The sequence below is a fragment of the Eublepharis macularius genome, chromosome 12, assembly GCF_028583425.1.
Source record: "Eublepharis macularius isolate TG4126 chromosome 12, MPM_Emac_v1.0, whole genome shotgun sequence".
Lineage (NCBI taxonomy): Eukaryota > Metazoa > Chordata > Lepidosauria > Squamata > Eublepharidae > Eublepharis > Eublepharis macularius.
This window is the reverse complement of record NC_072801.1, coordinates 47,496,493-47,568,011: the sequence shown is the minus strand read 5'-3', so window position 1 is coordinate 47,568,011 and position 71,519 is coordinate 47,496,493. Positions and strand designations below refer to the sequence as shown.

The window sequence follows — 71,519 nt, the reverse complement described above, 5'->3', positions numbered from 1 at the left end:
CTTTTTTATGGTCCATTTCACAATGTTCAACAAGGGATCTCAAATTATGTCACTGGCAATTAAATGAAATTTTCCAATAGCTGAATTTCTAAGATCAAAGCAAAGCACTATGGGATCAGATGAGCTTATCCGCAATCTGAAAGGATTTCAATGTGTTTATAATTGTTTTAGGTTTAGAAAAATTATTTAGGATTACTGATACTTTTCTCTGGGAGAGAGGGGCCTTGGCTTCTGGTAGCTCCTTTATTGTAAAATTGCTTTCGTGGGGACACCAGGTGGACAGAACTCCTTCATACCTTTTGGAGATGAATACTTGTTTCAGAAGACTTTTAGACGTTCATTTGAATATGTTGGTTTCTGTTGGTCTAAATTACTCTGTTTAATCTGAGTATGGATCATGTGTTTTGTGTGATGTTATTGTTGCTTTAAGTTATTTGCTATCCCTATAACTAATAGAAGAATGGGAGAGCTTAGCCTTTTTTGCACAGATGTTTTTGCTATGTTTGGCTCTATATTTCTTTGGATTTTCTTCCAAATTCCAGATGATTAATTTCCCCTTCAGATGTCGTTTCAAGGAGTCTCTTCCTAGTTTTCTGCCTGCGCTTTTTCTGCAAGAGAAGAAAACTTGGAAGAGAGCCTTTGAAACACCACATTGAAATCTGAAGGGGGAGTGAATCATCTGGAATTCAGAAGAAAACCCAAAGAGGTATGGGACCAAACATGGCAAAAATCACCTGTGCAAAAAAGGCCCTTGTGCCAGTCACAAAAAATGCATAACAGGTCCACCCACAGACAAACGCAGGTGTTTCACCTAGGACTCCCTTGTTATGCAGAAAAGATACGACTTTGGTCTAATGAAGTTTGAGAATGGAATGTTGAGGTTATTGAGGGCAAGTGGCATACTCAAGCCCCTAAGAGTTTAGAGAACTCTAAGGGGAAAGACTTGGGTAAGTGGGGAGGGAGGAATGGTAAAATTATTTACTGACCCCCAGGGCTTTTTTTCTGGAAAAAGAGGTGGTGGAACTCAGTGGGTTGCCAGCACAGGGGGCAACTCTCGGCGGGAGGTGGTGCCCCTGGTACCACATGTGCGAGCGCAAAGTGCGCGCATGTTCCCAGGACCAATGACATCACTTTGGGTCAGCTGGAACAAGGGGGTAGTTTTTAAAAGTTTAAATCTCCCTTGGTGAAAATGGTCACGTGGCTGGTGGCCCTGCCCCCTGATCTCCAGACAGAGAGTTTAGATTGCCCTCTGCACCGCTCCAGTGGCGCGGAGGGCAATCTAAACTCCACTCTGTCTGGAGATCAGGGGGCGGGGCCACCAGCCATGTGTCCATTTTCCAGAGGTTCCAGAACTCCATTCCACTGCGTTCCAGCTGAAAAAAAAGCCCTGCTGACCCCTGATTCATCACAGTCCTTCTATTTGTGACCCTACTTGTTTTTTTAAAAAGGGTGAATGGAAGGAATTTTTTTTTAAAAAAATAATACCAATCTTGCTGTTTTTTGAGCAAGCTAAGAAAAGTTGTTGAGCTTAAAATTTATAGCATTCTTAGGACCCAACATTCAGCCTCTTAAGCCAAGTCCATGACACAGTAATACACCATGATCCAGGTGTCCAAACCAGATACACCAAACCCCAGTTATTACTCAGGATAGGTTTGGCGATTCTGGCAGAACTGGTAGAGCAAAACTTTACAAATAGCTCTTCCTGCTGATGAAACACTTTGCACTTACCTTGGTCAAAACAAACAAAACATAAGTTTGCCAATCTTTCTAAGCAAAGGGCCCTGATAGTATAATCAATTTAACACTGCAGTATCAGAATATAAATTACAAAATGATTATCAACTTTAAGTTCAAATGTTGATGCCTGCTTTAAAAAAGGGAGGGAAAGCAGTAAGGTATGATTCTTACCCAGTGATGTGTGTTCCATTGTGGTGAGATGCATAAGTCTAGATGGGATGGTGGTTTTCATAAGTTGCTAAAAATTTGTCCTCCCTCAATCCAGATGTCTGCCTCCAAATGTGATATGCCATATCCTGCTGACACACAGCTGCCGTGGATTTTCCATCTGTGCATGCTAGTAGTAATAGTGGAATCCCTGTAAACTTATAAATGCCATCTCAGAAAAGGTGGGATTTTTGTTACTATCATGGTGGGACCCAGGTTCTTTAACAGAGTGATTGGTGGGAACCACTGAACTAGAGAACGTATGAATATGTCCCTTTTAGGTTCTTTTTGTTTTGCCTGTTGACAGTGCCAGCATTGGTAATTTGCTCATTTCTTTTTATGATCCTTTACACAATTAGCAACAAAATTAAATATTGCACAAAGTTAAGGGGCAAATTCAGTGTGAGGAAACAAAGCATGAAAACACTCATGGGTTCATGAGCAACTCGCATGAGAAACAAGAGAAGTGGACTTCTGAGTCCAAATGATGGGACTTCTGAAGTTTAGTAGCATCCTTAGTGCAAAACAGATTTTAATGTAGTTATCTGAAGCAAGGCCTCTCAGACACCAGACTTTACTAATTTGTCTATTATAAAGTTCATACTCCCTTCAGGAAGCTCAGAATAGCTTGCCTCAGCTGTCCCCAATCTTGTTGAACCTGAGGGCACATTTAAGAATTTTGAGAACAGGTAGTGGACATTGAAACAAAATGGCTGCCATATGAGGGTGGGCCAAGTTGCGGAACGTCAGGAGGCCCCAAACCCAGCATACTCCATTGATGAAGGCAGCTGTTCCCCCGAAGGCACAAAGATAGTGGCTCCTGAGAACTTCTGAAGCACTTTCTAACTCCAATGGAGATGATCCAGTTCTTTGCAGGGGGTGGGGAAGACAAATTAGCACCAAGAAACACATTGCCAGGTACCATAAAGTCCCCTACCAACACCTTGGCGATCACTTGCTTATCTACTATCCTTGTTACTCCACCAGCCAAGCTGACACTCCTGTGGCCTAGTTGGCAGAGCCTCCGTGCAGTATAGATCCTGAAGGGGAAAAGCATCCCTTCTTAAAGAGAGCTGGGCAGGTGGTCTGGGATCATGCCCTTTTAACTAAGCCTTTCTTCAGCCAGTATGGAGTATGCACGCATGCACGCACGCACATACACACACAGCCCCTACGAATGCTGGTCAGTCTTAAGCACAGAAATATATAGGCTTTCGCCCGCCGTTCAGTGAATAGTCCAACCATTCTTGTAGTCCTTTTCCAAATGATAGTAAATCCTGGCCCACTTCTTGGATTGGTTTCAAAGGACTCCATATACACAAAGGGATCAGGAACTGTTTTCTTACCTTAGCTTCCCCTCCTCCCCAGCATGGGGCTCATCACTTTTGAGGCAGTTGAATAAACTCACCTTCTACAAACTTTTTTGGAAAGGCAAAAATGCCATGAGAAATTTTTTTGTTTTCAAAGCAACAGGAACTGCATTTTCTCTTTCAGGTCAAGGCAGAACTAGAGAAAAATAAAGTCTGATGGACATAATTAGGATTGCTGAGTTTTCCCCCCTTTTATTTTTATGCTTTTACAATCCTAAACAGAACGCACCCTAAGTCCATGGACTTAGAAGGACGCAACTCTGCTTAGGATGGCACTGTAGAAGCATCTTTCAAATAGATGAATAGTTCTTTTAAAAAAAAATATCTATGCAGCTTTGTGCTCTGGCCTGGGAGTCAGATTTTCAAAGGAACAAACTCACAAATTGCCTTTCCAAGTCCTTGGATGCACTTCAAATAGTTCTTTGCCGCCAAACCCTTGCATTACTCTTTCCTGAAGTGAATGACCTCAATTTTGTAAAAAAAGGTAACATTCTCAGGGCTCTCCTCTGCGAGCACCCTGAAAAGCCAGGAGCCGGTCCCAACTGTGCAAAGAATTACTACCCTTTAAACTGAAAACTATGTGATAGACATCTGTTCCAATCTAATCAAATGAAGGTCTTGTGTGTGCTCACAAGGGTATCTGTAGAAATTTTTGCTTGTTTGTTTTTTGGTGGGGGGACAAGGTTACACAAATCACTCTAGACCTCTTGCTCACTAGCTGGAAGTATGTGTCAAGTTACAATAAAGAAAATCAGTCAATTTTAAGATTCCAGAATTTAAGATTGCCATAGCCCTCCATGTGCACAACATGGATCCAAAAAGCTCCATTTGCAACAGTATGTTCAAATCAGTCCAGTCTTTCATAAAGAATATTGACTCTTCTTTGAACTGAATTTCAATACTCAAGATTTATGGCTTTACCCACCCACCCCAAATAATGCTTTTTCATCATAAAGACCCTTGGGCTGCTTTGAATCCACCATGCAGTGTTTTGGATTCATACTTTTGTACATAACACATCCCAATGAACAAAAAAGGAGAGTTGAACTGATTTCTTAGTCAGGCTAAGAGCGGGACCACAAGTGACGCCTGACACAGGTTGGACACTAGTCAGCTTCCCTCAAGTTTTGATGGGAAATATAGGCATCCTGGTCTTGCAGCTTGACTCTCTGACTGCTGTCCAATGGACTTTTCAACTGTCACTTGTCCAACATTCCGCCAAGCTGCCTACATTTCCCATCAAAACTTGAGAGAAGCTGGCAAGTGTCCAACCTGTGTCAGGCATCACTTGTGGTCCCGCTCTAAGTCTTATCGTCCCAACCAACAACAGCTCAGTTTTCAAGTCAATCCATGCTGTCTTGTAACAGCAGCTATCTATCATGTCCCAGGCTTGTGTGCGGGCCAAGGCCACACATTGAACTCTTGAGTGGTGGTTTGGCTGCATGCATATAGAGCAGAACCACAAGTGACAAAAGGCACAGATTGGACACTTGTCAGCTTCCCTCAAGTTTTGATGGGAAATGTAGGCAGCTTTGCGGAATGTTGGACAAGTGACAGTTGAAAAGTCCATTGGACAGCAGTCAGAGAGCGAAGCTGCGAGACCAGGACGCCTACATTTCCCATCAAAACTTGAGGGAAGCTGACAAGTGTCCAATCTGTGCCTTTTGTCACTTGTGGTTCTGCTCATAGAGTGTGAGTTTTAGCACTCACCATGAGATGTGAAAAGCCATACCACATCCAGCACATGGCTTTGGCAACCTCAATGCAAAATTACAGGGACTCCAAGTCAGCACAACTGAGCAAAAAAGGACAATTGTCACACTGTTGAAGCAGTGGTAAGAACTGACCTATAAAAGTGTCATTTGAGGATAACTGCAATCCCCTCATTCATCTTAGGAGCTGTGATATTTTAAACCACCATTTTCACAACGGTTCTAATTCCAAATTCCCAACTTAAACACCCCAAATACCTCTAAGAGCAGAACCACAAGTGACAAAAGGCACAGATTGGACACTTGTCAGCTTCCCTCAAGTTTTGATGGGAAATGTAGGCAGCTTGGCGGAATGTTGGACAAGTGACAGTTGAAAAGTCCCTTGGACAGCAGTCAGAGAGCCAAGCTTCAAGACTAGGATGCCTACATTTCCCATCAAAACTTGAGGGAAGCTGACAAGTGTCCAATCTGTGCCTTTTGTCACTTGTGGTTCTGCTCTCAGTGACACATTTCCATGAATCCTGACAGTGTATATGGTAGTTAAGAGCGCCACCTGCTGATCACCAATTCCCTCCTGCTTATCCCGGTCCTCAAGAGCAGCTGCACCGAATCAGACTCTTGGTCCCTCAAGCCCACCATTCTTGGGGAGGGATCCCAGAGATTTCTGCATGCACAACAGTCCATATACAAGCCGAGGTGCTAAAATTACTGCTGACTTTCTGCTTGTGCTAAGTTAAAGATTCTATCTCCACTATCTTTTCTGCCTGTAAACACAAAGCATAGGGGTATTTCTCATACCATTTTAAAAGCACATTAAACAAAGTCATGTGAGCCATCTGTTGTATATTCCATTTCTCCATATGCACATAGTTATTTTGTTTAAAATGGCATTGAAGTGCTCTGTATTACTGCAGCCATTCCATGATAGCTTATGCAAGCAGAATTGTTCTAAGTACGTTTTCCCTTCTGTTCACACCACTGGATCCACACCTATTTCACACAGGGACCTACTGGATGGCCCCAGAACCCCAGCCCAAGCCAGGTAGGGGGAAAATTTTTTATATCAAGTGATGTTTTACTTTAACAACAAAATTAGAAAAGAGCAAGAGTCCAGTAGCACTGGACACTTGCTCTTTTTGTTGGGTGCTACTGGACTCTTGCTCTTTTCTGCTGCGACAGACAGACTAACACGGCTACCTATCTTGATTTAACAGAAAAAGGAGAGCACAAGAGAAGGAGCTGTATCCTCTCCTCTCAAACCCCATTGCTGCAATTGGTATTATTTGTTCTCCTCTTGGAGCTGGTAATGGGAAAAAGCAGTTGGGACAACCAATATAGTGGGTGGGTGTAAAGGTGCAGAACACACATACTCATCTCCAAATTAAGTGTGAATGAAGGAGCCGCATGAAAAGGAGCCAGTGTTTGCCATCACAGCATCTAGCTGGGGCTGGAAGGGATAGCTATTTTTCTATAGAGATGCATCATGCTTAGAATCAGGAATAAGGGAAGTAGCATAATACCCATTCAGTCTAATCTGAACGTATAATTTATATCACGCTGAACAATTTCTACAGCCATAAAGTGTTTTTTACAAATTTACTCTCACAATTCTGAAGTTATAGTTCCTATTCTACAGAAGAAGCACCATGACTAAGAGTGTGCAGTTCACCTCAATACATTCAGCCAGCTTTATGTTTCAAAATGAGGTTTCCCACCTCCAAACCCAACGCTTTAATCTCTTTTTGTAAAGCAAAGAGAAAATCGATCGATATGGGAAAAGGCGAGAGTGCCTAGACAATCCCTTTCCTCTTTTATTAGTATTATTCGTCACACTCTATCCCACTCTCCATCCAAGGTGCTCAAGGCTGTGTACATAGGTTTTTTCCATTTTATCCTCACAACAGCCCTGTGAGGTAGGCAAAGCCAAGTGACTGAGCCCAAAGTCACCCAAGGGAGTTTCATGAGGAGGAATTGGAACCTAGGGTCTAAGTCCACCATTTTATCCACTGCACTACACCATGTATGAACTAATTCTTTATCCAAGGAGTGGAGGTACAAAATCCTCTAGGATGGGGAATGAGGCTGGTTTTAGACAAGGGTCCCTCACTCAGAGCAGAGATGAAACCTCCTCTGAGGTAGAGGTGGCAATCCATGCAGGGAGTTTCCATTTTCCTCTTTCAACAGCCCTGTGCCACAGGAAAAACTGCTTTTGATAGTTGCGGGGGGGGGGGGGGGGAGGCGGCAGTAATCTCCCAGTTCACAAAGGGCATTTAATATAGATTTGCACAAACACAGTCACTCACACAGAACATCTTTAAATAAGAGGGCTATGGTGAATAAATACTGTACATAGAAGCCCACCTCCCACCAAAGGGGAGGAAGGCCAATAAATATGTCTCCTGCTATACAGATTAAACCATCATGGGAAGGAGGGGAGGGGGGAGGCTGGATGAGTAACAGGCAGGCCCCCAAATACAAGATAATGATGCAAACTATCCTCGTGATTCCAAGGATCTGTGGGGAGAGAGAAGAGGGGGGGAAAGACAGAAAGAGGAAATGTGAATTATGAGAGCAGCCAGGAAGGCAGTGTGACAAAAAGCTCCCTTCAGTTCCAAGAAAAAAGAAATTCTATTCCCCCCTCCCCATCAATCCCATATCCCCCCATTCTGGCTCTACTATTCCCTCTGCTGGCTTTGGCCCAGTCCCTCCCCAATCACTGAACCCAGCTCCACTTCCCTCTCCCTAGTGATGGCGGCCAGTGCCCCAACGTTGGATGCTACTGAAGTTACTAAGGCAATTAACAATGCCTCCTGAACTCTTGTTCCCCCAGGTTTGCAAAAACCCAAATTGTAGCCGGCTCTATCGTCCAGATTTCCTTATCTCCATGACCACCACCCCTTGGCTATCAGACATCACAATACTAAGCATTCTGTTGTGCATCTGGAGGTCATAAAACCTCAAGAAGTCCCATCAAGGCTGCATCACTTAAGTCTGGCTCTCAGGCTTCAAAACTCCTTTCAGGAAACCACAATGGGTTCAATCCAACCAGCTTTTTCTGCTGGTGAAAAAGAGAGGAGGGGGTTCCCATCAACCACCAAAAAGGCTATGCTAGAGGATCACAGCCTGCATGGTAGGATGGGGAACTGGGCAAGAACGAGTGAGAAAGCTGGCTGGATCCAATCCAGTATTAGAACTGAAAGAAATCTGGATTGAACACAGAAGAGTCCTGTTGGATCAAAACACTGGTCTATCTAGTCCAGCATCCTGTATCTTACAACCCAAAGCCCCATGTTCCGGAAATGAAGTATACTGGCCTATGCTGCCGTTGTTTTGTATATTTCTTGCATGATGAACATTCCTAAATAATTCACAATTATTATTTTGTCCAGGAAGGTGTCAACAAAAGGAAAGAGTGTGATGAGCTTTGTTTCTGCCACCGTGAGAACTAGAAATATCTCTAGTTTTTTAAAGAGATTTGTTAGAATTGTGCACCATGGAACAAGCACAGTATTTATTTGCTGACAGCTCTGACATTTAAATTTTGATTTAATTATTCCAGGCATGCCGGATCTCCTCAGATCTCAGAAGCTAAGAAGGGTTGGCTTTGGATAGTAATTGGATGGGAGACTTCCAAAGAAGACCAAGGTGTTGCTATGCAGAGGCAGGCAGTGGCAAAACACATCTGTTAGTTTCCTGCCTTGAAAACCCCAGCTGCCATAAGACAGCTACAACTTGACAGCACTCTCCACTATCACCACCATTTACTTTATTTATATCCCACCTTTCTTCCCAATGGGGACCCAAGGTGGATCAGAACACTGGTCCATCTTGTCCAGCATTCTTCTTTCCAAGGGATTCCATTGTAGAATCAGAGAGAATTGTGGAGTGTTGGAGGGAAGGACGAACAGATGCCTCTCCACCACCACTGCCAGTTTAAATGGAAAAGGGGCTCTTTTAGTGGTAGAAATCCTAGTACAGATGCATTCTCTGTGGTGGCCCCCACCTTATGGAATGGCTTACCTGAAAAGGTCAGGAAGGCTCCCACTCTCCTGGCTTTCCACAAACATCTAGAACTAAATTATTCAAGAGGGCTTTTTTACTCAAGATAGGAGGGCTGTACTGTAAGATGATCTCAGAGAGATGCATCAGTAGAAGGATAGGGACCATAGACTTTACTACTATAAGCAACTGTTGCTTTGTGTATGATCCTACTGGATAGTTCTAGGTTGTTTTATGCTGTTTAATGTATCTTCCATAGCAGGGCTTTTTTTCTGGGAAAAGAAGTGGTAGAACTCAGGACCGTACAAAGACATCACTTTGGGTCAGCTGGAACAAGGGGGGAGTTTTTAAAAGTTTAAATCTCCCTCGGTGAAAATGGTCACACGGCCAGTGGCCACGCCCCCTGTTCTCCAGACAGAGGGGAGTTTAGACTGCCCTCCACGCCGCTGAGCGGCGCAGAGGGCAATCTAACTCTCCTCTGTCGGGAGATGAGGGGGTGGGGCCACCAGCCATGTGACCATTTTCAAGAGATGCTGGAACTCCGTTCCACCGCGTTCCCGCTGAAAAAAAGCCCTGTTCCTTAGAATTGCGTATGTTCTGTTTCAGCATTTCTCCAACTCTGTATTAGATTTCTGTTGGTTTTAAAACCTTGCAAATTTGTAAGGTTTGACCCTATGTTGTTGTTTATTGAAATTTCCTTGAAATTGACTGTACTAACACACACTGTGTAACCCTCTTTAAGTCTCAGTGAGAAAGGCGGACTATAAATAACGTAAATCAATAATGAGCTGAATCCAAACTTTGCTGGGCTTATCTCATAATCTGATGGAGGGAAACTGTATTGGAACTTCATTACTAGCGTTTCAAGGTATGCTCAAGGTTTCAAGAAGCATCCTCAGGAAGAGAAAGAGTGCTCTCCTAAGATATCCCTGATATCCCTGAGAGGAATTTTAGCAGTTTCCCAACAACTCAGTCTCTCTGAGAACTCACAAGGAGGGCAAGAAGTGATAGCCTATCCCGTTTCCTATTTCCAGTATACTTAAGCGCCACCACATCAACCCATCCAAAGAGATACTGGGAGCTGTCATTTCAAGGATGAGGGAGGAAGCACACAAAAACCACCCAATTCACACTTCATTCTTACGAATAGCTGTTGTGTTGCTGCCGACGCCGGGCTGTTCGCATCTTTTCAAACCGTGCCTCCATTTCTTCGAGGACTTTGGGCGTATAGCGCACAACCAGCTTCACAGTGCCCTGTGCTGCTTTCAGAAGCTCCACCGCTCGCTCATGCTGCTCACCTTCCACGCTCTGCAAAAGACAGAGGGAAATCCATTGTGGTAAGATGAGGTGGGTGGGATCATGGCGCTTCCCCTACAGATCGCTAACCCTACCCTTCATTTCCCATCCTAATGTCTAGCAAATTTTTTATAACAATTACCAATCAGATGAATGAGTTTGCATGCAGTTATATTTATTTAAAATATTTATACCTCTGCAAACTCAAAAGCTGCAGGACACAGCTGTAAGTATCTGGTGAGTTAAAAGTTGATACACAACTAAACACAGTGAACAACCACTGTGCACAGAGTTATATAGTGAAGGACTATAATAAGTGGTCACTCATTTACCTTGAATAATGCATTTATATTCCCCTGGCTAAGAGATCACTTGTCACTTTCCACCTAATATTTATACCACCCTATACCATGATCAATGGAAAGGCTTATTACTGCCTGTTGTTAAGATAAAAATATAAATATATGGCCCCATAACTACATACACTCAATCTTACTGATCAGTATCTTACTGATACTGCAATACAATGAAATGAATCATTACTCCTTGACAATCCACATGCAGGGAGCTGTGGCTGAAACAGAACAGAGGCCAACAAAGAGGCTGAACTAACATTTGAACCAAGATCTGCCAGATAAGTAAAGGCCAACGATGGCCCCAGTAAAACCCATCCCCTGCTGCCTCCTCTCTTAGGTACACTCCCATAGGGCTTCTTGGATTTCCTACCACTCAATACACACCACGCCGTTGACAGACAGCAACTGATCTCCACGCTTGAGCCCACCATGACGGTCAGCCACACCCCCTGGGATGATGCGGGAAATATAGATGGGAGAGTTCTGCTCCTTCCCCCCCATGATGTTGAAGCCCAGGCCTTCATCTGTCTTGGGGAGCTCCACCACCCGTGGGTGTGCATGACCCTCGCTTGCCGCAAAGGCAGCCACCGTTGCCTGAATGTGGGAGGAAGAGGAAGAAATTTTTACCCAGCAAGCATTACATTGATTTTGGCATGTGTTTTTTTAACACCATCTTTTTAAAAAAGAGGCTCACACCATTGCCCCGCTTCAGTGATTTTCATCTGACTTCCCCCCCTCCCCCCATCAACAAATGATCTTGTCAGCACTGCCCCACTGCGGCTTTGTATGTCAGTAACTGCGAGGGACATGAGGCACACCTGGACAAGATGATTTCCTCATGGAGAAACTTGACACATCTGGCCAAGGCACTAACTCATAAGTAATTGGTGCAAGCAAGGAACTCAGACTGCCTGCTCTACCAGAAAGCTTGCAAGAAATTGGAATCTGTGTCTTGCAGGATGAAACCAAGAGATTGAGCCTGAAATGGGGGATACCACAGAGGATAAAGTACAGAGGGCACCTAGTTTCCAGTTATGTCCTGGGAGACTTCTCAAGATAGATGCCTGCCACAAATAGCCTTAGAGGCCCTCAAAACAGCAGCGGAACAAAAATTATTACAAGTATTAATCTACTTCCACAAGTGTTAAGCAGAGTTTCGGGGGAGGGGGGTTCAAGCCAAGGACTTTTACCAAAGAGACCTCTATGACTTCAGGGAGCTGGCCAAACTTTAAAGTACACACTATAAACAAGAAAAAAATTACCAGATTTGTGTCTCTCATGATGCTTTTTATGTTGTTAATGCAGAAAATATTATGTGTTTCATAAGAAAAAAGTACTACATACTTAAATATCCCCCAAACTTTCAATTTTCTTTTATCGCTTCAAAATTTCACCTATCTCCCAGTCATCTGTGCACAACAATATGAACTGGCTACTGCCTATGATGTCAACAAAATCTCCCCCCTCCCAACAAACCATTAAAAAAGTTTCATCTTTTTAAAGTGTTAATAGTAGCTTAGCCATCATGAAGGAAGTTGTGGGGCCTGCTGTGATTTTCCTACAGATATGACATCTGTCTACCCTCAGAAGAGGAAATATGCATGATCAGTGTACATGAGCATAAATATATTCATGTGCAGTTAGATTAAAATCATAGAAACAAACAGTCTTACTAAATATGGCAGGTATATTTTTGAGGCCCCTGCTTCACTTATAAGAAAGTGCCACTCAAATGAACCCCTGTGCATGTCTTTATTTAGCATCATATACATGCACGGATGGAAGATTTGCACTTCCTGTCTAGGCAACGTAAATTCTGTGCCAAGAGAAATGGGATTCTGTGGCTTGCATAAATTATGTCAATTGAGAACATCTGCATGTCTTAATTGATCATAGCTTCATTAATCATGGGGAAGAACAACAAATAATGTGGGGCTAAAACCCACCTGTCTGCCTTCTAAAAAAATAGAAACACGCTTGCAAGGATTCATTTGCAACTATAAGGACTAGAAACTTGCTTTAGGCAAAGAGAGCAGGACGCTTGCACAGAATGCCACAGCTCCATACACACAGCTTTGTCTACACTCACTATAACCCCCACCTCTTTTCCAGCAAAGATTACAGCTTGCTGGAAATGGTGTGTGTATGCGGGCAAGTTCTAAGGTGAAAAGGGGCCCACAAAATATGGCTTCAGGTTCTTCAAAATACCTTAGCTGTGGCATGAGCTCGGATTTCAGGACTTCCGGTAATATCCAGTGTGTCATATAGCTGCTCATAGACCTGTCCAAAGGAGACACAAAGGTAGGGGGGGGTGTCAGCTTTTCCGTGGGACCCAGGTAACAGAAGACTGAACAGGAAAGATAAGAGAGGAGTATTGCTTGAGGAAGATGGAGGGGGTGGGGTTGTTACCAGGAGATGGGAAACATTGGCAACCAAGACTGTGGAAGAGATGTGTGGGTACAGAGGAGAAATATGGAGAGGAGAACAGAAAAGGAGGGAATGGTTTTATTGAGTGGAAGGAGGATGGGTGTGAAGGGAGGGAGGGAGAAAATGAGACACAGGGTGGGGGTGTCAATGCTGCTTAACTAAAAAGGAGAGCCAGAAAAGGAGTCAGGTCGTCATCCGCTGAGGTAGGAAGTTATCAAAGAAAAAGCAACACAGCAGAGAAGCCTCACCTCGCGTATGGCAGAGCAAAATTTACTCTGCAAGACCCTCTGGAGTGCTTGCAGTTTCTGGGGGGGCACCTCCCCGCTGCGCTGCAGCCGCTCCAGCAATTCCACGGCTCGGGCCACATCTGAACAGAAGAGACAGGAGCAAAGGCGTCAGCGGCAACTCAATGTCTTTGCTCCCCAGGTCTCCAACCCGGAGCCCTTCTCAGCAAAAATGTCCAGAGGGGAAAGGAGGCGTGGGGGGGGGGGAGATGATCCTTCCTAACCAGGCTCCTGCCCTGCCGCCTTCCCAGGGAGCCTGTCGAATCTCCTCTGAGCAGCCATGCCCAGGAAGGGCCCACCCTCCATCTTTCGCCGGGGCGCAGCGTCACACTTCCTCGCCTCCCCATCCATCTTCTTCGACCGACCACGCGAGGACGAGCTCTCACTTCCATTCCTCCCCACCCCGCCCCAACACTTGCCCCTCGGTAGTCTAGAGGCAGGAGGAACGGGGCGTGGGCTGTTCCACCCATATCTGCGTCGCTGGTAACCGATAAGGAAGTCATCATCACCCCTTCTCGCTCTCCTCCCTCCAGTGCAGCTCTCATTTTATGGCATGCATGCGACCTCCATCGGAACGCGATGCGCCCCCCCCTCCTGTTTCTTACCCCTCTCCAAGCCCAGAGGCTCTGCCAGCGCTGCCATCTTCGCTCCCAAGCGCCGTCTCTCGCGTCAAAGCGTGCAAAGAAGGGAGGAGGGACGAGAGCGTAACTGGATTCGCAACCTGAAGCGCAGCCCAGCCCCCGGGAGCTGCTGGCGCGCGTGTCAGGCAGCGCACGTGCGTTAGCCGCCTTGCCTGCCGTGCCTGATCGAGGTCAAAGCAGGAAAGGAAACCTTCAACGCGCTGCCTAAAGGAGGATGCAACAGCGAGGAAGAGGCCAGATACAAAAGAACTCACGTCACTAAAAAAGACCCAAAGGCTGCTTAGCCCTGCGCCCTACCCTTGCCCCCTTCCCCGCTTTAATCCCCGCAAGTCAGTTCAGAGGCAGTGCACCACTAACAGGCGCTGGTCACTTAAGAGAAAAACAGCACCATTTATTAAGTTTGTGGGTATGGGCGAGTCTGGCCTCTTCAGATCATGGACGCTCAGCAGGGTCGGCCCTGATTAGTATTTGGATAGGCGACCACCAAGTAAATCCAGGGTGGCTAGCAGAGGCAGGCAATGGCAAACCGCCGGTTCGTCTCATCTTGCAAATCCTATGGGGTCTTCATGAGTTTCCTTTTTGACTTGACGGCACTTTACATATACAGCCAATGTTTGCTTCAGGAACATAAAGGGGATGGGGTTTCCACAGAGACCACAACCGTTAAGAGATTCCCATTAAGATTCCTTTGCATCTGGAGATGTCGACTATGTGCCACAAATTGTTAAACGGGGGGGGGGGGGGAGAGATTTTAAAGGAGCTGCTAGGCTCCTTTCCTCTAAGGCCTAACAAGAAGCAAGTTAGGAATTCTCTAAACAGGCAACATCTTTACTTTTAACATGTTTCTAAACCCTTCTACCCATTAAGTGGAATATAACCAGCTTTTCCAATGGTGAAAAAGGGAGGGATTGCCTTTTGCAATCTAAAAGACTATGCTGGGAATCAAGGACCTACATGAACAAAAGCCTTACAAGAATTGAGAGGGATTGTGCAAAGAAGCTGGCTGAACCCACTATATGTTGAATACTCCATAAAACGTTCTGATAGGCAAGACACACAGGCTCATCTCTATGATTCAGGGTAACTTTGCAAGCATCTCACCCCTCTGAAAATTTAGCCTGATATTACTAGCATCTGGAATCAAGACTGCTAACTCTGAAAGGCAGCTAGTCCAACAGGCTTCTTTAAACACTAAAACATATATAATCTTTAAAGAACGTTGCTTCTAAAGCAAAAAAACATATGAAACAGCTAAAGTACCAGAACTGTGGAGCTTCTGAAAAACCCATTCTCAAATACAGGCTTTGCACCTATTTCTCATCCTTTGTTGCCAGCATTCTTACACCCATTCCTTTTGTGTGTCTGTCTCAGATTGGGACCAAGTGCTGTTTTGGGCTTACTTCCGGCAACAGCTTGTTCTCCTCCAAAGGTAACAATCCTAAATACTCAGTAGATGGAAAAATCCAATTGGACTGCATGAAACCTGCATGTACATAAGCATTTTGCCATAAAGCCACACTAGAGGTGTAGCATACACTACATTCCATAGAGAATGATCCATGGGCAATGTCTTGTTTACCTGACGTGGATGACTTGTAACAAAATTAGCAAAATATACACAGCCTGCACTCTGAGGTCAGCTGTTCTGTCACTTGCTTTAAGAGTGAGCCGTACCAAGCACAAAGCAACTACTTCCGCTTCACAGGCTTCTTGCTTTGCAGTGGCTCACTCCTGCAGCAGTTCCACCTCCACCCTTGCTATGATCAAGGCTTGTGTTATAAATTTAGAAAGTTCAGAGCTGTGATTCCACAAAAATACACAATGGATTACTGGCTGCAGTATCTGGCTTCCCAACAGCCACTCTCATATTTCTAGGCATTATGGCTTAGAAGGTATGCTTGAGCAATGCCTGTAGAACCCAGAGAAACCAGTGTTAGGTGAACAATAGTAGGAAGCTTTAGGGCCAGAAGCAATACTTTGCACCTTCCTTGGACAAGTAAAATAATCATGCAAGACAGTAAATTAGATAAATGCAAGATTTGTGTATTTAAAATTTTATGTTTACATATATATCCTGCCTTTCTGCCGTTAGCGCTCTCAGCTCAGACAATACCAGACAGTGGCTTTGTTTCTAAAGTTCTTTTCCCCTTATGAGCCTGTGCCCTTGTGGTGCACCCCCTGTATACCGTTTTTCTCATCACCCCAGAGCCACGCCTTAACTATTTTTAGTCCTAGCTTACTGTCTTCTCTTCCCACCTTGTGCTCCTAAGAATCTTCCTTAATAATCTGCAATATATGTAGGAAGGTTTTTACTTTGGCCTGCCAGCTGTCCCACTTCAACACTGTTGCTTTCCCCATTTCACAATAAACACTTTTCTAGAAGCCCCAATAAATTCTACCTTGAAATGTAACCACCACTTTGTAGAGCTGTGTGCACCCCCAGCTGCTTGTTACCTTCCATCATGTCTCCCAGAGACACACACACCACATGGAGGAGAAAACATTAATACCACTTTATTCTTGTTTAAAGAAAAATATCCAAATACACAGGGGACTGGTGGGAGATTACACATTAAGAAGAAATGGGCTAGGTAGGAGGAACTGAAACAGACTTACCCTTCTAAACAAAACCAGTTAAATCAGTAAATTCCACTGGCTGGTGGAGCCTCGTTGGTTAGGGGCAGCCTGGGAAACAAAGCCTCACCTAGCAGGACAGTATGGGAAAAGGAAACATCTTCGTTCATCACTCCAATGGGGGCTCCATCATGTATCCGTTCTCAGTGGACAAGTAGCCATCAGCCGACTGTATTGATTCTTGGTCCAGGAACATATCCTGGCTGGTTTCCTCCAGAGGCTCTCCCATGCCATTGTCCTGCCCTCTCTCCTCCCGTTTCTCTCCACCCCGGTCACCCCTATCACGCTTGTGCTCACGATCCCGATCCCTATCTCTGTCCCTGTCCCGCCGACGTTCTCTGTCCCTATCCCTGTCTCGGTCTTTGTCACGGTGACTGCGCCGCCGATCCCTCTCTCTATCCCTGTCCCTATCCCGATCCCTTTCTCTACCCTTCTCTTCCCCTTCAGGCTTCGCCTCCAGCCCATCTATGCCCAGCTCGCCAAGGGTGGCCTCGTCAGGCTGAGCATCGGCCACTTCAGGTAGCTCTTCCTTCTTGTCTCTGTCACGGTCCCGATCCCGCTTCCGGTCCCGAGAACGGCTACGGCGTTTGCGTTCTCGGTCTTTATCCTTGCTGCGTTCCCGGCTGCGTTTCCGCTCATCCTTCTCTCGGCTGCGTGTCCGCCGTCGGCGCTCCCGGGATCGGCTGCGACGGCGTTCCCGTTCCTTGTCCCGATCTCGGCTGCGGTCACGGCGATCACGCTCACGTTCGCGGTCCCGATCTCTGTAATCCAGAAAAACAACCAAAAAGTGTCAAAAATGGTGTGATCTTGAGTACCCCAGCTCTGCTTGTACATAGCATAAGCTAGTAAACAAAGATGGCATCTATTCAAAGACATCTGTTCTACACATTTGTTTTAGTGTCATGACTTCCCCCAGGAAACCCGGAATTCTAGTTCCATGTAGGGTTAGAAATCTTTCAGTCCCTGACACACCTAGAAGAATCATCACTTTCAAAGTTTCCTTAACTGTTTGTAGCAAAACTGTGCCATGAATGTTATCTCTGGAACAGAACGTATCAGTTTAGGACTGACAGAACATATGACAAGCAATCTGAGCAACTACAGTCAGTCTGCTCTGACTGAGTCTGGATTCATAGTAAAGAAAAATAGTAACTTGGCTTAGAATCCAGAGGTTTCAAAGAAAGACACAAAGACAGGAAGTGGGAGATCGGAGGACATGAACCTTCAGCAAACACTAGCCCCACAAGTCTTATCTCTTACTAATGCACCAGTCTACAACTAATTTTTTAAAAATAGGGTAACATACACAAAGGTGTTTTAATTCATCCATTATCAAAGTATGGATCATATTTTACACAGAGGCAAGGGCAGGCTCTGCTCTAAATGAGAAAGTATACATTTTAAATGCCAGAATATTTTCTTAGACTGCAAGTCTTCTGTACATTGTAGCCCACAGCTGGAGCAAGAACTGCAGTTGCTTCAATGCTAAAAGGTACAGAGGCAGAGATACCACCTTAATCTATCTGCTTCTACTCCATTAAGTATACAGCCAAACATACCGCTCATCGTATCGGGAGGTGTCATCCCGGCCTGAGTGTCTGATATTGACATCAGCACCACCCCGCCGAGTGCCGCCAAGACCGCCACCTGCAAAAGGGGGTAAAGAAATATTAGTCCTGGCTAGTTGTGTGTGTTTTTGTGGGGTTGGCTATGCAGGATTAGTTGAAGGAACAGCCTCTTTCAAACAGTTTCGTCTACAGCAAGGGGTTCACTTTATACAAGGCTATGCAGCAAGCTCATTTAAGGTGGTGGGGGTGGGATGGGGGGAGACAGCATAATCTTCAAATCTGCCTGGCCTGAGGATGACACATAATACAATGGGAACAAAATAACAAACAGAACTGCAAGTATTTGCACTAAATAGAAATACTGTAAATGACCATGTTCAATATCTGCTTATTCTGTACACATCTGGTACACATAAATTTATTGTAGTCTGGGCTTCCCCCGTAAACTAATTTGTTTATGTATCACTGGTTTTAATAGAGTGGGAAATAATTTGTCAAGATTGACTCTTTCTGTAGCTGTCTGCTTCATTATTAAGGTTTCCACCAAAATGAAATGGTCTGGCACCCCACTGAAGTTCTAGATTGAAGTTGTCCAACTTTTTCAGTGTTGTTATACTATAGTTGTGTTTCAGCTTTTAAAGTTAGTTCTAAACCAAGTCCTTTTTCAGATTACTTAAATTCAGCTTCTTCCAATTATCTGTGATCTTGTGTTTTATGTCTGATTAGTTGTCACTGGATTTTATGCATACTTTTGAGTATTTCTATATATTTTGGCATATAAAAGTACCTCTACTTTTGTATTTGTTCAGCATACTGATTATTTTTCATGGTCCTCTTTTTTTTGTTAAGGTCTTTTCCGACTTCCAGTTTTGTGGTTATCCTCTGTAAGAACAGTCACAATTCCCACACCTCATATTTTTAGGGGGAAAAACCTTGATCATATTTGCCCCTGCTTTTCAAGTTCTCTCTCTCTAGAACAGTGTTTCCCAATCTTTTTTCCATGGAGGAACCCCTATATTAATTATTCAAATAATGAGGAACCCTCATCTATGAAAACATTTAGAGGCCAGAAAAGTTGATGGCGGGGAGTATAATTCAGTTTCTGCTAAACTATGGTCAAGAAATGTTATTTGTAAGAGCTGCTGAGCATGTGTGTCAGCTTACATAACCTCAATAAAAGGATATTTTGATCAAGATGGGTAGCTGTGTTAGTTTGTCTATAGCAGTAGAAAAGAACAAGAGTTCAGTAGCACCTATAAGACTAACCAAATTGGTAGGGTATTAGCATTCTAGGGTATGATACATTCTAGCTGTATCTGAAGAAGTGAGCTGTGGCTCACGAAAGTTCATACCCTACCACAAATTTTGTTAGTATATCTTGAGGGATAGTTGGATTTTTGTGGTATTTCAAAAATATATTTATTCCACAATTTCTTGAGGAATTCTTGGTGATGTCTTGCAGAAACACTGTTCAGCCCCAGGCCAAATGTCAATATTCTTCTTCAACACTTTCTGGCCCAAAACCAAATATAGTAACCAAGCTGCATCCAAAAATGTCAAAAAGACATTCCTGTTAATGCAACTATTCCAGGCTCAGCTGGCAGTAGGAGTGGAGCAGAAAAGCTGGAAACAAGTGCTTCTGCACACACTTACCAAGCCTTCGTGGACGCCATCCTTTCACCGTCCGGCCTCTCTCCACATCAACCAGCACCCTCCTGCCATCGATTTTTTTCCCGTCGGCGTGCTTGTATGCCGCTGCAACAGATTAGGAGGGGTATCCAGGGACAGAGGGAGGGCAAAGAGGATTGCCATTACCCACAGTGCACATAACAAGCCCACCCTCCCCCAAAGACACATACCACACATAGGATTCTGGGGGAGGCGGTTTTTATGGCCCCAATGCCCTCTGGGTGAGGGATTGCTCCACATCTGCCTGGGAAGAGTTACCTTAACCTCTACAGGAAGAAAACATGGACACTGTGGGGCTTGCCTTGATTTAAGCAGATGGGACAAAATCCACACAACTATGGGAAAGGGGAACAGCAAGCACACTTCATTGGCTGCCTGAACACAGTTGTCCCAGAGCCATGCTGTACTGGCCTCAATCCCTAGAGTTGTGGAGCAACCCCCTCACCACTCTGTAATGCAGCCCCCCTGGCCTCCGCTGCAAAAAGAAAGGAAGGTTATTGAGCAGTCAAAACACTCACGCTACATACATCACTGGCCCAGAGGGGAAAAGGCTGGGTACAGACGAGCAAGCCCTCCCCCTCAGCTGTCCCCAGCTCACTTCGCAGGGGGCCAGACTCTGCTGTCCCTTCAGTATTCCCAACCAGCCAGTCCCATACTTGCTCATGTCAATTCCCAAAATAAGAACTCCTGCCTTTAATTTTTTTTAAACTAAAAAAAGGTTAAGAGGGAAACAGAATTGTCCTGCATAATATAGGGTACTGGAAGATAAGGGAAAGAAAGGGTGGTATGTGTAAGACCCCAAGAATGGTCTGGGAACTGGCTGGCACCCCTCCCCACAACAATCCCAGCCCACTTTAACCCTCTACCCCACCCGTGCTGCTCTCATCCCATTATAAATCTCCAAGATGGTTCTGGGGGGGAAGGAGGATGCTCTCAAGCCACTTGCTAAGGGAGGGGGTGGGGTGAGCACAGCTAACAAGTAAAAAGGAAATAAAAGTGTTTACCTGGTGAAACTACTTACAAAACCATTGAAACTTTTAACTCCTCAAACTCACTGCATCGGGCTGCTAGCGCTGGGGCCCGAGGCGCAGCTCCCCCCTGCCCGGGCGCCCCCGGCTGGGGCGGTATTTTGGGTTTTTGCATTCTAGCTGCTGAGCCGACCTTCCCTGCCTTACCTGTCTCAGCAGCGGAAGTCGGACACTCGGATCCCCACCCTGCCAACCCCACCCCAGACCCTCCCAATCCTCACCCCACCCACTAGGTCAAGTTCCTTCATTAGGAACTAGTTTACAGATTATGACTTAAGGGGTCCTTAAAAGCCTTACAATTCTCATGCACCACCACCCCCAAGTCTACCGCCAGCTAAATGTGGCATACTACAAGTATGACAGGAGATACAAGCGCACTACACGCTACTAGTTCTTTAAACCCACACATTTCAGAAATAATTCCTTTCCCTCTTAAATCACATCCATCACCAAATTCAGGTAGCCAAACATTACTCTGTATAGTTAATTATAAAAAATGTCTGAACATCCCAAAAATGTGTGATGGAAACGTTCAAGAATTAACATTAAAGTTTATGGCGCTGGGAATGGTGGTGGAAAGAACCATGTGCACAATATTTTTTAGGAAACATCCAGTAGAAATATTTGTGGAGGAGATTTTCGTTTTTCCACAGCCAAGGTCCACAAAGTCAATCACATGCATAAAATGTGTGTATAAATCAGAAATGTTCTCCTCAAAGCCATAAAAAAGATGAGACAGAAATCTGTCTTCAATGTGTGCACACAAAGCAAAATGCAGGCATTTTCTTCCTTCTCACACATATAGGTATACTCAAATAGAAAAAAAAGTTATCTCCCTTTCGAAAGAAAATGTCTTTCTCATAAACAAGTAATGATTATTACTTAACATCAAAAGATTAGAAGTAATCCATTTCAAGCAAAAGGCTTGAGGGAAAAAAAATCTGGCTATAAGATGTTGCTACTCAAAATGTTTACTGTATACTTCAGATACTGAAGTAAAAGTACGCAGCAGTAGAGTTTCAAGTTAAAAAAAGAAGTCCAGAAACCAGCTTCTTTGAAGCGCAAAGGAAATCTTTTCCAGTGGTCTGCTGGATAATCCACTGTCCCTGCCTCGCTTTATGTTTCAGCTACTTAGAAATCAAGCGTTGTCCAATCACCAATGGCAAAAATGTCATCCTGGGTTACGAAATCATCTATTGTGCTAAGAACCAGCAGCCACTTTTGATGTCAGGTCATGCGGATAGACCACCATCTCTTAAAAACACAGCAACCTCCAAGTTAACTTCCAGAAAAAGCACGCTGTGGACCAAGTTCAGCAGGGGAAGAATCCCCACCTCTTACATTCACCATTTTACTGTACGGAGGAGATGAAGCTGGGCCTTTTCCAGTGAAGAGGTCAGTCCGTGGTTGGGAGAGTCCCAGATGGCTTACCTGAAACCACCCTCTGTATCATATCTTACCTTTGTGGGACACTTCACAATTAAAGCATAATGGCTCTAAACTAAAAAAAACCTTAACTTTCCTCAAGAGCCTTCAGAGAGATTAGGGGATGTGGATAATATCTGGTGTGACAAGGAAACTAGAATATCCAATTGTATTATGATTGGGTCTCAAAAAAGTTGCCATTTAAGCTCTTTCCCATTTTCCACCAATAATTTTAAACACCTAATTCAAAGCTTTTCAACTGACATTTACCCTATAGTTGTTCTCCTATGAAGGAGAGCTCAGCAAACCTCCCACATTGTTCCAAAGTTGAACTTAGGCATTCATTTTCAGTAAACAGGTATCACAAAATGATAAATTCCTGCAATTTTTGTTGTTGTCATCAAGTGTTAACAACCTTCAAGTGGGTGGTACAACCATAGAGAAAACAGTGGGACAAGGATTTTAGTGTTCCTTATTTTTTTTAAAAAAAGAAACAGTTGTTCTTCTGACTTGTCACATTTTTATTGAATCCATATGTAAGAACGTATAGGGGCTTCTCACCTTGGGGCAAAACTCCTCTGTAAAAAATGAGTGCAAAGCTAGGAGTATTAATTTTAAACTGACTTCAATCACCTTAAAAGGGTATAACTCTGCTTTGGATTATACTGGAAATCACATCCACAGGCTTATTAGAATTCAAAGCTAATACAGTGGCCTGGATTATAGAAATCACAGACGTGTGAGGCTGGGAAAGGAGCCCCAATGTTTTATCAAGGCAAGCTATCCACATTCTTCAAGGAGTAGGGAATGACAGCTTACCTACCATACTAGGCAGGTTACAGTTCCAAAATTACTTAACTGCCAGGTGCCCTGTTTTTCTTTTCTTTTTGCTAACCACAGAGCTGACTTCAGCACTTAGCATTTCTTATCTTTGAGTTCAGAGGTCAGCAGTAAAGCTTTGAGAACAAAGGTGATTTTTTAAAATTAACATGCCCAGTCAACAGCATCCCAAAGCAAGGCTGCAGATAATCAATACCCATCAGCCTTTATTATTTTCCATTTAGCCTTATAATGCGGCTCTTGACAGTCTAACCAAAGCCTTGTCTTGCACCAAAAAGCAAGCTGAATAAAGCTCTTTCCGACTGATCCCATCTCGATTCTTGGAAAGTTTTAAAAACCCAGTTACTTAAAGGCCTCTCACAGGACATGTCTTTCTACTCAAATTCAGGGAGCCTACGTGGGCACATGTTCTAAGCAAAAGTCCTGAATCTTAGCAGCCCCACCTCCCAGTTTGGCATTCCTAGCTACAGCCTGCCTAGGGAAAGGTTGAAGGCTCCAAAGACTACAAGGCTGGAAGAACTAAGCTAAAGGAGCCAGAGAGAAAAGCAGATAACAAGAAAGAACAGCAAGGAATGTGTGATGTATCTGAACTGTCTTCTCTAAGCAATAGACAGGAACCCAGCAACAATGGTAAAGTTGACTGTCTGAAACCCACATCAGGAGACAAACAATTTGGAACCTCTGTTGAGACAGAAATTCCAACTGTGTCCCACCTGCAGGTCCACTGTGGCCTTGACAAGCCACACCAGGGATTGTCGGAGGCATCCATTGACCTATCTTTGTGCCCCTGCAACTCCCCACCGACCAATTTAGCTTGCTGACTAAAAGCAGAGCTCAAATATCCTCAGTCCTGCTTGCTATCAATTTGGAAGTCCAAGAGCACAGGCAAAATCCATGCTCCCTCCTAAGAAACACACATCAGCCACTCAGGGCATGTGCACACAGCACATTTTTGGAGTATATACTATAGTTGAGAGTCATAACTACTCCAAGGTTTTGCCAGAGTAAGCTACAGCTCCTCTTGGTAAACTGCTTTTTAGCCACTGCATTTATGTACCTCAAGACATGGAACCTTCCAGGAGAGAAACCAAAAGGATAGAATGTAACACGTGTGCAAACTATCAAAATCTCAATCAGACCCAAGTAGCGCAAGAACGAGGAGACTCCCTTCACTCCTTCAAGGTAAGCATGTTTGCTCAACTTCCAACATATGGGTATTTGTAGTGTGAATTCAATACTCCTTTAATAAAGGCTTGCAAATAACTGCCCAAATCAAAGCCCTCCCACACATCTGTATGTGTCAAGAACAGAAAAAAGAGAGCTGTGTGTGCAGCCTCCATAATTATGCCACTTTGTTTTCAAGACAACAGTATGGCGACTGCATGGGTAGCTCTCTTTTTCATCTTGCCTCAAAGACCTGGGTCCTCAGGTTTGAGAGACAGAGCCATACTTGCAGAGGCATAGCTCAGGATGTAAATATCACAGATCACTTATGGAAACATGAAAGGTTTTACTGTGCGGCATCTGGCACATCTTGAGGCAATCGTTACTTGCTACAGATGTACTAGTGCCAAACTACAAAGTTACTTTAATATTTCTCAAGAAACTCTGATTTGATTTAAATTAGGGCGGGTAGTTGTAAGATAGCAAAAAAAAAATCCCAGTCTTCCAAAAATCTTTAATACTATTGAATAGCAACTAGTCCATGGCTAGGTGACTATTTTGGGAGTCTCAAATTAGCATAGAATCTATTTAACCTGATGAACATTTTTGTCTACACAATTAGGATTGCTAAGTGGCTGAATGCACTGAGGATTAGCACTCATGAACGGATTATCAGAAGGTGGTCTCCAAGATAAAGACAGATTTCTAATCAGCATTAATAATAAGAGACAGGAGCAAGAAGAAATATTTTTGTCTAGCCAATCTGAAAAGAGTATTTTACAGAATGTCCCTGGCAAGTTCCATTTCGGGGACGGAGAACAGTTCCTAACCAACTTTTCTCCCATTTACAAGCCATTTCATGTTTGATAATTGCCAACCTGGCCCCACAAAGATTCCAAAATGGCACATGTGTGGCTTGGAGAGGGAGGGTTCACTCAGGATATTTGAGCCCTACTGAGCCCTAGTCTTCTCTCCCTCCCCACTACATTCAGGCTGCGGAATATAGGGCCAACATGAGGAACTCATTTCTCCTTCTCCCTCCACACAACAAGAGAGCAGCGCAGAAGCCAGAAGAGAAAACGGCCCCCTCTTTCTTTCCCTCCACCCCCCAACTAAGCCATGTTGCCTACCATCTGCCTTTGACCTGGCTTGTGTATAGAAGTGTGTTGGGTACTGCGTTTTCTTACCAATTATACAAACCCTTATACCAACCATACAATGAGATGTTGTAAAGGGGAAGCATAAGGATCAGCTGCAAGCCAGCAGTGGCAATAGCCATCAGAAAGGTGGCTGCAGTGACAATAAGAACACAGAATTAATACACCCCGCTCACAACACGCCTCTCAACAACAGCATCTTTTCAAAAAAACACAGCTACAGGTCAAAGTTACACTTGCTTTAGAAGAACTTCACGGCATTCATTCTCCCTCTTTAAAAAGTTAATAAAAAGGAGATGGGCAACAGTTCAGAGTGAAGGGACAGCCTTTATAATCCCACTGGGTCCCCACAATGCAAGCAGCAATTCTAGCCTGCCCCCACAAAAAGATGCTGGCATGATTAGCTGCCCACCCTCAGCCTACAGGGTTTCTCCTCCCCAGACACAAAGGGGATATTGATGGATAAAAAGGAGAGCTGTTGAACTGTTGCCTGCTGCTTTAGCACACATGTTAAAATTGCTGCACCCCAGTTACGTTAATTTGCAATTTCAGGAAAATACAAAGAAACAGAAGTAAAACACCCAGAAATAGGCATGGCCTACCTAGAGTAAACTGGAATTCCCAATTCCAAACTCTACATTAACTGCAAACTTTGCAGAGAGAAGGGAGCAAAATCTCTTCCCTTCTGGATTCTGTTGAGTGGATTTCAAGGGAACCCTTTCAATCACATCAGGGCCAGATTAACGGAACCTGGGTGCTCACCAAACCAAGCAGGCTCCCCCAATTTGTACTTACCTGTTGGCGGGGGGGAGCCCAAGCCCTCAATAATTCAAGGGCTTTAAAAATTTAAGGAATTTAAAAAAAAACACATGCATTTACAAGTAAATTTTAAACAGATACAAAGGTACCCTCAAAAAAGACTATACTTACAGTGCATGTCACGCTCATGTTCATATTCAATGAAAGCGTAGCCACGGGGCTTGCCGGAACGCTTATTGTACACCATATAAATCTGAAAAGGAATGGATGGAGGCTGAAAGGATTAACTAAATAAGCCACAGCCCTGAATTAACAAACTTCACTTTGACTCCCAAGAAGATACATGCTTTTACACGCATAATCCTGTTGCTTAAAAAGACCACGTACACAAACATACACCACAAGGGAGATTACCACCACAGCCTCTTATCCCCCAATTCTTTGGCTAAGCTTGCTCACTGAAGCATATCTGAAGGAGTGTTTTTACAGTAAGTGCAAAATGATGCCTCAGTTATATAGGAAGATGCTAGGATGCTAGTCTCCAGAGCCCATTTCACATGCCTTGTGAGAAAGTTTGGAAGTTCTCACTAGGGGCCAGCAGGTCATTAGTAACACTAGTTAAAATAGGACGAAGAGCACCCTGAGATGAGTAACACAGCACAATATTTGTCTTCCATATGGATGCTGTTGGAAAAACTGTTCTGCCATGGGCATCTGGAAAGGTGATTTTACTTACACATAGCACTGTTTTGCAGTGCACGTGCAAAAATGAAGAAAATAAGAGGATGCAGTACAAAAGTGCTTCCCCAATCCACATGTTACCATCTCACCTCCCCATCTCACATGATTCATAGAAAAAGCCTACAATTTTTATGAGAAAAACAGTTCAGATGTGTCCCCAAACACTTGCAGCTCTTCTAATAAATCCATTACGAGTTTTTTTTATACATGCAACGAAATGATATGTAGAGGAAATCAAGCAGAGAAAAGTAAGATTATAGTTACTTCTCTTAGGAAGGAAGAGGAATAGAGATGGTCACGAACTGAAACATGAACGAAAGTTTGTCACGAACCAGGCTAGTCCACAATTTGCGAACCGGCAGTTTGTTGGAGAACATTTCTGATGACCGTTTTCACAAACCAAATAAACTGGTTTGTGGACCGGGCAATTTCATACTTGTTCGTGGTTTGTGAAACACAACGAACCATGAACTGCAACAAACTGCCATTTTCCCGGTTCGTGCCCTAAGTAGAAAGCAGAGGGCTTAACAAAATTCTACCAGCACCACCATGGGCACAATACTTCCATATAGAACTCTTTGACATTAATTATGGTCATCATCAACATCAGGATTTGACAAATTTTCTTTGACTCTAGGGGCCAGGCTTTTGTAATATAAGGACCATATTTTCCAGTAACTGCTACCACAAAAGCCTAATCCTCAGCTGTTTGCAGCTCATTATAATTTTATTACAGCTATGACAAGAGTTGCAGTAAATAAATAAATATGGAGTAACCCCAGATGTCATCACAACAAATGCCAACTTCTAAGCCTAACCCTAACTTCTCACCAATTTCTCATAATTATATTACTGTTTTAAAAAACTCCATTTAATTGTTTTTTAAGCAACCAATTATTAATTTGTTAAACACCAGCAAATGGTGTAAAATTAATATATAAACAATGACAAGAAATAGGTGCACATGCATTTTTATGTCACATCACAGAACATTCTGAAGTGAATTGATAAAATTTGTACTACTGCAGATTACTGAGAGACATTACAAAGAAATAGCTGCTGAAAATGCTTGGGCACAATGAAATTTTTAGATGCCATGACAACCTGGGGCCTAGAATTTGTCAAGCCCTGATCTATGTATAATCAAACATGAATTTACAACAGGAAAAAAAATAACTCAGTGGATGTTTTAGATTTTGCATCAACCTGGCCAAATATATATCCCCACTTACTCTTTTGATAGGTCCATATACTTCAAATTCCCGCCTTAGTTTGGATTCTGTTGTATCATAGTTCTGTAATGCAAACGGGAAGTCTAGTTAAAAGAACACATAAGGACCACGCTGACTGTAGACTGAGCATGCAAGCAGTGCACTCCTTGGTCTACCACTGAAGGTTCAATTTGCGTCTCAACATCTCTCAAACGCTCAGGTAAATAACAACTTTTAAAATAATGCATTGGCAAGAGAAAGAAGTTCACTTACAACTCTGGCCACAAATAATGTCTTGAAGGCATCTCCTTGGGCATTGGGATCATTATGGGGGTCCCCTGGTTGGAACAAGAATAAGGCATTGCATGAGAAGAGAATCAAGGGGAAGGAATCTTGTCTGTTATTACACAACATGAGGCCTTAATATCAACCAATGTGACAATCATCAGCTTGAGGTGCATTATAAATAATGTTAAAGCAGTTACAGGCAAATAAAGGGTAAAAATATTACATGATTTTCACAAAGCTCATTGCCAAGTGGATCTCAACTTACACAGCTTCAGTTCGCTCTCAACCTCTTGCTGCCGGCGCTCAATCTTCTCTCGTCTCTGTAAGGAAAGGTACAGGGAAGTCAGGAAGAACTTATTATGGGCAGAACAAAGCGATATTTCTCCTTTCCAGACTAACTGCCTAGAGAAGCAGAAGTTCTTTTGAACTCTACTGGAAGTATTTGTCTCATGCCCTTCCCCTCCTCAGTCCCAAGAGCTGGACCACTACTGCCTAGCCAAGGACAGAAACAGAAGTATTCTCCCATACAGCCTAAGAATCCTGGCTCCAATTACTGCTGCTGGGCATCTGACAGCTCAAAAAAGGTCAAGGGAAGGTTAAATTTTGTCAAATAACAGACAAGTATGCTTAAAGTATTGACTGTCTCAAACAAAAATTATTAATTTAAAAAGCTAAACTTATGGTAACTAGAAAATAAACTGTTAATGTGAAAAATTAAATTTACTTTCTTTTTAAGATGTGTAAATTTACAATTTAAATTGATTATTTGTGTTACTGTTTGGAAATCCTACAGTTATAATCTAGTGGCCAATAGGAGCTGTGCTGGCTACTGAGCTTGCTCATGTCTGCTGTAGAACTCAGATGCAGGGAAACTCATTCCTACCTTTACTAAGTGATCTTTTTTCTGCCATAAAGTCATAGTCCACTTACGGCAACTCCATAGAGCTTTTAACGCAAGAGACATTCAAAGGTGGTTTGACATTGCCTGCCTCCTCAAAGAACCCTAGACTTAATTGGTGGTCTCTCATCCAAGTATTAACTATGGCTGACAAGGGTAGTACGCAATATCATAAATGAATAAGGCAAGATAAACTGCCACCAGCAGAGATGCACTATTCGCTTCATGAAATATGTGACTAAAGTCAAACTGACCAGTATGCTAGTCCCAATTGCTGTTCAAACCCCCATGCTCTTGAGCACTACACATACCTTACGTTCCATCCGTTCCTCCCTTGTCTCTGCACGAGTAGGTGGGGGAGCATCACGTGGGTCCTGGAAAAAAACCTTCATTTTTAACAGCTGACACTAGGGAGGTGCACCAAAACATCTGGGAAATCCAGATCCAGGTTTCAGGGATCCCAAATAAACTAGGATCCTTAAATTCTGGGAGATTCTCTGATTTGGTTTGGCAAGACTAGAGAATCCCAGATTTATCTCATCATTATTCCCTATGGGGGAAACTATCCAAGGGCTACCGGGGAGGGGGGCGGGGGGGGACTTTTCAAGCAATTTCCAAATTATCAGGGAGCCTATGCTTGACTGTCCACTAAAGACCCCCTCTAAATTTCAGGGAGATTGGATCTGAGGATCCAGTTCTATGGGCCCATGAAGGTGTCCCTGTATACTCTCCATTTTCTGATGGCGTGAAAGTTTCCAAGCAGGTTCCCTGACAGAAACACATGGGGGCAAGAGTGTCACTAGCCAGTGGCACACTCCCAAATGTGAGGTCAACCCACAGAAAGCCCAACAAGACCAAACCAAAACAATGGAATCACCCCACCCCCCACCACAGAACCAAAGTGAAGCAATGGGACCAACATCAAACAAAAGAATCATGTTAAAACAAAGAATTCCACCCAATCAAACTGAAGCAAGGGACACTGTTGCAACTTAGCCCAACTGAACCAGAGCCACTCAAAGAAGCAGGCAGACAAATAGAGGTCTTGAGCGCTTTGGCCACTCACTCCCCCTCCCTTCTGTCTCTCCCATACTGTCCTTCACTCCTCCCCCTCGAAAAAAGTGCTAGGAAACAGAAAGTAGTTAAGATGGTCAGAAAACAACCAGTGCAATGGCCCAATGCCTTAGTAAATTATGCTTGTCTGAGATGTCCAGGTTTAGCATGAAACACCAACCTCAAACTCTCGGATGTAGGGAGCAATACCACTATAGGGCTGGTTATGGTGCTTCTCATGGGGTAATTTCTCCAAAGGAGGCAAGTAGGGTATAGGATCACGAGGGGCAAAAAGTGCCAACAAGTTTGGTGGCAAGAACTGCGTCATCTTGGAAAACCTATCAAGTAAGAAAAGAAACAAAAGAGATTAATCAGGGCACAATAAAGGGGCTAACCAATTATAGAAGGCCATGCAGCCAAGTTCAAGAAGGTCCCATGCCACTCTGGCTTTCTTATTTCTCCTTAAGCAGCCTCTCAAACTCAATTTAAATGACAACAAAAGTTACCAATGCAATGCTGCATGAGACCAGAATCTTGCTTTCATCAGCCACTACATGCAAGACGTCAGCATGCAAAAGATTCATAACTCAGGCTAGCTAATATGTTAATGTTACACATGCAGCAGCACTGCATGGAAAGTGATCAAATTTAAACAATATGGTGGGCACATGTCACATGGCTAAGTGCCCTTCTCACCTGCCATCAACACATTTCAACCACACTTTGCCTCCTGGTTTCCCAAAGCACATTCACCACTCCCAGAGGCTCTTAGGTACCCCATGCAACCTCATATCTGATTAACACAGTATTTCTGGTACTACACATGGTGCTTCTTTATACAGGTCAGACAATTACTTGATCACGGTCAGTATTATAAATGATTCAGCTGTCCATGGAAACGTCTTTCACATTTCCAACTACCTGTTGTTGTTTTTAACTGAGAACACCAGGGATTGAATCTGGGACTTTCTCCATGCAAAACAGACCCACAGCTGCTTACATCATTCTCTCCCCCATTTTATCTTCACAACAAACATCCCAATAGTAGGTTAGGCCAAATGGAAGTGGTTGGCTTAAGATCTACTAACAAGCCACCCCAGCACAGTAAACACAACAAAATGCTGGCTCTTACCAGTGAGCCACAGGCCCTTCCCACCCTAAAAATCTGGTATCCTTACAGCCTTTTCTACTCTTCCCACGCACGATTCCAGAGTTAGTTTCTGGTTTTTTGTTGTTGTTTTTCTACTGCACCCATGCCTTCTGCACTGTGTCCAGCCCCTTAAAACCCTTGCCTGGCTCACGCTGAGTGCTTCCACTCCCCGCTGGTTCCACAAGAGGCTGATTCAAGCACAGCCCACTGGCTTCCTTCCAACCCCTCCCCCGCCTCCGCCTCTCAAATGGGTTTCCCCCGTTCCTTATCCCAGCAGTTGCTCTCATCTCACGCCCCCTCCTTTCTCCGCCGCCTCGCCTAGGCCTACCCAAGGCCCCACATGCACCCCTCTTCCCTTTCCTGCAGCCGACCTTTCACCTCCCGCGGCCTCCTCCAACTCAGACCTCTGCCTCAAGCCTCCGACTGCTACCCTCAGCAGCCCAGCCACTCACTGTCTCTTACCCCAACCGCCTCCTGCTCTAGACAACCCACCCACCCCAGACGAAAAAAGTAGCCCTCTTCTCTCGTTCTTTCTCTCTGTGTCTCACCCGCCACCCTCCGGATCCTACGAACGCGCTCCTTTCTTTCCCACACACGGCCGCTCTCCTTCCGCTGCTCGGCGACTCCCGCCGCCTCAGCCTGGGCCTGCTCCTTCTTCGCTCTGCGCATGCTCAGATCCCCAGCCTCTTCACCGCACCTCAGATCCTTACGCAGGGAAGGGGAAGGGAAGGGGAAGGATCTTGTTGGTATGCTAACGGGTTCCTCCGTAGCATTTTTTTTGTCGTTTGAGGGAAAAGGTGAGGAGAGAAAAAGTAGTTCCTCCAGAATAATAAGCAGGCATCTTGAAGGATAACAAAGTTTTATTTTATTTTATTCTAGCGTTTAAATGTGGGTAGTAGGTCTTCGACTATAGGCAGGCATCCACGAAGTTATAATTGGGAAAGAAAGTTCTAAACAGCAGGGTCAGTTCCAGAGTTGCCAACCTCCAGGTGGGGCCTAGAGTTCTCCTGGAGTTATAACTGATCTCCAGATTACAGAGATCAGTTATAACACCAGAAGAACTTTAGGCCCCACCTGGAGGTTGGCAACCCTAGCATTGATCTAGACATTGGCAATTCTAACATTGTAATCTCCAGATTACAGAGATCTGTTCTCCTGAAGAAAATGACAGCTTTGGAGGGCAGATTTTATGATATACCACGGATTCTAGGGTGAGCTCCCACCCCAAACTCCTTCCTCCACAGGCTCTGCTTCCAAATTTCCAGGGTAGAGTTGGCACTGGCAACCCTAAAACATGCCATGAAATACAAGAAGTTGCAGAGGCAAATTCAAACAGCATTTTTTTTAAAGTACAGAGTCCATTCACAAGAACAGTCAACTGCAAACCTCCCGAATTTTAAGCCACCTGGGATGTCTGAGAAGGCAAATAACACACAAATGCAAGTAATAATTTAGCAAAGATTGAAAGATTATTTGTATTCTCAAAACACTAGATTGTGTGAACGGTAAGCTTCAAAGACACGACTTCTGGTTTTGTTTTTTACATCTTGTTGCTAATAATAGTAGCATTTATAGAGCACTCTTAAGTGGTCAAAGTGCTTTGCATGCTACCGTAGTGGAATCACCATGTTAGGTTATTGCAGTGAAAGCAAAAGCTGGGGCTCCTTAAAGATTACCACATTTATTGCAGCATAAGCTTTTGAAGCTCAGCTCATGAGCCTTTATGCTACAATAAGTGTTTCAATCTGGAATCTTCTTTTGTGTTTATACAATTTCTTGCAGTTCTTACATTACCCCTGTATGGTAGGCCAGTATTACTAGGCTCCTCCCATAGTGTCCAGGTTGTCCATTCAGAGCCTCTTCCTAAACACTGCACTGTACATCATGCTGCCTGCAGAGGTGAGGTGGCTGGTGGTGACTAGAGACAAGGTTTTTTTCAATGGTGGCACCTCACCTGTGGCATGCCCTCCTGCTTGAGGCACACCAGGCAACCTACCATAAAGTCTGTTAGGTATCTTTTGCCCAGGCTTTTAACTGTGGAGGTTTCTCTTTTTCTATCTGTTTCTATGGTTTCTTTCTAGCTTGAAAATAATTTGTGGATATCGTTTTAGCTGCTGGATGTTTTATGCTTTCTTAAATCTCAGTGGCTAGTTTTTAATATTCATTCATTCTCCATCTTTGTACCCAATGGGGACCCAAAGCAATATATATCATCCTCCTCTCCCCCCTTTTATCCTCACAGCACCCCTGTGGGGTCAGGTAGGCCGAGAGAAAGTAATGGGTCACCAAGTTCATCCCACAAGTTTCCTTGGTAGAGTGGAGACTCAAAGCCGGGTTTTTCAGATCTTAATCTGAAACTCTAACCTAGCGGCTACCACATTAGCTCGTTATTGTTATTGCTCTTCTTATTGATCATTGTGTCATTGTTTTTACGAGTTTATTCTATTGTTTTTACTTTGTGAGCCACCTCTAGCAGGTTTATGGAAAGGCAGCTTACAACATTTCTAAAGAGAAATAAATAAAACACTGCAGATACCTGAGGCTGAGGCAGGATGATCTGTTTAGGATTACCTAGTGAGTCTGTGACCGAGACCAAATTTGAAGTGGGCCCCTTCTGGATTATAGTTCAGTCTCTTTGCCACGACATGACACAGTTCCATCATCAAATACTGGACACGTTTTTACAGTCAGCCGAAGTTTTTCCTGGACTAATTCCAGATGGGTAGGCTGCTGCAGCCAAAACAATGAAGAGTCTTGTGGCACCTGCTGTGGCATAAACAATCTGAATAAAATGCAGAGGAGTAAAGCTTTTGTGAGCCCCAGCCCACCAGCATTTGATGATGTGGCCTCTGGCTCATTAAAGCTTATGCAGCAATAAACATGTACAGTCTTTAAAAGGCCACCCAGCCCTTTTCTGTTTTTTGTAGGTTACCCAGACTGAAGGTCAGTTGCATATACGAATGCTTATACACATAAAACCCTCTTTCTGAACACTAGACCAGGCTGAGCCCTTTTCCCTGGTAAGCTAGTTTTCAAAGTGCAGGGAACAGTTATGTGTGCATGCACGTGCTGGATCATGCAGACATGCAACCCTTCCACCCCCCCACACATTCACTTTTAATCTGATTGTGTATAAGTGGCCCTATGAGGCTTCATGCCTCCGCCATGGTACCAATGCAGTAGTATCTTCCATCGCCTGGGGCTCTCCTTATTAGAAAGAAAGTCATCAAACTATTTATTTACTTAATCCATACCTCACATTTCTCCCCAATGGGGACCCAAAGCAGCTTACATGAGTTTCCTGGCCTCCATTTTGTCCTCACAGCAACAGTAGATTAGGTTTAGAGTGTGTAATGTGATGGGCCTAGGGTTACCAACCTCCAGGTGGTGGCTGGAGATCTCCCAGAATTACATCTGATCTCCAAGCTACAGGGCTCACTTCCCCTGGAGAAAATGGCTGCTTTGGAAGGTGTACTCGATGGCATTATACCCTGATGAAGTCCCTTCCCACCCCAAACCCTGTTTTCTCCAGGCTTCACCCTCCAAATCTCCAGGAATTTCACAACCTGAAGCTGGCAACCCATCACGGGTCCAAGGTCACCCAGTGAACTTCCATTGCAGAGTAGGGATTTGAACCTCTGACACTCTAACCACTACGCCATACTAGACCTTACATAGAGCTCGTGGCCACCATGGGGCTTGCACTCACACAGCAGCAGCATGTTCCCTGTGGGAACGCAGTTGTGACATGCTAAAGTGGACTAATTGGACTGGGACTATCATGCAGGAGAGGAGGGGCTTTCCCAAGAAGCAAAATAATCCAGACCTGTAGTCAGCCATCACACTTAACAGTGGAACAATAAAAATGCAGACCAGGTTTACACAACATGCCTTACCCTTCCCTCATGCCTTCTCATGGAGAAAATTGCCATTGACTTACTGTGGTTTTCATACGTTCCAAAACCCTGGAACGCTCTCCCCTTGGAGATTCGTCTGACCATCTGTTGCCATCTTCAGCCAGTAGGTGAAGACTTTTTTTGTTTCATTTGGCGATCCCTCCTTCTTTCTCAATATTTTAACTGTTGTTTTTAAGTCTTTGTGTGTTTTTAGCTCTGGTTTAACTGGTTTAATGATGTGTTGTTGAGGTGGTTGGTTTTCATCGTTTTAAAGTGTGGTTTTATTATGTGTTTTTAATTTGTTAGCTGTCTTGGTGGTCCTTATGAGGGCAAAAAAGCTGGATAGAAATTTTGTTAAATAAATAAATACATACGTTATAGTGTATAAATGCTGGTGTGGGAGTTAATTGGAATTAATTTTCCTCCTACTAACCAGGATCCTAAACCAGGGGTTTAGAATCTGGATGGAAGGCTGGGAAAACTCAGTCTGATAAACCATGCAGCTGCATTTGAACATCATGGGTAACCAAGATTCGGTTTTTACCGTGATTCTCTGCATGAAAAGGGAACGGGAAGAAGTGACGCATGGGAACAAGCCTGGCAACATGCTGGATTTATGTGCATTTTTACATAATCCCTGGAATGTTCCAGACAGCCTTACTTCTCTGGTTTCATTGCATTACCAGGTTTTTTATTGTTTCCTCACCGCTTTGTTGCATATTTCTTGCTGTCCCAGCTTTTCTCCATTTTTTCCTCTGCTTTCTGAAACCTCTTTTCCATCTTTTTTTCTGAAACAGCTTGATTTTGGGGTTTTGCCTGCCTGTAATGCCTGTCCCACTTCTCATTGCTCTGCCCACCTTGCCATTTTGTTTTTGTACGTAAAGAGCGGTGCAATTTTATTTTTTAATTTGTATGCTAGCAATATATTGAAACAGCAATATATCATGCATGCGCTAAATGAACTAGCAATGACCAATCAAAATGTCAGAAACAAGCAGCCAGTCCTCTCCTCACTGCCACCTGGAACAGTCCTTCTGAGAGCACTACCATGCATCATGCCTGGGTGCCGTTTTCAAGGTTTCTGTGCACTGCATGCTAGGTTCTTTTACAACATGTAATCTAAAGAGAAAGGCAGGCCTGTGGGAGCATGTGGGGTCCCCTGGAGAGAAAGGGAAACCATTGACTTGATCTGGGGTGAGGAGAAGCTTTACGGTGCTTCACATCACTCATACCCCCAACCTCCAGGATGCCCAGCAAGCCCTCTATAGAAACCAATGAAAGGGGCACCTGCTGGAAATGACCTAGGATGTAATTGGTCTATTCAGGGCTTTTCTGTGGCAGTACTCGCTGATTCTGTGACACCTTTTTCAATTTTTTTTTTTGCATAATATCTTTTATTGAAATTTTCAACATAATTATAAAACATGACAGTTATAAAGGATTATAAAGGTGTTTTCAAATCCTGAGGGGGGAACTGGTGGAAATCAGTGCAACCATATATATGAATACTCAGAAAAAAGTTCACATTAACAATTCACAAATAAGAATTCAGCGATGAAACCTTTTTTTGGCATTAATGGCGACTTACTGGTGTTAGGTGATTCTGAAGCAGAATTTGCCTCCACACACTCTCACTCACTCTCTCTCTCTCTCTCTCTCTCTCTCTCTCTCTCTCTCTCTCTCTCTCTCTCTCTGCAAATGAAATTTGTGCACAGTAATAATGAATTCAATCTTATCATAAGGAGTATAAACACAGAAAAACACAGAAAAATTGTTTATTGATGAACAGAACAAGACAACAAAACAATGTAAATAAGGGTTGCCAGGTCCCCTAGAGTAAATGTGCTTAGAGAACTTCAACAATAACCTTCCAAAGCAATATCATTTTAGTTCTGCAATTGTCCATGATCAAAGCTAAGCTGAATTCTTTAGCTACCGTCTGTAATTCAAAAAGGGAAGGAAGGACAGTACAGCCAATGAAAACAACTAGTCAAATACGGGAAAGTAACTAACCAATTAGAAGTCAGACAAGAACGCAAAGTATGATTCACTGGTGGGCTTGGGGGTCAATAACTGATTAAGTGACACAATGATACAGCACATATGCAAACGGATCGTGTTCAATAGATCACTCCATCTCAACAGTGCAAGAGCAAAACAAACACCACAAACAGAACAGTCTGTACAAGAAGGTAGGACACACACAGGAAAGTCCAAAACTGGCAGTGTAGAATGACTATCATGGATGTGCTGCGATCAGAGGCATCCCAGAGGCAGGGAAAACACCGATCAATACTGATGTCTATGGAGCAAATGGACACAAGCGGAATACATGTGAGTCTGTTCACTTGCCGTTCAAGTGTCATTCGTCACTTGTAGCTTGGCCCCAGGTATGATGTTTCCAACTCAGAAAAGATACTTTGGAACAGAACTGACTGGCAGCAGGTGGCAGTGTTAGACAGCGGATGTTTTCAGAAATTGCAATCAAGAGAAATTCTGCTGTGGTGTGGGTGGGAATGTGGGGAATCACAGTACCCCTTTTTAAGAAGCCTGAACTCTATGGCATTATACCCCACTGAGGCTCCTCCCCTTCCCAAACCCTCCCCTCTCCAGGTTCCACCCCCCTCCCAATCTCCAGGAATTTCCCAATCTGGACCTGGCAACCCTTGATAGAACACTTCTCCTGCCTGTTTTGGTCTTCTGTTTGCATGAAGTTTCTTGCATGAAAGAACAGTTAATGCCCTCCCCTGCTGCAGTCTGAAATGGTATAGGGCCAAGCAACAAGTGATAGATGATGACACTTGAACAGCAAGTGAACAGAATCATGTGTATTCCTCCCTGTTCACTTGCGCTCCACTTGCACTCCACTTGATCACGTATCAAGTGGAGCGCAAGTTGAGCGCGAGTGAACAGGGAGGAATAGGGCTCCCAGATCCCCGGTGGGGGCAGGGGATCTCCCGCCCCTGCTCCCCACCCCCCACCCCCACTTACCTGAGCAGTGGGGGGGCACACCTTCCTTGCGTGCTCCCCTGCTGTGCGGCACACTCCCGTGTGCCACAGCCGCTGGGATCAGGCCCGTTTTGGCCCTGATTGGGGCCACTGTGGAGCGCAGGAGCATGCCTGCACTCAGCAGCACTCAAAACGGGCCCGATCCGTGGCAAATTGGGCCCATTTTCAGCAGCTGCGGAGCACAGGAGTGTTCCTGTGCTCCACAGCGCCTCAAAAATGGGCCCAATCCGTGGCAGAACGGGCCTGTTTTGGGCGCTGTGGAGCGGAGGAGCGTTCCTGCGCTCTGCAGCACCTCAAAACCGGGCCCAATCCGTGGCAGAAAAGCCCATTTCAGGCGCATTCTGCAGCTCCCGGCTGCACAATGATGTCACCCCCTAAGTGACGTCATTGTGCCTGTGGGGGTGCGCGATCCGTGCGCACGCACCCCCCTCTCCCAAAAGGTAAGTGCCAGGCCCCTGTCCCCCCACTGGGAGATTGAGGGGGCCTGGCAACCCTAAATACACGTGAGTCTGTTCTCTTGCCATTCAAGTGTCATTCGTTGCTTGTAGCTTGGCCCATAGCCTATTCTACCACCACAGAACTCAGCCACTTGATCTTTCTGCACATATGAATCAGGTCTTACATACCTCTGGCCCAGTTTGTAGTTTTTTTAAACACCCTTTGCAATGAAGGCCACACACTCACCATGCGCTTATCTTGTGCAGTCATGGAAGTTGGGTTCATTCCGCTACCATGCTGTGCATCATCACATTCACCCTCCCAGCGCATCTTTGTGGTGCAATCAGTTCTCCACACACCACTGAGTAAAGTGTTATAGTGGGTGGTTCCCTCCTCTGTCGTCAGCGTTGATGGCGTACATCACTTCCCTTTTTTTAAAAAAAAGTTAATTTTGCGCTATACCGTTATTCCGACTTTTAAGAAATGGCAAGGTCCCCTCCCCCTCAACTTTGATTGGCCCATTTTTTGCTCGTCACAGACCACTTTCTAACAATTGGCTGGTTGTTATGGCGGGCAAATTTGAAAATAATTTATCACATTAAAACATTCTCCGGAAATCATGTTGCTCACAAAGTAGGTTTTCCAAATGCGCTATGAAAGCCCTTTAAAAAGGGGGGGGGCAAAAACAGATTTCCGCCATTATCACATGGTATGGAAAGGAGGCGCAATTGTGGCGCCGTGATGGCAGGGAACATGCGGAATGGGAAAGCGTGTGAGTATCTGCTTGAACAGCACTGCGGTTGTGAAAAAGGCATGGAAACAAAAAGGAAGTGTGGATTCAGCCGAAATCTTGAGAACACTTCTCAGGAACAAGCCCTGTTGAACAGACCTGAGTAGGAACTATTTATACTGGCATTGTTGAAGCCCAAAATGATTTGGATCTATAGTATTTCCTCCCATATCAGCTTGCCCTAATCCTAAAATATTTGAATGGTATAGCCTGATGGAACTGGCCTTGTGTGAGAAAACATTGGCAGGATCTCTTGAGATGGCCTTTTCAAGTTACATCGCTGGGATATGGACCTCCCCTCCCTGTTTTTTATTGCTTTCTGGGAGGAAAATGTAAACATTTTTGTTCTTGAAGCCATTTGGGTTAACTGACTGATAATTGAGTCTGGTTCTTTTTTATATCATGGTTTAAATAGTTCTGAAATTGTTGCAACTTGCAAGCCATGGGGGAGGAGCTGATGTGGCCAAATTTAAGGCAGCACTAAAATAAACTAAATCATTTGCTTATGATGAAGAGAATAGACAGAAATGAAAGTGATTTAAGAAGGGGGCCAGATCATGACAAAAGGAAGGTTAGGCTTAACACAGAAGTGATGTGTGCATGCATATTTTCCGTGCTCCCTTTTTAATGTGAATATTGGCAGCGAGGAAAGAGCTGCTTAGGTGCCAGAGAAGCATAGGGCCCTAAATATGGTTGAGTGTAAGATCTCTTTGGTCTCCAAACCAAATCACAACAGAATCCTTGAGACCTGCGATTGTCTCCTCTGGCTTATTGAGACCTCATTTGCTTCTCCAAGAATCCAAAGAAAAGGATTGGCAGAGCACCTTCAAGGGGGCTATAAGCCAGAACTCTTGTGCACTCTAGAAAGAGAATGGTTCTAGCACCGTTCTCTTTCTAGAGTGCACAAGAGTTCTGGCTTATAGTCCTCTTGAAGGTGCTCTGCCAATCCTTTTCTTTACCCTGGGCACTATGCCTTCCCCTATGTCACCACCATTCCAGTTATTTTTAGCTCCCCCTCCCCAGTCAGAGTACTGCTAGGATTGCTTTTAGGCATGGGGATGGGGGCGGTGCTGGGATTTTGGCAAGGGGGCCAAGAGTCTGTACCGTCCTGGGCAACATGATACCTTGAGGTCTGGAGAAAGTGTTTACAGGCAGAAACCTTGGACGCTGGCATTGGAAGACAGCGCTGTTCTCAGAAAGGGGACATAGAGAAGGGCAGTGGGGGTGGATCTAGAGTAGGGGGTCTAGCCCCTTTGGGGGGAAAATCAGAGCAAAAGTAGATGTAGTGGGGCATGGGAGAATGGCTTTAACAGGACATACCAAAAAAGAAAAGAGGTGGCAAGAAGCAGGGGGTGAATAAGGAGGAAGGAAGATAATCAAGCCAGAGAAACTAGATCATGTTTGAAGTAGGGAATGAATCAGTGAAGGCAGAGGAAGGGGAGCTAAGGTGGCCAGAGAGGAAGGGAGGGAAACAGCCAGCTGAGATTCAGATAAAGGTGTGAGTGATTTCATATTGCAAAGAGCATAGCACTGAATAGCTTAACAAGCAACTCAGGGAAGCCAGAAGCCATTCTCTGGAAAAGTTTAGGGCCTTAAGGGTGGAGTGTAGTTTGAACCATGGCTCCCTCCCTCATCCCAGGGTCTCTGTAGCTACCAGTTGTGCCATGGTCATGGATGAGCTGTTGCCACCAACAGCAGGGGACAATGAACCCATTGTTCATCACGGGGGGCATCCCCACAAGGACTGCTGCGAGAGGGTCGTGATCAACGTTTCAGGCCTACGTTTTGAGACTCAAGTGAAGACCTTGCGCCAGTTCCCCGATACCCTGCTGGGTGATCCGCGACGCCGTGTACGCTATTACGACCCTCTGCGCAATGAATATTTCTTTGACCGCAACCGGCCCTGCTTTGACTCCATCCTGTACTATTACCAATCTGGAGGACGGCTCCGGCGACCAGCCAACATCCCCATCGATATTTTCCTGGAGGAACTGAAGTTCTACCAGCTAGGAGAGGAGGCCCTCACCAAATTCCGTGATGATGAGGGCTTCATTAAAGAAGAAGAGCAACCCATGCCTGACAGGGAATTCCTCAAACAAGTGTGGCTACTCTTTGAGCATCCTGAGAGCTCCCAGGCTGCCCGTATCATTGCAATAATCTCAGTGATGGTCATCCTCATCTCCATCGTCATCTTCTGCTTGGAGACCTTGCCTGAATTTCGGGATGAAAGGGACATTTCATTACCGGTGAGTAGTGACCGCCATTTTCATCCCTTTTCTTATGCTTGCTCTCTTCTTTCCATTCTACTAGTACAGCTGACATAAAACGTAGAGTAGGTTCAGAGTGGATTCTTATCTCTCCTTAATCAAAATTGTCAAATTACAATTCATGTATTCTTTTAAAAATTTTAATATTGATATGGAATTCCTACTTTTACCACATTTTAGCAATTTTTTGCTTACTAACACTTGAAGTTCATCAGCGTCCACGATCACAGTTTCTCCACTGAAATGCAACATTCAGAAAAACAAAACAATGTCATGGTTGTTGTGGGTTTTCCGGGCTGTATTGCCGTGGTCTTGGCATTGTAGTTCCTGACGTTTCGCCAGCAGCTGTGGCTGGCATCTTCAGAGGTGTAGCACCAAAAGACAGAGATCTCTCAGTGTCACTGTGACACTGAGAGATCTCTGTCTTTTGGTGCTACACCTCTGAAGATGCCAGCCACAGCTGCTGGCGAAACATCAGGGACTACAATGCCAAGACCACGGCAGTACAGCCCGGAAAACCCACAACAACCATTGTTCTCCGGCCGTGAAAGCCTTCGACAATACATAAAACAATGTCATATTTTGAATTTAATTAATGCAAAATATAGACTCTGAATTTCAGATCCCAGGTTCCTTTCAGCCCTTCTTCCTGCTAGCTTCCAATTGCTTCCATCTAGAAATCTGAAGTCAGTACATTGGTGCTAAAGAATGAGAAGAATATTGGCAAAGTCTCCAACCCATAGATTCCCATATAAAAATGTTCCTTAGGATTTTGCTCTGTCACTAGCTAACATTGATTCCCCAAATGGGCTGGATTTCCAGTTTTAATATGGGAGCCTTGGAAGTGAGTCTTAAGGAGACAGCCCATCAGAGGATTACTGTTAAGTGCTGGAATAAACCATTCACAATATAGTTGATGAGTCACATTAATTTAAAAAAATGAAGTAACTTCAGCATGCCTTTCTCTATCCTCTTTCAATCCTTAGGGGGGGCATACCCATCAAATAAGACACTTTAAAGATATTTCAAGATAAAATTTGGAGAAGTAAGAGGCTGAGGTTCATGTGAAGGATATAGAATTATTATTTGTGAGGCCTCAATGCTTGGAATGGAACATTGCCCCAATAATAGAAATAATTGGCAATCCCATATGAAACATTTTCACAATTTTAGCCTCTCTCTTTCAGTGACAATCAGAATCCACCAGAGAAGGGAAATTAAAGGTGGATTCTCTTGTTTTTTGTTATTACCATGAAGGCAGGGATACATATGGCAATGGATCATGGAAAAGGTCCAAATGTAAATTAACTGGGATTGATGTTGATGGGCCTGCAGCCTCAGTATATCTTGGGACTGTCCCATAACCTGGCTGCACATGTATCTCTGCTGCAAAGTGGGAAAAACCCTCTAATTGGAGAAACAATTGTGTGAATCCCCCCTTTGAGGTTTAATGTTGTGTGAATATGATTCTTCAACCCTGTCTCCGAATCCACATCTATGAACTGTCCACCTTGAGAAGCTTTAAATCATGGGACCTTTCCAAGTGGCTACATGATGCATGTGATGTGCTCAAGCTCCCATTATCACCACGTTATACTACTTAGTCCCCTGATGTGCTGCAATGCCCACACCATTTTCCGTCTCTGCCTAGCCTGTGTCTCCGTTTTCTGTGACTACTTGACTGCTTTTGAGCTTGGTTGTTTGTACAACAGAAAAGAAAAAATTCTTTCAGCTCTGGTTAATGTTATTGACCTGAAGTGGGGGATCTGGAGAGCAGGAATATTTTTTCCTTTAAGAATATGATGCACCTGGAAAAGGAAACTGTACCTATGCAGTTGTGGATGCAATGTTTCTTAGGGGAGTTTCCCTGCACATGAACACTACAGGACACTAAACTGGGAGAACCTGAGGTAGCGAGGGGGAAAAATTGGACTGCCACAAGACCGCTTGGACATAAATGACTAAGGTGCAGGGCTTCCAGATTGGAAGATATGGCTCCTAAGAAGGTATAAGCAGCATCACCTCCTCCTTTGACAGAAGTTAAGAGCCTGCATAGGGAACAGAGTTATAGCCAAATATGTAAAACAGAAGAGGCATGTTTTAAAGCACACCTGATCTCTGATTCAACCATTGCCCCCCCACCCCATGTTCCAAAAACTTTGCCCCATGACTGCCTCCTATCATTAATGCAGGGAGTATCTATGGGCGGGAAGCAGGTGCTTAATCCCTTTCCTGCCCACCAATTCTCCCCAACAACACCTTCCATGAGTCCCTCTAGCTATCCTTTTTAATATCAGTTTGAACTGCGAGGAAATAGCAGGTGATGTTATTTAGCTCCCTTCAGCTGGCTACCTCTGTGTATTGAACTTCTATGAAACACAGCATGGTGTAGTGGCTAGGGTTGGACTAGGATCTGGAAGATCTAGGTTCGAATCCCTACTCTGCCATGGAAGATTGCGGGGTAGCACTTGGCTGGTCACACACGCTCTGCTTAACCTACCTCAAAGGGATGCTGTGAAAATAAAAATGGAAGAGAAGAGAATGACATAAGCTGCTTTGGATCCCAAGTGGGGAGCAAGGTAGGGTGTAAATAATGTAAATAAATAAATATTTAACAAGACATGACATTTATCCTCAGGCCTGTTGGCAACCCTACCTTCCATTCTCCAACTCATTCTGAAACCAGAAATAAGCTTAGGAAGTAGGTTAAGCTGGATGGCTCAAGATCACCCAGTGAACTTCCATGGCAGAGAGGATTCAAACACAGATCTGCCAGATCCTAGCCTAAGACTCTAACAATTACACCTATGGGAAAACAGCAGGAGGGGAAAGGGTTAAGCACTTCTCCCCTCCCACTTTTCCAGGAAAAAAACCCCAGCCTCCTAAATCCGCTTTTGCTTGCAAAAACTGGTCCTCGGGGCTTCATTTCTGTTGGCCCACAGTGAATGTTTTCTACCCCACTGGGCACCTTCTCTAGATGATCTTAGAGCCCTGGCTGCAGGGCCATTAGTTTTAACTACCAAGCAACAGGCAGTTTCTGCTCAACCCTTGCAGAACTCAGATCCCCACAAAGATAGTCCCAAAGTGTCCCGCAAGACTTCTTTGGTGCCTGTTTTCCTAATAAGTTGCCAGTGACTGATGCAAACCCGGTGTTAGCTGTTCAGCAATGGGACTTGAGCCATGAGCAGGTGGGCAGGATTAACACCCTCTGTGCTGTATCCACCACCCAGGGCTCCTCCTGACTTTCTGACACCAGTGGAGGGAGGGAGGGAGTAACTAATGTCATGTTTCTGTCTTTTAAGGCCAGAAAGACATGTCTTCTGAGGTCAAGAAGGGAATCCCTGTAGGGCACATAGTTCTACAGACCCCTGCTGTGCCACCCAGAATGTACACACACCTGTCCCTCTCTCCTCATGGATGCACAATCATATCTACTGGAAATGGTTCAGTCTTCAGTTTGCATTACCAATACATTTTCCAAGTCACGCTATTTCTTTTTTCAGCTAAACATACATTATTTGCAAATTTTGTTCTGAAATCAAATCCTGGCATTAAAAAAATACATGTTGTACTTTACATCCCCACCCCACCTTTTAGTGCTTCCTAGGATACATCAGAAGGAATAGGAAGAACGTTATGGGCCACCAGTCTGACAAATAGCAGATACAGGAGGAAGGGCATTTGAGGTCAGTGCTGAAGAAGGGCTTAAAAAAATACCCCACACCATGGCCTTTATACAAACCAGGAACCTCCCCACAACTGCTATTTACCAGTAGGAAATGCTCAGAAGATCTATTCACAAATCTTCCGCAGTCTGGCCCTCAGGGATCTTTTGGCTTTCTGCCTAGAATACCCTTGCCTCCAAAGTAGGGTTGCTAACCAGCTGGATGGGGGAAAGGTCCTGTCCACTTAATAGAGACTTAATGGGATGTGATTCACCGGGTGATTCTACTTACCTCCATGTCATGAAAATCCTCTACTGCTCATTTCCACACATTAGACCTCTGTTAAAGGAACAGGATATTTTTTCTCTACGCCTGCTGGCAACCCTCCCCCAAAGTTCTCCTTCCACTCTACAAATGCTTCCACACTGGCGGTCAAACGGGCACAGTTTGTCAGAGTATCCACACGACATCCTTCTGCAATTGTTCTCCTTCTGTGGTTTCCCTTGGTTGGCCGTGAAAGTGCTTTCTTTCAATCCTTCTGGAAAGATCAAAGTTGGTTTGCGAGCAGCAGCATGGGTAGGAAAGTGCAGATTTCTGCTTATATCTAGCATTGTTTTCTCTTTTTAACCCCACCTGTGCTCAACATTTCTCCCCAGCACCAGTGGACTTTTTTGCCAGCTTAAAAAAATTGGTAGTAGGTAGGTATCGCGTATAGAATCATAGCACTATAGTGATATACCTACTACTGGTTTTTTTTAAGCCAGAGAAAAGCAGTCCTGTGGCAAGGGGATGGGTGGACATATTTATTTATTTATTTATAGACCGCCTTTCTCACTGAGTTCTAAGGCAGATTGTATAGAGCAAGTGAATACAATATGATCCATCTTTAGTCTCTGAGAAGGGTGGACTATAAATAACATAAGCAAACAAACCTAGGATATTCACTGAGCAAAATACAATATGATCAACAGTTAGGACATTCAATGAACAGATACAATCTAAGACCACCACTTCTTCTGGGGCTGCCCTTGGCCATCTGCTATGCCTATATATGGACTCCCAATATTTGTTTAAATACCCTGCTCCTGGACTATTTTAATGATTTTAAAAAAATTATTATTGATTTTATGTTTTTGTGATTTTAATGTATTTTTTTAATGTTGTTAGCTGCCCTGAGCCCATCTGTGGGGAGGGCAGGGTATAAATTGAATAAAATAAATAAATAAATAGTGTATGCTTAGAGAAAATTTGAAAACGATCATAAATTTAAACACAGAGATGAAACATTTCTGAAACAAAGCGTAAATAATTAACGCAACATCTTTGGCAACCTGGAAAGTCGAAGCATATCTACATCAGCTGATGGTACCCAATAGTATGATCTTTAATCCTTATCCCTTACCAAGGCATCTCTTTCTTATGACAAAGCCCTATAATCTGAGTAGAAAGCCCTCCTGAATAATTCAGTTTTGCATAGTTTATTTATTTATTATTTTGTTATTTATAGTCCACATTTCTCACTGAGATTCAAGGCACATTACACAGGATGAATCAGTATAGTCAATTTCAAAGACATTGCAATAAACAATGTGATAGGGAATGTAAATGCAAATTTGCATTTAAAATTAAATTAAATTGAAATTAAAACCAGCAGAAATCTAATACAGAGTTGAAGAAATGCTGAAATGGATCATAAACATTCTAAGACTGGCACATTAAGCAACAAAGAAACTATCCAACAGCATCATACTTACAGTAACAGACAGTACACAGTAGTGAAGTCTATAGTCCCTATCCCTTTACTGCTGCATCTCAGTTTGCAGAACGCCAGGAGGGTAGGAGCTTTCCTGACATCTTCAGGCAGGCATTCCATAAGGTGGGGGCTACCACAGAGAAAGCATTTGATTTTGCCCACTGCAGGGTGGTATCTGCAGAAGGCCATGAAGAATACTCTCAGGTGAAACCTCCCATGTTCAAATGCTTCTGGATTTGCTGTGGTAATACAAATGGAGATAGTAAACTGAAATATAACATCTGGGTGGGGATTCCAGTAGTCAGGAAAAGGGAGCTATGCAACATTCCAAACACGTTGTTTTTAATAAAGGAAAACTCCAAGCATTAGATGAATTGAAATGTTAAGCATCCAATGATATTGTAAAAAACATTTTTTATGGTTGTCTCAGTGCTGAATTTGAGCTGAATTCCTGGTTCTGTGGTCACATTAATCAGCTGATACTTTTAACTTCAGTACTCTGGATATGGAGAAATTCCCAGATATGTGTCATAACTGACTACTTTCAATTATTTCACAATGACAGTTTAAATGCAGACTAAGTGATAATTGAGTTGCATCGTGAGCGATCACATCATCAGCTTACTACAGGCCAAGCCACAATACAGGTTGAGTTGACACATTTCATAACAGCAAAAGGTTCATGAACTTTGCAGTCTGCTGCAATTTGTCTCCTGCTACCGCTACTCTATGTTCAGCTTACATGTTTGGTGCAGAGTTGCAAAACAGGGTGATCTGGGGGCAGCTCTATTGCTACTACTGTAAAAGATATGCAAGCTTCAGAGTTATGCAGAAATCTTCCTTTGACAGAGTAGCCAAACTGAGAACACACAATATGAAAAGTATCTTGGAGCTTCCCATGCTGTTAGGGCACACCTGGCAATGTTGTCAATGAAGAATGGAGGGTGAAAGTAGTTTTTAATGCACATTCCAGCCAAAATCAGCTTCTGCAGCCTTGTTAGCCACCTTGAACCTGGGGAAATATGGTAAGGGTGTAAATGTTTCAAATAAATACATTTAAACAAGTTACTTTAAGACAATGGATGTGAAAAATGGAAACATTGTGTGCTGCTCTTGGGCAATTCAGTGCCTGTATTTCAAGGAGGTAAACAGAAACAGAGTTGAAAGATGCCCTTCTTGTGCATTTATGTGGTTGGTAAACACAGTGGAGAGATTTGCCTTTTGGCCTTCTTGATGAAGGGAAGGGACTTTGCGTGCAGAAAGTGTTTGAGATTCAGTCCCTAGCGTCCCCATGGGGAAAGCCTTGGAAGGAGAGTAGGAGAGGATCCCTTGTGAGCTGTGCAGGGGAAAGAAAATCACTCTCTTGTAGTAGGAACTTGAGGTGGGGTCTGGGGAGCCCTATTTGGGTACCTCCATGTTTACAGCTTCAGGGTATATAATGGCCCCCTAGGGATGTTTCAGGTTAAAAAAAATGGTGTCAGTCTTTGTCTTTGTCTCCCTACACCACAATCCCTGCAAGACTGGTTTTCACGGGAAACAGACAGACCTGGAGGTCTATTCATGGAATTCTGAGCATCACACTCAAGTGTATAAATCCAGATTCCTGTCTGATCATTCTTTCTCAGTCTAACCCTTTCTTAAAGCTTTTTGGAAGAATGATGACATATAAATTTATTTATTTATTTAAAGCATTTATATGCTGCCTTTCTGCCCAAATAGAGTCTCCAGGAAATAAAATGAATAAATCACACAAACCCATTTTAACTTTGGCACGCGTGTCTTGTGGTAGGTAGATGAAAGGAGAAAGATCCTTACATATCCTGGTGGAATTTTGGGCTAATCTAAGTTACTAACTTTAAAGGTAGCAATTTACTGTTGATCTAACAATACCCAAGAAGGTATAGAATGCAGACCTTCTGAGGATAGCCATAAAATCACAATGCATTTGGGGGGAAAAAAACAGTAAGGCTTTTTGTATCATTTGTTAAGCCAAAAGGAAGAGCCTGTTGTTCAAAGATTTGAAGGCAGCAAAGTTCCAAAACTGAGCTTTATTGAGTTTTGGCTGGCCCTATTATTATCTCTGTTTTCCACAATCTTTCTTCATAGTCTAAGCTTTTGATTCTATTTCCATCCACAAGTTGAATTCCATCTGATTCAGTAATCTTCCCTCATTTTATTGATAGTGTGACATTGGGCTGGAATTTTTTGTCCCTCACTGATTCGGATTTTATCCAAGAATCTAGGAGTCAGTAAGGTATTGCCTTAGTATGTGGCATGCAGGGCCGGATCGATGGGGGGGCAGGGGGGGAAGTCTGCCCCTGGCGCCGTCAAAGAGGGGGCACCTGGTGCAGCTGCCAGCTCCCGGGAGCACGCGGGCGGCTGAGCAGAGGGCAGTGGGAGCCCGCCTGTGCCATTCGCCTGCCGCGAGAGCAGGGGGCTTGTGGCAAGCCTGCCGCCCCGTCAGTGTGCCACCCGTGCGGCAAGCTGGCGGCCTCCTCAGTGGGGCAGGCAAATGGCAGTTTACATACAGTTTACATGCTCTGAGTGGGCATTAAGTTGTCCGAAAGGGTGGTATATAAATCAAATGTTGTTGTTATTAGATGGTGTTCTTCTTCATCATTACCATCACCATCATCATTGAATTTGAGGATCTCTAGAAAACTACATGGCAATTATGTCTAATCTAAGAAGGGGAAGTTTCAGATATGCTGGAAATGGAGGTGTCTGGGAACCAAAGTCCTCCCTTCAGTTTAATATAGGGAGCTCAGCTCAGTATGCCTATGCCACTAGAGGCAGTTTAGTGGTGGGCAGTAATTTATATATGCATGATTAGCTAATTTTCTCTGTCAAAATGCAGTCATGAGGGTCACATGGTGAGTTTTTCAGTGTCTGAACCTGACCCCCTGCCCATCCTCTCGGAAACTGAGAAGCTGTCAACTTGGTGGAGTCTCTTGGCTTATTTTAGCCGACACAGTCTAGAAAGCCGTCAACATCAGAAGGTGATTACTTGGAACTGTATATAGCATAGCTGTTTTATGTAATGGCCTGATTGCAGTCTGAGCTACGATTCTTGCTGCTTCAAGCAAGCTCATTCCCTCTGCTATTGGCTGAGTGGGGTTTTCCCACCCCTACACACACAGTAAAGTGCAGAGTATCTTTCACTGTTGTGGTAAACATGGACGAGAGAGATGGAATTGCTTAGGGCTCCCCAATAAAGTAACACATTTAACTGGTTAATATTGAACTGTACAGCTGTTATTACTATGCAATTCATTTTAAGCGTCTCTGAAATCAAATGCAGAAACGTTGGATCTGAAAATCCAAAAATCCAGCCAAATTATCCCATTTGTGTCTTGAATCTTGTGCTCATTTTCTTCATCAATGCCTTTCTTTGCTCTTATGCCTAGAGGGGGGAAAATAAACAATGGGGTTGGCAGTGCAACAGATGAGGGGAAGCAGAAAAGCATTTGTAGCATCTAGCCTGATGAAGAGTTCTGCTGAGCTCAAAAGGATGAACAATGTTTTGTGTCATTTTGGTTGGTCCTAATAAAAGCTACTATATGGATTTTGGTTTTTTGTTTCAGATTTTGTATGGGCAAATATGGCTGGTTACTTACAACAGCTTTTTTCTCCTGCCTTCAAGACAGCACTTCTAACCTCGTCTATCCTACTTAGACACTTTCTAGCCTTTTCTAGTGAAACCATTTTGCTCTCCAAAATGTTTTATTTGAGACAATAAGAAATGTGGTTTTTTTCCTGTTATGCTCTTTTCTGGGCTTGGAAGGGGAATTGAGAATTACCTTCTCTCTGTTGCTATTACAATCCAAATTGTTGAGTGTCTGTAAAAATGACAGAACATCTTAAGAAAAGTGAAGCCAATTTGAAAACGCCCTTGGCCTTATTTATTCATTCATTTATATTTACAAAACTCCACATACCACTTTTCAACTTGTGTTCACAAAACATACGTAAGCAATTTAACATGATTACATAAAACAATTAAAATATGTATTTTTATATTTCTGTTGTTCTAAAACAACATTAAATACAAGCGTGCCTTGTTCTCATTAGCAACAAAAAATCCATTATATAAGCATTAAAAATGATTCAGTTTTTATGGGGGCAGAGGGAAGAGAACTGATTACTGAGGGGGATTTATTGGCCAGCACCCATAACGTTATGAATACCACCTCCTCATCCCTAGAGCAGTTTTTCAATTGCTTATGTGATTTTATTTTTAAGATGAGTGCAGATGTGTCTAAACATATATATACATGTCTTTAAAACATATGTTTGAAAAAGAGAGCCCATGTGAGCTGAGTGGGAAATTGAACCATCATTCAGCTTGTTAACTATTCTATGATGTTATCACTGTCCACCAGAATGTTTGGACTGGATTTGGGCGGAGAGGTGGTCCTTCACCGACACGGATTTTATCCAAGAATCTCGATATCAGTGAGGTATACCTTAATATGTGGCATATTCCAAGTAGTGTGGCTGTTTGCAACTGTCCAGTTGTTATCCTCTCTATGCTGATACTGGCTAGATGTTTAATTAGTCCTTTTAGAATCGCACCCAGCGCTCCTATCACTAGTGGAATAACCATTGTATGTTTCTTCCAGAGACAGTGACCTTCAGATTTTAGATCTTGATATTTTATCGTTTCAATCTCTTCGTCTTCAATTCGACTGTCATCTGGGATTGCCACATTGATTGGTTTGACTTTTTTACTTTCAAGCTCAGTAATATCCAGAGTATTATGTTCTTATCTGTTTGAATTTTGAAATCCCATAAGATCTTAACATTCTATATATTGTCAAAGGCTTTCACAGCCAGAGAACGATGGTTGTTGTGGATTTTCCAGGCTGTATAGCCGTGGTCTTGGCATTGTAGTTCCTGACGTTTTGCCAGCAGCTGTGGCTGGCATCTTCAGAGGTGTAGCACCAAAAGACAGAGATCTCTCAGTGTCACCGTGTGGAAAAGATGTTGGCAGGTAATTTATATCTATTCAGGAAAGTGGGTTTGGGCTGAGTCATCCTGAAGGAGTTTCCCAGGGTGTGGAATGCTAATGGATGGAGGCGTCACTGTATCCTGAGGAGGTTCTTTTGCATATGGATTGGTGCTTGATATGCTAATCTTCTCTTCAGGGCTATTGTGGGATGTGGAGTATTTCGTTAGCCTGGTGTTTTGCAGTGCTGGAAGCCATGCTCTATTCATTCTTAAAGTCTCTTCTTTCCTATTGAAATTGTGTTTCTTATTGAAAACGCACAGGGAAGCCATTGAAATTCATAAGCATAAACACAATTTCAATAGGAAAGAAGAGACTTTAAGAATGAATAGAGCATGGCTTCCAGCCCTGCAAAACACCAGGCTAACAAAATACTCCACATCCCACAATAGCCCTGCAGAGAAGATTAGCATATCAAGCACCAATCCATATGCTAAAGAACCTCCTCAGGATACAGTGATGCCTCCCTCCATTAGCATTCCACACCCTGGGAAACTCCTACAGGATGACTCAGCCCAAACCCACTTTCCTGAGTAGATATAAATTACCTGCCAACATCTTCTCCACACTGTGACACTGAGAGATCTCTGTCTTTTGGTGCTACACCTCTGAAGATGCCAGCCACAGCTGCTGGCGAAACGTCAGGAACTACAGTGCCAAGACCATGGCTATACAGCCCGGAAAATCCACAACAACCATCTTAACATTCTGATTTTCAACAACTTTCTCGGGCTTATGTTCTCACCAATATTTCACAGCTGGTAGCTTGTGCTTTTTGCATAAATTCCAATGCAGCATTACAGCGAATTTATTATGTTAGTTTTTATTGTCACTCTCAGTTTGTGTGATTTTACTGTACCTGCGGTCAGTTGTTTCATCCACTTCATTACATATCTACACTTGCTGTCATTTGTGGTCTTTTCGATTTTCACTTTCATACACTTCGTTCTTAATGCCTGTTCTTGTGCAGCTAATATGTCCTTCTGCATCTTCTTTCAATATCTCTTCTTTCAATATCCCTTGTGTTACCCATTTCCAGTTGCTACTCTCAGTATTCTTCATATTAATGTTGTTGTTGTATTAGTATTTGCCATTAAGTCACAGTTGACTTATGGCAACCACATAAGACATCCAATAAACAATGTAATAGGGCTAGGCTTACAGACTTACAGAACAAAGTAAACAGATAACCATCTACAGCTGGTGTAGTGTAGTGATTAGAGTGTTGGCCTAGAATATGGGAGACCCAAGTCTGAATCCATTGAATGCCATGGAAGCTGGCTGGGTAACTTGGGCCAGTCACAAACACTTACAGACTAACGTACCTCACAGGATTGTTGGAGGCAAGGAGAATGATGTAAGCCACTTTAGGTTCCCACTTGGGAGAAAAGTGGGCTATAAATAGAGATGCCAGCCTCCCAGTGAGGGTGGGAATCCCTTGCCCGCTCTTCAGCCCCCAGACTTGCTCACCTGGCTGGCAGTAGAGAAAGGAGGGGGAGGCAGGCCAGGAGCTATTGGAGCACATGGTGAAATGGTGCATGTGCTGCGTTTGCCCCCCTCCCTCAGAGACCCCTTCACAGCCACTTTTCAACTGGAAGTGACACCATCAGTCCCCTGGAGGTATAGTAGGCTAGCAACCCTAGCTATAAATGAAGTAAACAAATAAACAAACCATGACATACCATAAACAATGCAGAAAAGTAGATTTTCAAAGGCAAAAGACAGTGCAGTGAAAGAGTAAAGCTGTTGTAGGGAGCATAGCTGCGTGTGTGTAAGGAAAGCTGCAAAGGGAGGGGCGGAGCCCATCTCAGCAGATTTCAGCTACCATTTAAAGGGTCAATTGTGTACTTCTTTTTATCATTGTGGGGGATATCACTTGGGTTCTTTGCCTTAGGGTAGAACTATATATAATAAATATAAATAATAAAATCTCAGTGCAGCTGCTTCTAAGCAAAGCCACTTTGACTGGAGGATATTTGCTGTGAAGAAGTGGTAAGACATGCTTAATCTTCCTTCACACACACACACCCATCCATCCATCCCCATGCTTTTTCTTTTTTTTATAATTTTTTTTTATTTTTAATTTCTAACATAGAAAACTACAAAAAACTACAAAAATATAAAGGAAAAAAGGGGACTGGGGAAAAGGGGAGAGCAACATATAAATAGAAAACACACACTACATCTACATGTCTTGTATTCCCTTCATACTGCAATTTTTCTTTAAAGTTAACTTTCTAATATGCTATCAGATTGGTAGATCTTATAAAATACAGACTACATTCAGGATCAGGTCTTCTTCCCCCCCCCCCCCCCGCGTCTCGGTCTCAGTTCTCTCTGCACAGCTACAATAGCTGCGCTTGTTCCCTCCTCCCCCCCACTCTCCCCTTCAGACTTTGGACTTTCTTCTTGCTGAAACTCCTGATGGTTAAACAAAAAGTCCCTCAGCTGTACTTCCAATGTTATCTTGTAGGTTTGCTCCTTGTATCTGAACCAGATGCCTTCCGGAAACAACCATTTATATTTTACTTAACATTTCCTCAGGAAAGCCGCAAGTCCTTTATATTTAAATCTTCTTTTACGAGCCAAAAATGGAACATCCTTCAATATCTTAACCTTATTGCCCAGATAGTCCAAGTCCACATTATACGAATTATATAAAATGGTGTCCCGAGTCTTCTTAGATGAAAAGTCAGTAATAATCTCGCGAGGCAGCTGACGCTTCATTGCATATTTTGAAGATGTCTGACGGACTTCCAGAATATCACTTTTTAACTCTTCTTTAGTTGCCTTTGCGAATGACGCCAAAAGTTCTGATACCAAATCTTTTAAATTTTCACTTTGCTCCTCTTTTACATTCTGAAGACGCAGTACCGTTTGGGCACGGTCCACTTGTAATCCTATTATTTGATTCTCCAAGAGCTTCACTTATTTACTTGTTGCTTTCATGAGTACTACGTTTTCACGTGCAGACTGCTCTGCTCCAGATGCTGTTTCTTTAATGGTTTTCACTTCGCTTTCCACTGAATCAACCTTTTGCCCCATTTCATTTAACTTCGCTACAAAGGGCTGCATAGCTTCAAAGACCGCTCGTCTGACCATCTCTTCCAGGGTTTCCCCCTTCCCCTGTAACATCGCCATCACCGATTTACTCATCGCAGGGCTCTGCTTTTTCGTCGCCATCTTAGGGGGGGCGCCAGCTAAGTTCCAAAACTCCGTGGAGGGGAAGAAATCCGCGCCTTCTTAGCTTCAACTCCCACCAATCCTTCGCATACGCATAGAAATCAGAAGGGATTCGCTTACTTACAGGTTTTCACCTTAAATCTGCTTATTGCCGTTCTCCATGGCCCGGCGGCACACGATGTGCTGCGCAAGTCTGCCGGCCTCCGTTGGAGCAAACGGGCAATTTACCCCCTGCATTGCTTTCAGGGGGTTCTTCCCGCCGCGCTCCGGACCCTGACCCCCTCACTGGGAGTCCTGGGGGTTAACCCTCGCAGGCCAACCGCCCAGTCAGGCTGCTCGGACGTTTCCTCTCAGACCTGTGGAGAGGAGCGTCCGACATGGCCGGGAAAACGAAACCGACCATCCCCATGCTTTTTCAGATGCATTTCTGTAAGACGAGAATTTCTCAAGATCTGTGGGCCAGGAGAGGAGTCAGAAATCAATTGTTTTTTAAGCTAGCAGTTAAGGAAGGTAGGAACTGGATCAGCATCATGGGTGTGTGGGAGCAGGATAACTCCCCCCCCCCAGGCATTTTCCTTGGTTTAAGTTTGCTTTCACTGGGCAAAAAGCAATTTGGGGGAAGGGGTAATTTTGATGGGGAAAATAGCATGTGGGAAAGAGTTAAATCCCCTTTCCATAACACCATAACCCAATTCAGTTCAGGGGTTCCTATGTCTGCTTTTAGCTCTTTAAAAAAAAAAAAAAAGAACCAATCACAGATTTATTGCTGGCTCATCTGGTTTCGGCACTCTCTCTTTATTAACTGATCTGACAAATCTCAACCTTCCTAAGCTGCTTTGTGTGGAATGCATATTTATACTCCATGCGCCAAACATGTTTTAGGCTGTCTTTGAAGCCTGGACTATGCCATGAAAAACAACCCATTCTGTTTAGATAGTATATCTCTTTTTTGCTCTTAAGTCTGCAGCCTTCTGAACATCTCTTTCTTCATCATCAACTGGCCTGTCACAACTATTGTTCCTGAGTTCTGTTAACCTAATTGCAAGGACCCTGCATATGCAAATAAGGGTTAACACATTGGTGGAATATTACAAATATTGGCGAGTGGTGGTGGTGGTCCGTGCATGAACACACAAGCTCCATCATATCAGGGCTAGCTACAGTACATATATGCAATTGCACAATACACTGTGACACTCCCTTACAGTGCAATCCTAACCATTTATGCTCAAAATTAAATCCCACTGAGTTCAATAGGACATTTCCTTGTAATAATAATAACATTAACAATACCATTTGATTTATGTACCACCCTTCTGGACACCTTAACGACCACTCAGAGCAGTTTACAAAGTGTGATATTATTATCCTCACAATGATCACCCTGTGAGGTGGGTGGAGCTGAGACAGCTCCTAGAAGCTGTGACTCACCCAAGGTCACCAAGCTGGCTTCAAACTGGGGAGTGGGGAATCAAATCTGGTTCTCCAGATTAGAGTCCCACAACTCTTAACCACTACACCAAACTGGCTTTCTCAAGTAAGCATGTTTAGGACTGCAGTGTTGGTAATCCTCTATTTGACTACTCTTTGTATCACTATCAGTCAATATATGCACACAGTTTTATAATGCCTGACATTGTACATGTAGCCTAACATGGATTGTTTCATATAAATCTATAAGCCAAATGTTCCATATGGATATTATTTATTAGAGTTTTATCTCACCCTTCCTCCAAGGAGATCAGGCTGGAATACATGGCCCCTTACCCCATTTTATTCTCACAGCAATACTGTAAGGTAGCTTAGGCAGAGAGTAAGAGTGACTGGCCCAAAGTCCCCCAGTGAATATTATGTGGGGATTTGGATCTCAGTCTCCTTGATCATCACAGTCACTATTATTCCATATTCTCTCAATAACATTATAAGAAAAATACTGAACAAAGAGCAAGTGTTGTCAATTAAAATTAAGATTAGAAAATTTTATGTAAACGGTGAGCACTGCCCCCCCCCCCAAAGCTCTGGGGCATGCTTTCAGGATCACTTGACGATATGGACTTGGATCCTGTTTTTCATAATTGTTTCCCACAGGGCAAATGTGGGCAGTGTACTAACCTCATGATATTGTGTTTCTATTGAACCAGAGGCAATGCAAACTCTGAGCAAGTACCAGGTCTGCCTCTTTTCATACTGTATATTTTTGATTCTATAGAAAATTCCCTCTTAACACTGCACAAAGATGCAGGGCTTTATGTGGCTACAGGAAACCAAGATGCTTACACAGCCTCCTTTAGTCACCCCCAATCGCACAAAGTGCATAACATATGGAAAAAGGAATGACTTTCTTCTCCTGTTCATAGGGGGTAGATTATGGAAACAAGTGCAGAGTCCTGTATTACTCACCTATTATTCTGGTGTTTGTAGTATATGGTATGCAGTTCAAAAGTGATTTGTGTTGTTAAAATGGCACAGGAGAAAGCTGAGCTGAAAGGCCTGTGAGGATCCTCCCTCACTGGCACCCTCTCCTGATGGCCTGCCATCCTACCAACTCTCCAGGCAGGTGTCCTCCGGCCTCAGATGGGCAGGGAAGGGGGTTGCACCACCTTGTTCCTTCTCCTGCCCTGGGAGTAGCAGCACGCTCCAGCTGTCTCTCCCTGCAAAATCCTCCTCGGCCTTCACAGGAACCTGAACTTAAAGGCCTCCCCTGGCCCCACCTCCCTGGCTCTGGCCCCAATCATCACCCCGTCTCCCTGACTGGCCCTGCTCCCAGCCTATCTGATAGGAGGGCTGGGTAGACTCTGTAGTCTCCTGGCTCCACCCCCTCCATCCCCACCTAGGGTGTGGCATTTGGTCTGCTCTCTGCCTGGCTTGCCCCTGCTGCTTCTGAACCTTCCCCAGTGGCTCCCTTGGCATCTTGGGGCCTGCGCCTGCCTGCCTTGTGCTGATGGCAACCTCCTGTGAGCCTGGATGAAGTGGAGCCATCTGGGCAACTGCAGGAGACAGGTGAGTCTGCTGAGTGGCTGCAGGCTGTTCCCCAGAGTTGTGCCTGGGCGTCGGCTGCAACTGGCCTAAGGGTGGGAGAGGCCTGGAGGCCTGTAGGGGCTCCTGCAACTGAGGTACTGCCAGAGGCTGTGCTGCAGGACCTAAAGGGGGTGCCTGCTGCTGCAGGGCTGGTGGTGAGGGTGGACAAAAGGCCGGCGTCGCCAGACACGGCCCCTACTGGGGACAATAATAAGCAATGACTCGTCTCCCACACCACCAGCAACTAAGCCAATTGCTGCTCAGCTTGGACTTGGAGGGTAGAGGAAGCTCACTTGTCACCTCACTACCTGTGGCCAGGTATGCCCTGACCATCCTTTCTTTGCTGCCAGCACCTCAGGGGCTTGGCCGGACTTGCTTCTGGCTGCCAGCATCCCTCCTGCTAGGGAACACACCTGATAAGTTCCAGGGCCAATCCGCCCTACGTACCTATGTGATGATGTTTAGATATGACAGGTGAGTGGGTTTGCCACTGAAAGACAAAACCACATAGCCCACAGGCACTGAAGGCTGGTGAGGGATCTGAATCAGGATGTAAAACATTATTAAGTGCTATAGAGGATGGTCTGAATGCCCTTGATGCAGTTCCAACTCTAAAGCAAAGCAACTCTAAAGCAAAGCAAAGCTTGAGAGGTTTCTGGATAGGAATCTGCTAGTGTTATTGCCCTGAGGTACCCAGAGGATGGGTGAGTTAAAGAGTAAGCTATAATCTAGAGAGCCAGTGTGGTTACAATGTCAGACTAGGATTTGGGATATCCAGCTTTGAACCTCCAGTCTGCTCTGGCAGCTCACTGGGCCAGTCACTCTTTCTCAGCATAGCCCTCCACACAGGATAGTTGTTGTGAGGAGAAAATTGGGGGGGGGGGAGAAAGATGTCATAAGCTGCTTTAGGTTCCCCACTGGGGAGAAAAGCAGGGTACAAATATATCTAAATAAATAAAATAAATATTACACAAGTTCCATTGAAAGTGCAGGATTTCTGAATGGATAATCTTGGTCACAAATTTAAAGATGCCCCACCATGCTTGGATCCCCCTACTAGATAAGGCTGGCCAGGGTGGGGAATATCTCCTCAAGGAATCCTACAGATGGACTGACCCAGTCTGGAGGCTATTCTGAGTCTGAACAGGTCTGAGGCAGAATACTGCCCCCCCCCACCTCCTACCTCACTTGCAAGGCAAACAAGCAAGCACTGCTTACACAGTGAACAGAAGTCAAAATTAGCGAGCCAGGAAATTAGAGCTGACCAGAGGACAGAACTGGGAGGGCCATTTGACCTTGACATTCGGCTTTTCTCCAAGCTTTGGGGACAGCTTTTGCTTCCCTCCGGGAATATCTAGGCCAACTTGGTTTCCCCACCCTGCTCCCTCTACCCATGCACTGACTCCCTCTAGCCACTGTCTTGAAATTGATCTGCAGCAGATAAATCTTGATATTACTCAATTCTCTTCACCCCAAAGTGCCCCAGATGGCACTAAGGACCTACCAAACCGAGTATCCCTTTCCCCTGCCTTCTGCTGTCCAGTTTAGGGTTCCCAACCCTGGAGAAATTCCTGGAGATTTGGGGGTAGAGCTTGGGGGGTGTGGGATTTGGGGAAGGGAGGGACCTCAGTGGGGTATAATGTCATAAAGACCTCTCTTCAAATCAGCCATTTTATCCAGGGGAATGATCAATGTGTCCTAGAGATCAGTTGTAATTCCAGGAAATCTTCAGGCCCCACCTGGAAGTTGGTAACCAAATCATACCAATACACTGCCCCTGTGCAAGCACACACACACACACTAGTTTTGGGCATCCTCAGCATGCCCAAAAGCTGCTTGGTGTGGAGGAGGGGGGAAGAGGAGATTTTTCAACAGGAAAATGGAGAACGGCAGAAGGGTTAGTCCTTCTCCATGCTGAAATTTCCCCTTAAATTGCAACTCTGTAATTTTTTAAAAAGTCATTTCAAAGAATCCCAGAATGTGTGGCCCTACCTCAACACAGAAAATGGCCTGGGTTGTGTTAAGTGACTGCTGCTGAAAAGCTTTCTTTGAAAGAGTGTCTTTTCAAAAGGATGCCTTTCTCTGAAATGCATGTGTGCATATTTGCCTCCTTTCAAGTGGCTGGTAGATTTGATCTGACTGAAGAATTTTATTTCCCTGAAGCTGCTTAGCTAGCCTGATGGATGAATTTCACTAAAAGAAAACCAAAACACAAAATTGCTGAGTGCTAGCGGTTTTGCCATAACATCGCTCTCGAGCTGTGGAACAGAAAAATTGGGGGTTTTAGTACATTTTAATCCTGCTCTTTCTCGGAGAAGCTCAGGGTGGCATACGCCTGTCTCTCTTCCTCCATTTTACCCTCACAATGATGCTGTGAGGTAGAGTAGGCTGAGAGGAACTGGCCCAAGGTTACCCAAGTAAGCTTCATGGTACCCTTGGGATTTGAACCTGAATACTCTGGTACTTTAACCACTACCTCAAGTAATGCTCAACTTTTTTCTGGTATAGTTATGTACACTTGCCAGTAAAATACATTTTAGTTTAACTAAACTTACCTAAACACTACCTACAAACCACTAGAAGCAAACCACCTATCATCCCCACAGTGATGGCCGAGAGCCAAAACCTGCAACCCAGCATACTTTATCATGCCCTATACCAGTTTCAGCTCACTTGCCATCTCACAGCCTGAGCATCCTTTCGGAGCAGCCAAAAACAGTATCCATACATAGGCAAGGGGATGGTGGTAAAAGCTCAGCCTCTAACTTCTCTCCATGGTGCTAAAGTTGTGTCATTGTGGTGTCAGATATATAACAGGAACTGCACAAGGAAGGATGTAGCGGAATGGAACCCTCAGGGAGGAGAGTTAAAGAAGATTGGAAAGAGGGAGAGTATGTTAGTGGCAGCTCTACTGAGGTGGACAATGTGAAAAGTTTGCAAGGCAGTATAAGTTCTGAGTTGGAGAAGGGAGAAGACTAAATGGCAGAAGATAGGGATGTAGCTGACCAAAAGAGTTTCAGTGCTGGAGTCTTGTTCTTTTTCTTTCCTTCCTGTCATCTCTGGCTTTCTTCTGTTTCTTATCTATAAAGGCTACAGTTGCTTTCTTCTGCTGCCACCTCCAAAGACCTGCTGCTTTTTTTTTGCTTCTGATAAAGGAAGCACTGGATAAGTTCCGTGGCATCTGCCAGGTACACACTTTGCCCCAGGTAAACACCTCTTGTACTGGGGTGGATGGATTTTAGTCCCCCTCTATCTGACTACGGCCAGATGGTTAGGCAGGCTGAAGCAGAGTACCTGTGTGAGATGGTTAGGAGGCTTGCCTGAAACACATGCCACTCACTGCCTTTCGGTCTCCCCTGTTGCTTCAACACAGCAGCGATTCTCCATGAAGCTCTTATTACCTCTGCATATTCAGAGGCATCCACTACAGCCATGGAGCAGTCATATAGCAGTTTTCCCTGCACGTTCCCTATCTCAGCCCTGTCCCCAGAGTCACCATTCCCACCCCGTACTACTAAAGGGCTTTTTACAAAAAGCTTGTAATTGCTATATCGCTATAGCATAATAACTGGGGGGGGGGGGAGTATGGTATGAATATCTAAAATGAAAAATGCTATAGCAATTACTGATTATTTTTTAAAAGCCCTCTGGTAGCATTGTGGGAGGGATGGTAGCAGTGAGGGGCTGAGTCGAGGAAAATGGTACTGATGTGAGCAAGCCCTGCAAAAATATGTACCTTCCTGTCCACCCAGCACGCAAACATATCTTTCCCAAAAGATCGTATCAAACAAGGTTTGGAAAAGATCTGAACAAAACAGGGGAAAACATGTACAAGCAGACAGTTAGGGGGATGAGGTTATTCAGATGTTCCCCCCAAAAAACACCACTCGTGTTTGGACATCAGACCACCAGAGCAAAACCTGCAACCCTGAGAGCAACTTGGTTCCTTTCCTCCAGTGGCCTGTAGGAGGAGAGATGGCAATCTCTGACCACTGGATGATCAACATCCTTTGGTACCCTAGACAGATTCCTCTTCTACCCAAACAGAAGGCCAGCCATCGCCATGATGTGGGTAGAGGGAATATATTTGTAACTATGATGAGCTTACTGGGAATTGTGTGGGAACACAGAAGCAGAGGCTGTCTTTATCAGTTTTTTTTCTGGGAATAAGACTGAAGGGGTTGGACAATATTATTAGAGACTAAGGCTGGCTTAGAAGGAACAATGCCGTGTGATCTTAGAATGATTTATAAGAGATGTCTGGGCAAAGAATAATATTTTCTACATGGCTGTGTCTTTGATAGAGATTTTTTGGAAATGGTGGCAAATAAGCTGGCTCCCCGTCAGAGCACAGAATACAGCCATCTGGACTCCACATATCTGAAATTTTCTTTTATTTCTGGGAATTCTTGGAATAAGAACTTTTTGATTTCTTTAGCCTTGTAACCAGTCCTCTCAGTATTATATACAGAGATGACACATTGTTGTAAATATCACTTTAATGGGCTATCTTTACTTCAGTGTGGTCTCTTTAACTTTTTAAATTATGTTGTAAGTGACTTTGTCATGGCATGGTCTTGAATATTATGCATATGTGAAATGAATGTTTGTACATGTGTCATGAACCTGTATCACTTTATCTCTTATAAATTTGAGATTATATTTTGGTTTAAAGTGGTAAACTTGGTTATTTAGCTAGTTGTCATGGTAGATAATTCCTGTAATTTATCTAGGCTTTTACCGTGATTCTCTCTCTATACCTTAATATTATCTGAGATGGCAGATCTTGGCATCATAGAGCCAAACTAGGCACAAGAAGTGTGTGATTAAAATCGCCCCCATTTTTCTGACAGCTGATTAGCAATACAATGAGGCTGGATTGAAAAATGGGGAAAGTGTGCTGTTTAATCCTCTTCTCCCATGCATCTTCCACAATTTCAAACTCCCCTCCGAAGCTGCAGTTGGTTTTGCTGGGAAGGGAGAAGGGGAGATAGGTACAAGTTCTGTACTTGTCACCGAAAGACACTTTGCTGATTTTGGATGAAGAGGTTCCCTTTAGTCTTCATCATGGTAACCACTGATGCAACTCTCCTCCATGAATCTGTCTATTCCCCTTTTCAAAGCCATTCATGCAAGAGGCTATCAGTACATCCACTGGCAATGAATTACTGCCAGTAGATAATAGCGATGGCTGCTAGCACAGATGGTTTTAAGTGGGGATTAGAAAGACACCTCCCCTCTCCATGCAGCCTACTGCTCAACTATGAAAAAAAATGATTGGGAGCAAACATCTAAAACCCTCTTCAACAGTAACCCTTCCATTGATGGACCTCTCTTCCACGAATCTGTCTAATCCCATTTTAATGCCATCTAGTAATCATCCCTACATACTCTGGCAGTGAATTCCACTGGAGAAAGTTTAGTCTGTCTGCTCCCATGGATTCTAATCTTTTGCATGATATGGCCCATTTCTGAACTCTTTCAGCTTTAGTAAAACTGTTGGTCACACTAGCACAGCCTGCTTTAATCTCTCTCTCTCTCTCTCTCTCTCTCTCCCTCCCTCCCTTATTTCTCACAGCCTATTCATCATCGCCTGAATAGTAGCGTGCCTCACACCACACCATCAAAGAACCACTTCGATGATCCCTTCTTCATTGTGGAGACCATTTGCATTTGTTGGTTCTCCTTTGAGTTCCTGGTACGCTTCCTAGCCTGTCCAAGTAAGCCGGCTTTCTTCAAGAATATCATGAACATGATTGATTTTGTAGCTATCATCCCTTACTTTGTAGCCCTGGGCACCGAATTTGCTCGCCAGAAGGGAGTGGGCCAACCTGCCATGTCCTTGGCCATCCTGAGGGTCATCCGACTGGTGAGGGTCTTCCGAATCTTCAAGCTCTCCAGGCACTCCAAAGGCTTGCAAATTCTAGGACAGACACTCAAGGCCAGCATGAGGGAGCTCGGTTTACTCATCTTCTTCCTCTTCATTGGAGTCATCCTCTTCTCAAGTGCTGCCTACTTTGCCGAAGCGGATCATGAGAATACGTCCTTCACCAGCATCCCTGCAGCTTTCTGGTGGGCTGTAGTCAGCATGACAACCGTGGGCTATGGTGACATGTACCCTGAGACTATGGGTGGCAAAATTGTGGGTTCCTTGTGTGCCATTGCTGGAGTCCTCACCATTTCCCTCCCAGTGCCTGTCATTGTCTCTAACTTCAGCTACTTCTATCACCGCGAGACTGAGTGTGAAGAGCAAGGCCAATACACCCACATCACTATGTGCCCGTACACCCCACCACCATCCCCTGCCGCCATCCGGGAGAAGGCTCATCTCAGGGAGAAACACCAAGGAGATGGTGTGCAGCATTCAGAACTGCTAGATGGCATGGTGTCCATGGGCAACTCAGATTCACCCAACAAACGTCTTGTCACCCAAGTGTGACCACCTTTTCCAAGCACCTCATCCCGACGTCCCGCACATAACTTTCCTTGCACCTCTGCGTCTTAACTCTGTATAATAGGACAATAGATTAGCCAATACAGATTGGTAGTAATGGGTTTGGAGAGAACATTTCCCATCAAGTTTTGAGAGGAGACTAGACGGACGGCTGTGTCTAAATTTGGGATGAGGTAATGGCACAGTGGGCTGCCACTGGAGAAGACATAGAAGGGGGGGGAAGCTGCCTCTGGGAATCATGTAGACTCTGTTGCAAGGAGACAGTTGCATAAACACACACGCCTTGTTGCTCTGCCCCTTCCTCAGTTGGTATAGGGTGCAGTCAGTCCACAGAAAGTACTTCCTCCTCTCTTTTACTCCCAACTCTGCCCGGTCATCCTCTACCCTTCTGTGACTCAAAGAACCCTTGGCATGAAGATGCCTCCATGAAATCACAGCAATGTGTTCTTGGATTACATTTACTGGAGCTTGCAATGGAACATACCCGGAGCAACCCAGGCCCCAAATAGCAAGAGTTGAGGGGGGTGGTAAATCAGAGAATGCAAGGAGCCAACCACATCTGAAATCAGGGTATTGCAAGGAGTGCAGTAATCACACTGAGGAGGAACTGTAACTACATCTCCAGGAGGAGGCTGACTGCTGGAAAAAAGCCCTCGGCTTCATTCTGTCCCATGAAACAAAACCCCTCCCATTAGTTCTCACAGACTGAGAACTAATCCCCATACTGGTAGAAATCCACTTTGCAATTCATTGGATGAAGTAGGATAGGTACCTGTTGCTCTCTTAAAGGCCACAGTTGCTCTCTTAAAGGCCACAGTTAAGCTGTAATATGTGGCTTTTTTTTTTGACAGACTGATTTCTTCCCAACCACCTGAGAGTCGAATCAGCCATTGGTTCCTCATAAAGAAATAGATGCTAAGAATGTTGTTTTCTTTGGCCTCAGCTCTCTCAATACAGAGTGCAATGGGGCCCAACAAAATCTCATGTGCCATTGCTATAGCTGGCCCCATCCTTAGGCAGGGTGAGGCAGCTCAGATCAAGTGGCAGATTTTTATTTTGTTTAGTATTACATATGAGACAGGGATACTATTTTCTGACTCAGGCAACAAAATGTCTCTGAGCATTTCTGCCTAACTCAACAGAATCTCCTTATAGCTCAGTCAAAGCTGACATGATTATTCTTTTTCATTCTGATACAAAAAAACCCCAAAACTAAATCTTTACCTTTTTAACTCAGCCATTTTCAAAATCAGTTTTCAAATTCATTCACAAAGAAAGATAGTCGTATGTATGCCACCCTGACCTGAGAGGAAAGGCAGGATAAAGATGTAATAGAATCTGTTTTCAGTCTTTATGTTTTACTGTGGATAAAGGAAGAGTGCACTAAACGTGCTCTCCTAATATGTCCGAAAGCGGCAACACATATATTGGCTGAAAATATAAATGTTGTCCTGTTCAGACAAAACGGCAACCACACATATCATAAAGACCATGTGTAGCACTCTTTCTTTGTATATAGCTGCCAGGCTTCCAGTATGCACAGGGAAGGGATGGAGATATAGACAGGTAGTGCAAAGCCTCCTTTCAAGAAAACCTGTCTAGTTCTAAAATAGTAGAAAAGAGCAAGAGTCCAGTAGCCCTTATAAGACAAACCAAATTTGTGGTAGGGTATGAGCTTTCATGAGTCACAGCATGGCTACCCATCTTGATCTAGTTCTAAAATAGTTTTTATGAAGTTCAGTACAAACTAGTGGTAGCCATAGTCAAACAGGATCCTTCAATTCCCAAAGGGTAGAAACACTGCTGTAACCCCCCTGCCCAATCAATTTCTATACTCCCTTTGATCTCTGTAACCATGCTAAGATATTTGTGAGGGGAAAGAGGATCTCGAAGTCTTAAACCAGCAATTTGGATCAAACTGTGCAACTAGGGAGAGAAAGACATCCTTTCTTGGTCATATGCTTCCAGCCAATTCATATGTCTTAATTTATATAGTGTTAAGTGCCATTGGTCTTAAGTCCAGGGTAGAGCACAACCCAAATGGAAGTTTACAATCACAGCACTTTCTCTCAACATTGTTTACTTTTGCACAGAGAACCTGGATCAGAAATGCTTTAGAAATGGAGGACGATCCATAACTACTTGAGAGCGTATACAAATTGTAATGTACAGTCTATGCATGCAAATAGGAACTGTGAGTGTAACTAACTATTTAAACTGGTCTGTGCCTGGAACAGAATCATGCAGTCTTGAAATTCATGGAGAAAGCAGTGGTCCTCCTTTACGATGAGTAAACATGAAGTGTGTAACTGTAGTTTCATCAATCCTATTTGGCCTTCTTTAATGAGAATATTTCATTACAAGATACTTGTGGGATGTGTGAATGATAACTACACTCCAGCCACTGAGGAGGTAGTTTGTAAGAGTGGCACGTTGGATTCTGTGATGGTTAAGGTGTCGATATCAGGCAGGAGTACAGTTATATTACAGTGCAAGGCAGCAAAAAGGTTAAGGTTGCCACCTACCTCCTAAAGGATGCTCTGTGCCTTTAGCAGAAGGTGAAATCCATAGTTGCAGGATAGGTTCTTAAAACTCTATCAGGAGAAAATATGGCAATTTTGTAACATTCCTGTCTTTGAGAAGTGAGATGTAATTTAATTAGTTTATGTAGGACGGACTTCCTTTGTTGACAATGACTAATTGCAGAATAATTTGCGAACAACATTAACTTCAGTGTGGTTGCTAACACCATTTCTTGTAGTTAATACTCCTACATACCACCCTGCAATTATTACTCTGCAGTTGTACATGTATGAGTTACTGTTTAGGAAATTGTTAGAATGTAGTGCGGATTCCAGCTTGGGGTGTGTGTGTCCACATGGAGCTGTTTAAGTATATACCATGTAGGGCATGAGATGTCCACTGTAGCCTCTAGCCACACGATGAGTAGGATTGAAGAAATTTCTCTACTGGTGAGAAAAGGGAGAAGAGGTCCCTTGTAACCATCCATGGGATTTATATCAACAAAAGCCATGTGGGACTGGGGCTATCTGGATGGATTTCATCCAATATTTAGGTTCAGCAGAATAATATGAATTTTTTCCTAGGTTGTGCTAGTCAAACTGCATATGGGGGAATCTCAAATTTGAATCCTCCCTTATTTATTAATAATAAAAAGATTCCTGTACCTAGTAAACTTGTCCATATGGCAGAAGGAGTCTGGACAATCCTTCTGCCTGATGAGCTAGTTTTCTGTGTGCAGATGTGGGTTGTCCTTCACTAGCAAACCTTATCCAGGAAAAGTATCATGTGATTCTGCAGCAGGTGCAGATTTGCTCTTATATTACCTCCCCTGGTCTTCCCCTGGTTTTGAAGAAGTTCTAGGGGGTGGTAATGCCATAGTTATCATACTCCATTGGTGTGCTGAATGGCCGGACTGTTTCATATTAGCTGGGTTAAAAGATGAAATTTTACATCTTACAGTTAAAAGGAGGATGAATTTTACAAATGGTATGCTATAAGCTCACCATGAGTTCAATCAACTTAATGCTATGTTGTAGGTAGATGTTTTTGTTTTTTGTGGCTAAACCACTCTGTAATGGTAGATGCTAGAGGGAGTACTAATAGCAATAAATAGGATTGCAATCATTTTTTCCTGATAGAGTTTCTGTGTCTTTAACGGAGATGTAGCCATGGGAAAGGCTGCAGCTGCCGAAGACTCAGGAACTCTGCCATGAAAATGGAGCTGGCACTGTGTATATTGTGACCATGGAGCAACCGCACTACTGGGAACAATAAACACACAGTAACTGAGAAGTTCATAGCTCTCATCTGCAACCTGTATGCTCCGTATTAGCACCATTAAGTCTACTTCTACACAGAGGTTTTGCTCCGCCTCGGCGTCCTCATTGCCAAGCTGTTTTTGGAAGCATCCATAGGGGATCTGTACTCTTTTTGTCCCTCTTTGCTACAACCTTTCCCAAAGCAGGCTTTGTGTGATCTTTGGGGAAGGATTGCAGTCAAAATGTCTGTGTACGCATTTTTGCAGTTCCCACCCATATTGGTACTGTTTTCGTTGCCTGATTCCCCAGCAGCCACCATTCCCCAACACCACATTACCAGAGGGCTTGTTTTTACAAACATGCTGAGTACTGTTTTTTTTAATTAAATCTGAAATATAAATATAAAGCCTTAAGCTGTAGCAATATACCAATTACCATTTTTTCAAAAGCCTGCCCCCCAACAATCCTCCCACGGTGAGGAGGACCACTGGCCACTGGGGAGTGAGTCAAGGGAAGTGCAGGGAGAAACACCCCGTGGACATTCCATTGCCATTACAAGTGCCTTGGCATTTACAGCAGCAATAGAAGGAACCACAAAAAAACTGCATCCATGCAGAAGGAGTCAAAATCTGCAACCCTATGCATACTTACATGGAAGTAAGCCACCCCCCTAGCCCAGTGGGACTTACTTTCAAGTGAATATGGATAAAATCAGGCTGTTGTTACACTCATTAAAAACGATTGCTAAATATATGCACTAGTAAAGCATGAACATTAACTCCAGTGCAACTATTCTATAGCAGCTAAAGTATCAGCAACAAATCTTAAACACTGTCTAGTTAAAATAGGTATTAATTATAGTGTATTACTCAACAATAATATTTCCTTTTGGCAAAGAGTCTCCAGGTCTTCTCCACACATGGAATTTTCCTCTTCGTATCTTGGAAAGGTGGGGGCTTTGAGTGGAGTCCCCATTTCCGCACTGCTGTAACTATCAATTATTTCAGTGACATGAGACCTTCTCCCAGCAATGCCCTTACCCCATAGTAGGGCTGTGGAAAGAGTTACTGTCTCCAACCGGAGTATTTCCTTACATGGCTGACTACCAGGCAAGTGAACCTCAGGTGCTGATGCTATTTATTGTACAGATCACTCCACTTTTGCTCAGCAGAATCTCCATGGGCTCAAGGTGTTTCACAAAGAAATAAATATCCCATCTTCATAGGCAATGGACTTTTGCCAGAAATAGCAGCTTTCTACAGCAATCTGGACAAAAGAAGCTCCAAAGTCTTGACATTTGAGGCCCTGTCCATTTGCTCTTTATGTTTGGAAAAACTTGTGTCATTTCTCGGTTTAGCTGCCATTTTTCGCCTAAAGGGGTCGCCAGTGGCTTTCTTCGAAGATGGCTCCATGGTGCCCTATCTTTTCAAAAGCAACACGGGGGCATCATGATCAATCAGGGAAAGGGGAAGCTTGCTTCGTCGGCAAGTATTGGGGGTCCCTCCCTAATGGATGCTGAACGCCCTTCTCTGAAATGTAGGGCCTAAACAAAAGCAAGAGATGCAGTTTGTGAATCTGGATCTTTTAAATCCACCATGCTTCCTCTTGAAGACCAAGCTGTCTCAACTGGACGTCAGTGAATCCAGCGAAAGCAGGCCACGGGTCTCTGGATTTTAAGCTTGCAAAAGATGGATCGTTTACAGAACACTGCCTTTGCTTTTCCCCCAGAATGAACTTTCTACTTTTCTCTTACCATGTATAGCAACTCCCCATTCCCCACTGCCATCTTGAATGTGATTGTGAAGAGAAAGGTATCTCATCCTGTTTATCTGCAATAAAGTACAAGACACTTGTTAATTTATTGAAAAGGAAACCGAGGATGATCTGGGATTTTTCTATGTCCCCCCTCCCCTCACACACCTGGGATTCTCTCAACCAAACCCTGGAGGGTAGCTGAGGTGAAGAAGCATTTGTTTAGATCAGGATCTACCCAGAATACCCCCCCAGCCCCTCCGCAACTTTCCCTTGCCTTTACTTAGGGTCTCCTCCGTCCCTGTCTCGGAGGCCTAGTCATCTTGCTGCTCTGCTGAGATGGCATGGTTTAAATATAGACTGTCAGAATATCACAGATTCCATTGAGGCTCAGGCACCAAAAATTGGCTGGACAAGTAAGACTTAGGGGAACTGGATGCTTCTTTTAAAGGCATAGCTTAGGATGTGGGGACAGATGAGGGAGAGAATGCCCCCTAGAGAAATCAAACTGCCAGGCTGAGTTACTGGCAAGAGGTTATCCTGGATGAAATCCTAGCATCTGCAGGGAGTGGAAGGCTGCATTCAACTAAATTCCGTAAGACTCCTTGGCCAGCATACAAAAAGATACTGTCAGTAGTATATCTTCCAGCTGGGGTTAGTCTTAACTTTGCCAACTGGCTAGTGGGAAAAATGCCCTGTCCCATGAACAGAGGTTTAATGTGTGGAAATGGGCCAGTTGAAGCTTTTCATGACATGGAGCTAAATCATGTCACCTGATCACTGCTGCGGATTAGATTGATATTCAAGGGAAGATAGAGGGGCCATTTTAAAAGTTGACAACCCTAGTCTGACTCTGAAGCAGCATAA

At 44.0% G+C, this 71,519-nt stretch overlaps 3 protein-coding genes across 3 annotated transcripts; 1 reads left to right on the top strand and 2 right to left on the bottom strand.

Annotated features, from left to right (window-relative positions):
- Positions 1-7,242: 7,242 nt before the first annotated feature.
- On the bottom strand, positions 7,243-14,078 carry LIN7B (lin-7 homolog B, crumbs cell polarity complex component). Its single transcript, XM_054994924.1, has 6 exons — positions 13,997-14,078; positions 13,356-13,474; positions 12,889-12,960; positions 11,065-11,274; positions 10,173-10,336; positions 7,243-7,543 (listed from the first exon to the last, which is right to left on the bottom strand). Exons 1-6 carry the CDS (start codon positions 14,031-14,033, stop codon positions 7,522-7,524), a joined length of 624 nt encoding a protein of 207 aa, XP_054850899.1. The 5' UTR covers positions 14,034-14,078; the 3' UTR covers positions 7,243-7,521.
- A 2,448-nt stretch (positions 14,079-16,526) lies between these two features.
- On the bottom strand, positions 16,527-32,301 carry SNRNP70 (small nuclear ribonucleoprotein U1 subunit 70). Its single transcript, XM_054995677.1, has 10 exons — positions 32,186-32,301; positions 30,669-30,825; positions 29,746-29,808; positions 28,802-28,856; positions 28,522-28,586; positions 28,270-28,332; positions 26,468-26,549; positions 19,888-19,989; positions 18,226-18,313; positions 16,527-17,427 (listed from the first exon to the last, which is right to left on the bottom strand). Exons 2-10 carry the CDS (start codon positions 30,813-30,815, stop codon positions 16,776-16,778), a joined length of 1,317 nt encoding a protein of 438 aa, XP_054851652.1. The 5' UTR covers positions 30,816-30,825; positions 32,186-32,301; the 3' UTR covers positions 16,527-16,775.
- Positions 32,302-41,047: 8,746 nt separating this feature from the next.
- Positions 41,048-70,766, top strand: KCNA7 (potassium voltage-gated channel subfamily A member 7). The gene is made up of 2 exons (XM_054995037.1): positions 41,048-42,016; positions 64,243-70,766. The coding sequence occupies exons 1-2, from the start codon at positions 41,435-41,437 to the stop codon at positions 65,101-65,103; spliced, it is 1,443 nt and encodes a 480-aa protein (XP_054851012.1). The 5' UTR covers positions 41,048-41,434; the 3' UTR covers positions 65,104-70,766.
- Positions 70,767-71,519: the final 753 nt, after the last annotated feature.

Coding starts and splice junctions, on each gene's coding strand:
- LIN7B (XM_054994924.1), bottom strand. CDS start 14,033: ATGGCAGCGCTGGCAGAGCCTCTGGGCTTGGAGAGGG. Junction 11,275..12,888: donor GAGCTCATGCCACAGCTAAG/GTATTTTGAAGA, acceptor TCCCACATTCAG/GCAACGGTGGCTGCCTTTGC. Junction 7,544..10,172: donor CAGCAACACAACAGCTATTC/GTAAGAATGAAG, acceptor CTCTCCCCACAG/ATCCTTGGAATCACGAGGAT.
- SNRNP70 (XM_054995677.1), bottom strand. CDS start 30,815: ATGACGCAGTTCTTGCCACCAAACTTGTTGGCACTTTTTGCCCCTCGT. Junction 28,587..28,801: donor TGAGAGCGAACTGAAGCTGT/GTAAGTTGAGAT, acceptor TGTTCCAACCAG/GGGACCCCCATAATGATCCC. Junction 28,333..28,521: donor CATTATTTGTGGCCAGAGTT/GTAAGTGAACTT, acceptor TTTGCATTACAG/AACTATGATACAACAGAATC.
- KCNA7 (XM_054995037.1), top strand. CDS start 41,435: ATGGTCATGGATGAGCTGTTGCCACCAACAGCAGGGGACAATGAACCC. Junction 42,017..64,242: donor AAAGGGACATTTCATTACCG/GTGAGTAGTGAC, acceptor TATTTCTCACAG/CCTATTCATCATCGCCTGAA.